The sequence below is a fragment of the Triticum urartu genome, chromosome 2, assembly GCF_003073215.2.
Source record: "Triticum urartu cultivar G1812 chromosome 2, Tu2.1, whole genome shotgun sequence".
Taxonomy (NCBI): Eukaryota; Viridiplantae; Streptophyta; class Magnoliopsida; order Poales; family Poaceae; genus Triticum; species Triticum urartu.
The window spans coordinates 315,735,975-315,808,063 of NC_053023.1; the positions used below are offsets into that span (position 1 = coordinate 315,735,975).

Below are 72,089 nucleotides of genomic sequence, written 5' to 3' on the forward strand. Positions count from 1 at the left end.
CTCCCGAGGGTTTGATAATAAAACAGGTAATAGGTTCTGCCTCATCATCTACTTCCCAAACCCACAAGTTAATCACATCCTAATCATGCAGTGTTTGAGGATTGGAACTAATGCATAAAAAACTGGGTAATAAAGGGGTATGATCAAAGTGTTACTTGCCTTGCTGATGATCCGTGAAACCTAGAGACTCGTAGTAGCACGCTTCGCACTCCGGGTGTTCTATCGCAGACAAACAATAGAATACATAAGCAATCAAACAAAGATGCATGAGTAAAACTCAAATAATAAGATCTAACCAGAAAGTTCAACTTAAGAACTCTGGTTTGCAAAAAGAATCAAATCAAACGGAGCAACGAAACACAAACTGCGAAAGAAATAAGATCCGATTACTAATCTGGACTAAAGTCAAATTTTACAGTACCAGAATCTTGTTCAAGTTGGTTAAATGTAAAGAGGGCTTCGAGATGAAGATAAACGAGCGAAAAGAAAAACTAAAACGAAAATCGAATCAAAAATCACGATCGAAAATAATCGCGAAAAACCCGAGAAAAAGAAAAACGGACGAACATGCTAACTAACGAACGTTCGTTGTCTGTGACTAATGGGCGAAAACCGTTCGTTAAAACAAACGTACGGACGAACGTCCGCTGAATAAACTAAACCGAGAAAACCAACGAATCGGTATAAAAAACGTAACTAGGGTTATTTTTAAAAAAAACGGCCGTTTTTACCTAAACTGAAAAAAAACCGAATGGCGAGATTCGAACTCTTGCGCGGCTCCGGCGGCTTCCGGTGAGCGGGCGGCGGCATGGGCGACGGCGGGGTGCAGCGCGGAGCGATGGAGGGCGGCGCGGCAGGGCTTGGCGGCGGCGAGCGGTGGCGGGCTGGCGGCGCGGCTTGCGGGGGCTGGCGGCTGTGGCGGCTTGGGGCTCCAAGGGGGGGGGGCCGGTCCGGCTTTTAAATGGGGAGGGGAGGCGGCTTGCGGGAGGGGGCAAGGCCATGGCAGCGGCGGCTCGGACTCCCTCGAGGAGTCCGGCTCGGAGACGACGGCGGCGCGGGGCTGGCTAGGCCAGCTGGGCCACGACCCAGTTCGGTCAGGCGGGCTTCCTCTTTTTTTAACATATTCCACCGAAAAGAAATCCTAGAAAAAAATCTAAAAAAATACCAAAACAAATTTTCACCGTCTAAATAGAATATTTAGAACAAGGTGAACATTTTCTTGGCCTAAAATGCAATTTTTGAAAATGCATATTTTTTCCTATGCAAATAAAAATAGCAATAAAATCAAAAGGTTGATTTTAATATTTTTCCTCCAATATTTCATTTATTTTGGAGAAGTCATATTATCTCCTCTCATACATTTTAATATGAAATATTTTCGGAGAGAAAAATAATAAAACAACTGATCCTCGTTTCGATATTTGATAAAATTCAAATATGAAAACCGTGAAATCCCCAACTCTCTCCGAGGGTCCTTGAGTTGCTTAGAATTTCGAGGATCACAAAATGAAAAGCAAATAAAATATGATATGCATGAATGACCTACGTATAACATTCCAAATTGAAAATTTGGGATGTTACAAACCTACCCCCTTAAGATGAATCTCGCCCTCGAGATTCGGGTTGGCTAGGAAATAGGTGTGGGTGGTCTTTGCGAAGATCATCCTCTCGTTCCCAGGTGGCTTCATCCTCGGTATGGTGGCTCCACCGAACTTTGCAAAATTTGATAACCTTGCTACAAGTAACTCGGCTAGCAAACTCTAGAATCTTGATTGGCTTCTCCTCATACGTCAAATCACTGTCCAATTGAATTGCTTCCAGGGGCACTATATCTCTCAGAGGAATGTCGGCCATCTCCGCATGACACTTCTTCAACTGGGAAACATGAAACACATCATGTACTCCTGACAGTCCTTCGGGTAACTCCAACTTGTAGGCAACTTCTCCCATGCATTCCACGGTCCCACAAATCTCGGGGCTAATTTCCCCTTAACACCAAAACGTTTAACACCTCGAAGAGGTGACACTCGCAGATACGCTCTGTCTCCAATTTCATAGACTACCTCCTTGCGTTTTGAATCTGCATAACTCTTCTGTCGAGACTGAGCTACCTTCAGTCTATCTCGAATTAGTTTAACCTTCTCTTCGGATTCCTTAATCAAATCTGGTCCAAACAACTGGCGGTCTCCAACTTCATCCCACATCAATGGTGTTCAGCATCTTCTCCCATACAATGCTTCGAATGGTGCCATCTTCAAACTGGCCTGGTAGCTGTTGTTGTATGAGAACTCTGCGTAGGGCAAATTATCGTCCCAACTAGATCTGTAGTCTAATGCACAAGCTCTCAACATGTCCTCCAGAATCTGATTAACTCTCTTAGTCTGTCCATCTGTCTGCGGATGAAAAGCTGTACTGAACTCCAGTCTGGTACCCAAGGTCAGGTGCAACCGATGCCAAAATTTTGAAGTAAACTGTGTTCCTCTATCTGACACGATGGTCCTCGGAACTCCATGCAGACATACGATCCTGGTCATGTATATCTTGGCCAACTTCACACTTGTATACGTGGTTTTTACAGGGATAAAGTGAGCCACTTTCGTCAAGTGATCAACTACTACCCATATATAATCATATCCTGATTTGGTCCCGGGCAATCCGGTGATAAAATCCATGCCAAGCTTATCCCACTTCCATTCGGGTATCGGCATAGGCTGTAGCAATCCTGCTGGCTTCTGATGTTCTGCTTTCACTCTCTGACGTACATTCCAAATTGAAAATTTGGGATGTTACACCAGGATGTGTTCGGCTAGACCGAGCTACGTTAAGGTTTCCTCGACATACATCTTAAAATGCACTACCTAGTCTTACTTGGGGGCTTCTTTCACCAAGCTGATAAATATATCTTTTTGTGCATATATTCGTTCTCGTCATGTTTGCACCCTTCTAGTGTCATTTTTAAGCCACTATATGCATCAATTTGACTTAAGATTTGGCCAAGCTGGGTTGCCTTGCTCCTATGCTTACCCCTACATTCCCGATTGTTCGGCTAGGGGGTAAAGGGAGCACCTCTGCGATTGTTACATCCGGATCACCCAGGTACGTACCTTAGACGGGTGAAGCCGAAAGCTAGCATTCTTAAGAAAATAATTTATCGGCCACGAGGGAAGTGGAAATAATTGGTGATCATCACCAAAAACCGAGGTTATTTTCCCGAGGTAACCATAACTTGCATAGCACGGGTATTCGGTTACAACGTCTATGGTCAACATGACAACCCAAAGAAAGGAACCCATGGAGGAACTATTTTATTCGGAAGATGTTTATTACGTTAAACAGTAATATAACATGACCCCCGAGCGCATTTTGTTTGTTTGCACCGAATGGTCGGATTGCCTAGTTCTCCGAAATGATTTCCTGGTGATTCCAGGTCACATAGTAAGAAACACTCCTTGGCCAATGGCGGGACAGGCAGAAGCTGATGGCCGGTTAAGACAATGTTTAAAGCACGGTTGGAGAATATATTATGTAAAGTACATGGATACATGGAATCAAATACCCAGTTCTCGGTCGAGGTCGTCTATTCCTGAGAAAACTGAGCATCAGGCATCACTTGGTCATACACCAAGTGTAGTGGCAGTTCCTGCCCGTCCGGTCCTACTGGCCCAACTCGAGTTAGATGCTCTAGGTCAAGTTTGGTAAAGTGGGTCTTAACCATCTCCCATGCCTCCCACGCTCCTTCTCGACAGGCCGACATATTCCATAGCTCAAAGCGACGCTGAGCTCCTTTAAAACGGTTAGCTTCCGGAAGCGTCTTGTTCGGCCACAATGCCTTAACCTGGCTCTTCATAGCTTTCCAAGCTCACCCGTGCACAATGGACAATTCCTTTAGCAGGTTCCCTCCGAATGAGATGGCCTCTTCCTCGGGACGACCGGTAAGGAGACCTAGCAAGAGACGTGGCATGTATCTTACATTTGCATAATACACGTCCTTTACTTAATCACAAGTTAAAATTTCACTCACCGAACATGCCACCTTTCCGAGGTTCTCCTCGTAGGCTTGTGCCAGATGAGTTTTTAAACTCTCAATTTCTTTGGCTTGCCGCTAGTTTTCCGCCTTAAGCTTGTTCTTTTCCTCATGGCTTCGGGTCAGTACCCGGCGGCCGGCTTCGTGCTGCGATTTGGCGTACCTTTGAGATTCTCTGGCAGCGTCCAAATCCTTCTGCAGTTGACTTATGGACTCGGCTGCTACAAGGCAATATTCCATTAGAAAAGTTGCCCCAAGCAATTCTGCATGTTAAATCTTTTACTCATCATGGGCTTCCATGGTGAATTTCTTGACCTCCTCGAGTTCGGCCTTCATAGATGCCAACTATGTTCGGCTTAGCTCAAGGTCCTCGGATATTTTTTTGTTTTGTTCCCTAGAGTCCTACACCATGTCGCAACAATATGCAGATTTAGACCCTTAACTCGGTCGTCCCAACCAAATTAAGGCTTGGGGGCTACTGGGTTAGGATTTGTGTTCAGTTGTCAAAACCAATCACTTACCTGCAAGTTGGTTGACATAAGGTTTGCGGCTCCCTCAAGTCCTGCTCAGGCGGCTCCGATATATGCATCTACCGAATTAAGAGAATTAAACTCTTGTTCAGAAAATGCGGGGTGACGTAGTGAGTCGTTACGCCGCCGGTGATTCATCACACTTTCGACTTCGAAGTTGGTGACTGATACGTCTCCATTGTATCTATAATTTTTGATTGTTCCATGCCAATATTATACAACTTTCATATACTTTTGGCAACTTTTTATACTATTTTTGGGACTAAAATATTGATCCAGTGCCTAGTGCCAGTTCCTGTTTGTTGCATGTTTTTTGTTTCACAGAAAATCCATATCAAACGGAGTCCAAACGGGATAAAAATTGATGGAGATTTTTTTTGGAATATATGTGATTTTGGGGAAGAAGAATCAACGTGAGAGATTGCCCGAGGGGGCCACGAGGTAGGGGGCGCGCCCTGGGCCCTCGTGGCCACCCCGTAAGGCGGTTGGTGTCCTTCTTTCACCGCAAGAAAGCCAATATCCGGATAAAAATCGTGTCCAAAATTCAGCCCAATCGGAGTTACGGATCTCCGGGAATTTAAGAAACGGTGAAAGGGCGGAATCAGAAAACGCAGAAACAGAGAGACAGAGAGACGGATCCAATCTCGGAGGGGCTCCCGCCCCTCCACCACCATGGAGGCCATGGACCAGAGGGGAAACCCTTCTCCCATCTAGGGGGAAGGACAAGGAAGAAGAAGAAGAAGAAAGGGGGCTCTCTCCCCCTCTCTCCCGGTGGCGCCGGAACACCGCCGGGGCCATCATCGCGACAACGATCTACACCAACAACTTCACCACCGTCATCACCAACTCTTCCCCCCTCTATGCAGCGGTGTAACCCCTCTTTTACCCATTGTAATATCTACTTAAACATGGTGCTCAACGCTATATATTATTTCCCAATGATGTATGGCTATCCTATGATGTTTGAGTAAATTCGTTTTGTCCTATGGGTTAATAGATGATCGTGATTGGTTTGAGTTGCATGTTTTATTATTGGTGCTGTCCTATGGTGCTCTCCGCGTCGCACAAGCGTGAGGGATCCCCGTTGTAGGGTTTGCAATATGTTCATGATTTGCTTATGGTGGATGGCGTGAGTGACAGAAGCACAGACCTGAGTAAGTAGGTTGTTTGCGTATGGGAGTAAAGAGGACTTGATGCCTTATAATGCTATGGTTGGGTTTTACCTTAATGATCTTTAGTAGTTGCGGATGCTTGCTAGAGTTTCACTCATAAGTGCATATGATCCAAGAAGAGAAAGTGTGTTAGCTTATGCCTCTCCCTCAAATAAAATTGCAATAATGATCACCGGTCTAGTTATCGATTGCCTAGGGACAAATAACTTTCTTGTGTGACAACAAGCTCTTTACTAAAATTAACTTAGTTGTGTCTTCATCTAAACAACCCCTACTTTTTATTTATGTGCTCTTTATTATCTTGCAAATCTATCCAACAACACCTACAAAGTATTTCTAGTTTCATACTTGTTCTAAGTAAAGCGGACGTTAAGCGTGCGTGGAGTTGTATCGGTGGTCGATAGAACTTGAGGGAATATTTGTTCTACCTTTAGCTCCTCGTTGGGTTCGACACTCTTACTTATTTAAAGAGCCTACAATTGATCCCCTATACTTGTGGGTTATCAAGACCTTTTTCTGGCGCCGTTGTCGGGGAGTTATAGCGTGGGGTGATTATTCTCGTGTGTGCTTGTTTGCTTTATTACTAAGTAATTTTTATTTGCTGTTCTAAGTTGTTCTCTATCTTTATTTATGGATATGGAACACGAAATACCAAAAAAATTAGGTTTACTTGCTACTCATGGAGATGGGGAACCTCCTAAAAGCCTCGATGCTCATTATGTGAAAGATATTATGAACTACTTTGATAATCCTGAGAAAACCACATTCAAATTTATAATGGGATCAACATGAATACTTTAGGGATTATCGCTTGACTCAAAAAGGGAAACTATTATGGGATCAAATTTATGTGTTGCATTGGTATGCTCGGCAACTATGCTTGATATATGATTATACTTGTTGCTCTAGGATGAAGGCTCCACACCTTCCCTTTTCATGTAAATTTAATGATGATGAAACCTTGGCTTCTTATGATAATGGTATATATGATTACTATGATGTGGAACGAACAGAATAATTCGTTGCTTTTATGGGTGCTTATGAAATTGAATCTTTCTTTAAAGAGTGTGAAAATCTTGATGATGCTGTTTACACACCTGAAATTTTTGCTATACTTAAATATTGCTATGAAAATTATGAATTCAATTCCGATATTGATGATTTTATTGAGAGAGTCTCCGCTGTCCAAGAAGAGACTAATATTTTGCAGCAGTCTATGGAAGAAGAAATTGATGAAATTGTGGGCTCATTGGATAAAAAGACGATGAGGAGAGCAAAGAATAAAAGGAGGAAGAGCGGATTAGCTACCCGTGCCCACCTTCTAATGAGAGTAACTCTTTGATAACCCACAAGTATAGGGGATCAATTGTAGCCTCTTTCGACAAGTAAGAGTGTCGAACCCAACGAGGAACTAAAGGTAGAACAAATATTCCCTCAAGTTCTATCGACCACCGATACAACTCTACGCACGCTTGACGTTCGCTTTACCTAGAACAAGTATGAAGCTAGAAGTACTTTGTAGGTGTTGTTGCATAGGTTTGCAAGATAATAAAGATTACGTAAATAAAAAGTAAGGGCTGTTTAGATAAAGACACAAATAAGTTAGGTTTAGTAGAGAGCTTGTTGTCACGAGAAAGTTACTTGTCCCTAGGCAATCGATAACTAGACCAGTAATCATTATTGCAATTTATATGAGGGAGAGGCATAAGCTAACATACTTTCTCTACTTGGATCATATGCACTTATGATTGGAACTCTAGCAAGCATCCGCAACTACTAAAGGTCATTAAGGTAAAACCCAACCATAGCATTAAAGCATCAAGTCCTCTTTATCCCATACGCAAACAACCTACTTACTCGGGTCTGTGCTTCTGTCACTCACGCCACCCACCATAAGAAAATCATGAACATATTGCAAACCCTACAACGGGAATCCCTCATGCTTGCGCGACACGGAGAGCACCATAGGATAGCACCAATAATAAAACATGCAACTCAAACCAATCACAATCATCAAATAACCCATAGGACAAAACGGATCTACTCAAACATCATAGGATAGCCATACATCATTGGGAAATAATATATAGTGTTGAGCACCATGTTTAAGTAGATATTACAGTGGGTAAGAGAGAGAGAGATTACACCGCTGCATAGAGGGGGGAAGAGTTGGTGATGATGGCGGTGAAGTTGTTGGTGAAGATTGCGGTGATGATGATGGCCCCCGGTGGCACTCCGGTGCCAGCGGAAGCGAGGGGGAGAGAGAGCCCCTCCTTCTTCTTCTTCCTTGACCTCCTCCCTAGATGGGAGAAGGGTTTCCCCTATGGTCCATGGCCTCCATGGCGTGGGAGGGGTGAGAGCCCCTCCGAGATTGGATCTGTCTCTCTATCTCTCTCTGTTTCTGCGTTCTCGTCTGCTGCCCCTTCACCGTTTCGTATATATATGGAGATCCGTAACTCCGATTGGACTGAAACCTTCGCCGTGATTTTTTTACCAAAAATTAGCTTTCTTGCGGCCGAAGAAGGGCATCAACCGCCTTATAGGTGGCCCACGAGGGTCAGGGGCGCGTCCCCCTGCCTCGTGGCCACCTCGGGCACCGTCTTGCATGGATTTTTCTTCCGGAATTCTCCAAATATTCCAAAAATATTCTCCATCTGTTTTTATCCCGTTTTGATTCCGTTTGATATGGGGTTTCTGCGAAACATAAAACATGCAGCAAACAAGAACTGGCACTGGGCACTGGATCAATATGTTAGTCCCAAAAATAGTATAAAAAGTTGCCAAAAGTATATGAAAGTTGTAGAATATTGGCATGGAACAATCAAAAAATATAGATACGACGGAGACGTATCAGCATCCCCAAGCTTAATTCCTGCTCGTCCTCGAGTAGGTAAATGATAAAAAGATAATTTTTGATGTGGAATGCTACCTAGCATAATCTTGATCACATATCTAATCATGGCATGAATATTAAGACACGAGTGATTCAAAGCAATAGTCTATCATTTGACATAAAAACAATAATACTTCAAGCCCATTAATAAAGCAATCATGTCTTTTCAAAATAACAAGGCCAAAGAAAGTTATCCCTACAAAATCATATAGTCTGGCTATGCTCCATCTTCACCACACAAAATATTCACATCATGCACAACCCCGATGACAAGCCGAGCAATTGGTTCATACTTTTTAACGCGCTTCCGCATTTTCAACCCTCACGCAATACATGAGCGTGAGCCATGGATATAGCACTATAGGTGGAATAGAATGGTGGTTGTGGAGAAGACAAAAAGGAGAAGATAGTCTCACATCAACTAGGCGTATCAACGGGCTATGGAGATGCCCATCAATAGATATGAATGTGAGTGAGTAGGAATTGCCATGCAACGGATGCACTAGAGCTATAAGTATATGAAAGCTCAAACTGAAACTAAGTGGGTGTGCATCCAACTTGCTTGCTCATGAAGACCTAGGGCATTTGAGGAAGCCCATCGTTGGAATATACAAGCCAAGTTCTATAATGAAAATTCCCACTAGTATATGAAAGTGATAACTCAAGAGACTCTCTATATGAAGAACATGGTGCTACTTTAAGGCACAAATGTGGTAAAAGGATAGTAACATTGCCCCCTTTTATTTTCTTTTTCTTTTTCTTTTTTTCTTTTTTTGTGGGCTTCTTTGGCCCCCTTTTTTTATTTAGGCTTCTTTGGCCTCTCTTTTTTGAGGCAATGCTCTAATAATGATGATCATCACACTTTTATTTACTTACAACTCAATATTACAACTCGATACTAGAACAAAGATGTGACTCTATAGGAATGCCTCCGGCGGTGTACCGAGATGTGCAATGATCTAGCATAGTAATGACATCAAAAAACGGACAAGCCATGAAAACATCATGCTATCTATCTTACAATCATGCAAAGCAATATGACAATGAATGCTCAAGTCATGTACATGATGATGATGGAAGTTGCATGGCAATATATCTCGAAATGGCTATGAAAATGCCATGATAGGTAGGTATGGTGGCTGTTTTGAGGAAGGTAGATGGTGGGTTTATGGTACCAGCGAAAGTTGCGCGATACTAGAGAGGCTAACAATGATGGAAGGGTGAGAGTGCGTATAATCCATGGACTCAACATTAGTCATAAAGAACTCAAATACTTATTGCAAAAGTTTATTAGCCCTCGAAGCAAAGTACTACTATGCATGCCCCTAGGGGGATAGATTAGTAGGAAAAGACCATCGCTCGTCCCCGACCGCCACTCATAAGGAAGACAATCAATAAATACCTCATGCTCCGACTTCGTTACATAACGGTTCGCCATACGTGCATGCTACGGGAATCACAAACCTCAACACAAGTATTTCTACTAATCCACAACTACCCACTAGCATGACTCTAATATCACCATCTTTATATCGCAAAACTATTGCAAGGAATCAAACATATCATATTCAGTGATCTACAAGTTTTATGTAGGATTTTATGACTAACCATGTGAATGACCAGTTCCTGTCATCTCTCTAAATAGATATAAGTGAAGCAAGAGAGTTTAATTCTTTCTACAAAAGATATGCCCATGCTCTAACAAATCTAAGTGAAGCAAAAGAGCATTCTACAAATGGCGGTTGTCTAAGTGAAGAGAAACAGGCAATCCAAACTTCAACTGATATAAGTGAAGCACATGAAGCATTCTATAAAGCCATACTCAAAAGATATAAGTGAAGTGCAAAGAGCATTCTATAAATCAACCAAGGACTACCTCATACCAGCATGGTGCATAAAAGAAAAATGAAAACTAAATGCAAAGGACGCTCCAAGATTGCGCATATCGCATGAACGAAACGAATCCAAAAACATACCGATACTTGTTGAAGAAAGAGGGGATGCTTTCGGGGGCATCCCCAAGCTTAGACGCTTGAGTCTCCTTGAATATTTACTTGGGGTGCCTCGGGCATCACCAAGCTTGAGCTCTTGCCTCTCTTCCTTCTTCTCACATCGAGACCTTCTCGATCATCGAACACTTCATCCACACAAAACTTCAACAGAAAACTCGGTAAGATCCGTTAGTATAATAAAGCAAATCACTACTATAAGTACTGTTGCAAACCAATTCATATTTTGTTTTAGCATTGTGTATACTGTAATATAACTTTTTCATGGCTTAATCCACTAATATAAATCGTTAGTTTCATCAAAACAAGCAAACTATGCATCAAAAACAGAATCTGTCTAAAACAGAACAGTCTGAACATTCACCATACTTATGATACTTGAAAAAATATGCCAAAATTAGGAAAAATAAAAAATTTGTATATAAAGACAGTGCAAAAAGAATCATAACCATTTGGCGTTCCAGCTAAAAATGTAAAATCGCGCACTACAGCCAAAGTTTTTGTCCTGCACCGTACAAACCATCAAGCAAATGTAAACACCCTAAAGGCAAACCTTGGCACATTATTTTTATAATACAATGGAATTGTATGAGGGGATAATTATTTTTTTTGAAAATTTTCTGTAATCAAGATTCACAAAGTTGCCGTGAGCATGAACAAAGTTCAAGGAGCTCTCCCACTTCAATAATGCTTGTCTTTCTCACTTTCACTTTCCTTTTTGAAAAAGTTTTGGGTTCCCCTCTTTATTTTTGTTGTTTTTAAACTATATGAAAGCACTCAACGGAAATAAATGACTCTCTAAAACTTCCAGGTTGTCTCCCTGGCAGCGCTTTCTTTAAAGCCATTAAGCTAGGCATATAGTGCTCAAGTAATGAATCCACCCGGATCCCAAGGTATATCGAAGCCAATTTTAATTAGCAATGATTTGTAATTTAGTAGTGAGCACAAAGTAACATATATCATGTAACAACGAAGTCTAACTCTCTTCCTATGCATCAGCATGACATAAAAGAACAATTCATGCACACACAGTAAAGGCCAATGCATACTATAAACAGTTTCTTGCAATTTTACCATGTTGGAAACATAGAGAGGTGGAGATATAGTTCCTCTCTCATAGTAATTGCAAGTAGGAGCATCAAGCACATGCATATTATATTCATCAAAATTATTATGTGTAATAGTAAAAGGCAACCCATCAATATAATCCTTAATAAGTGCAAACTTCTCCGATATAGTGTAGTCGGGAGAATTCAAAAAGATAATAGGACTATCATCGTGGATGCAATAGCAACAATTTCATGTTTAACATAAGGAACTATAGCAAGTTCATCTCCATAAGCATAATTCATATTAGCATCTTGGCCACAAGCATAGCAAGCATCATCAAAAAGGAATATTTCAAAAAAATCAACGAGATCATAGCAATTATCATAGCATTCATCCTTCGGTAAGCATGAAGGGAAATTAAACAATGTATGAGTTGAAGAGTTACTCTCATTAGAAGGTGGGCACGGGTGATCAATCCGCTCTTCCTCCTTTTGTTCTTCGCTCTCCTCCTCATCTTTTTCATCCAATGAGCTCACAATTTCATCGACTTCTTCTTCTTCCATAGATTCCTGCAAAATATTAATCTCTTCTTGGACAGCGCAGACTTTCTCAATAAGTGCATTAATATAGGAATTATATTCATAATTATCATAGCAATATTTTGGGATAGCTAAATTTTCAGGCCTATAAACATCATCATCAAAAGCTTCATACTTTTCAAACAAATATTCAATTTCATAAGCACCCTTAAAAGCAACAAATTCTTCTATTTGTTCCACATCATAGTGATCATATATACCATTAGCATAAGCAGCTAAGGTTTCATTATCATTAAGTTTGCATGAAAAGGGAAGGTATTGGGACTTCTCATCTCTCATGATCTCTCGATCGAGAAGGTCATGCTTGTTGAGTCCCTTGCATACAATTTACTTTCCGTTCGTCAACTTGCAATCATGGGCTTTGCCACTTTCTTTGATATCGATACCGTGGCCCTCTTGTGGAGCAAGACTCTTAAAGTAGCTTTTGTTGGGCATGTCGAGAACGGTCTATATGTGATTAACTTTTCGGAGCGACCCACTAAGACCGCGACATGCCTAATGGCTAAAGCTGATGTGGGATGGCTTTGGCATCGCCGTTTAGCCCATGTCAATATGAGATCTTTGCAAAGTCTCCTCAAGGGGGACCATGTTCGTGGACTAACGAATGTTAGTTTTGCTAAAGATCGTGCTTGCAGTGTCTGTATCGAAGGAAAGCTACATGAGAAGGCTCACCCTCCCATGACTATCATTTATTCAAAGAAGCCCTTGGAGCTCCTTCACATGGATCTCTTTGGGCCTCCATCCTTCGATAGTCTTGGAGGTAGGAAGTATTGCTTGGTGATTGTGGATGACTACTCAAGGTACACGTGGGTGTATTTCTTCAAGAGGAAGAGCGAGACCCAACAAACCGTCATTGACTTTGCAAATGAAGCTCAACGTCAACACAATGCAAAGATCTTGACAATAAGAAGTGACAACGGCACCAAGTTCAAGAACTACACCTTGGATGAATTTCTTAGTGATGAGGGAATCAAGCATCAATATTCCGCACCCTACACCCCTCAACAAAACGGTGTTGCGGAGAGGAAGAACTGTACGTTGATGGATGCGGCAAGGACCATGATGGCGGAGTTCAAGTCTCCATACAACTTTTGGGCCGAAGCCATCAACACCGCGTGTCATGCATCCAATCGGCTCTACCTCCGCAAGGGCTTGAACAAGACTCCATACGAGATACTCACCGGTAACAAGCCCAACCTCAAGTACTTTCGGGTATTCGGGTGTAAGTGTTTCATTCTCAAGAAAGGTGTTCGGTTGTCTAAATTTGAGGCTAGAGCTTATGAGGGCATATTTGTTGGCTATGCTACAAACTCGCATGCTTACCGTGTCCTCAATAAATCCACGGGACTTATTGAGGAGACGTGTAACATGGAGTTTGATGAGAATAACGGCTCCCAAGTGGAGAAAAGTGGCACTTGTGATGTAGGTGATGAAATTCCTCCCCAAGCCATAAGAAGAATGGGTGTTGGCTTTATCCTACCCAGAGCAACCCCTTGTGGCCGAAGGAGAAGGACAATGCTCCACTCAAGTGGAGCCATCACCAACCCAAGGCCCACACGCTTCCGAAGAACAACATGAAGGCCCTCATCCTCAAGAACATGACCAAGGGCAAGATCACGCTCAAGACGGTGTTGACACTTCAAGTGATGCCCAAGGTCAAGTTCTCTCCTCCGAGCAAGTTCAAGAACAAGAACAAGCCCAAGACGACGCTCAAGATGATCAAGTGACCACTCCTCGTCTCACCCCCAAGGAGGAATTAGAGCGTCGTGCCGCCAAGGTTGCTTCCAAGCTCTCCACCAAGGATCATCTCATGACGAATGTGCTTGGAAGCTTAAGAAAGGGGGTAAGCACTCATAGACAATTAGCAAATTATTGTGAGCATCACGCGTTTGTCTCTTGTGTGGAACCCCACAAGGTCTATGAAGCGCTAGAAGATCCGGATTGGCTCAATGCCATGCATGAAGAACTCAACAACTTCGAGCGCAACAAAGTGTGGAGATTAGTGCCAAGACCAACCGGGAATCACAATGTCATAGGAACCAAGTGGATATTTAAGAACAAGCAAGATGCCCATGGGATTATCACTCACAACAAGGCTCGTTTGGTAGCACAAGGCTACTCCCAAGTCGAGGGTATCGACTACGGTGAAACCTTTGCTCCCGTTGCTCGTCTTGAATCCATTCGCATGTTGATTGCATATGCTTCTCATCATAACTTTAAGTTACAACAAATGGATGTGAAGAGTGCTTTTCTTAATGGTCCAATTAATGAATTGGTTTACGTCAAGCAACCCCCCGGGTTCGAGGATCCCTACTTTCCCGACCATGTGTATCAACTCGATAAGGCACTCTATGGCCTTAAACAAGCCCCACGTGCGTGGTATGACCACCTTACCGAGTTGTTACAAGACCGTGGTTTTTAAGTTGGGCTAATCGACCCCACTCTTTTTACTAAGAAGGTCAAAGGGGAGTTGTTTGTGTGCCAATTATATGTTGATGATATTATCTTTGGTTCTCCTAACAAAGCTTTCAATGAGGAATTTGCCGCTCTCATGACCTCAAAGTTCGAGATGTCCTCCATGGGAGAGTTGAAGTTCTTTCTAGGGTTCAAAGTGAAGCAAAGAAGAGAAGGAACCTTCATCAATCAATCCAAATACACTCAAGACATGCTCAAGAGATTCAAGCTAAGTGACGTCAAGCCGGCTTCCACTCCAATGCCCACCAAGTGCCAACTTGACTTAGATCCCAATGGTAAAGTGGTGGATCAAAAGGTGTATCGTTCCATGATTGGATCCTTGCTTTACCTTTGTGCATCTAGACCAGACATCATGTTGAGTGTGGGAATTTGTGCACGGTTTCAAGCCGCACCTAAGGAAAGTCACTATGTGGCGGTCAAGCGAATCTTTCGATATTTGGCTCATACCCCAAACTTTGGCTTGTGGTACCCAAGAGGATCAAACTTCAAGCTTGTAGGGTACTCGGATTCCGATTGGGCGGGAGACAAAGTGGATAGGAAGTCCACTTCCGGAGGGTGCCAATTCCTTGGTTGCTCTTTGGTAAGTTGGTCTTCCAAAAAGCAAAGTTGTGTGTCTCTCTCGTCCACTGAGGCGGAGTATGTTGCCGCCGGCAGTTGTTGTGCTCAACTCCTATGGATGAGGCAAACTTTAAAGGATTACAGTGTCACTTGTGACAAAGTGCCTCTTTGGTGTGACAATGAAAGTGCCATCAAGATCTCTCTCAACCCGGTGCAACACTTCAAGACGAAGCATATTGAGATTCGGTATCACTTCATCCGGGATCACATTAGGCGAGGAGAGATCGAGCTCAACTATGTCAACACTCATGACAACCTTGCAGATATTTTCACGAAGCCCTTGGATGAAGCAAGATTTCACGAGTTAAGGCATGAGCTAAATATCATTGATTCGAGCAATGTGGCTTGAACCCTTGCACACCCCACCACACTCATTTTGTTGTTTAGTTTAGGTGTAGGCATGGACATAGGGGGAGTGTTGTTCTCTCAATGAACTCTCCCTCCCCCCATTATGCATAATTTGATCAAGTCTTTCACTTTAGCCATTGTTGATGGTACTTGTGCTTCAAAGACGAGTTTTGGTCATGGGCCCAAGGTTAAAATCTTCGCGGCGCCATACCTTTTGACTCAAACATAGGTGGCCTCGGCCACCGCCCTCTTTTGAAGAGGTGTGTCTTGGTCGTTTTGCTGGTGTGCTCTTTTTCTTGCCGTTTTTGTCATTCCTTCGAGCAAAAGCCGTGTTGGTTTGGTTGCCATGGCGTGCTGGGCGGTACTATCGCTGGTGGTGCGCGGTACTACTGCTCATGAGCGGTACTACCGCCCCCCAGCACGGTACTACCGCTGAGGGACGGGACCAGGGGGATAAGTCGGGGTAGGGGGAGGTTTCTTCTCCCCCATACCCATTTACTTTGCCCCCTCTTTCCTCTTCCTCTCTCCAGCCTCCTCTCGCCGCAGGAGGGCTCCGGCGGATCTCCGTCTCCGGGGCGTCCCTCTCCATTTCCTTTGGTGGAGTCGATCCCCACCCCGTTCTCTTGCCATGGATGCCGGTATTGCCCCCGTTCCTTCTTTCCTTTTGTCTCGTTTTCAGATCTTGTTTCTTAGGGGCAATGGTGGTTGCATCTCTAGATTTTTGGCTAAATCTAGGCTTGAGTTGGTTGGAGAAGGCAACTAGACTATCTCGATTAGAGTTTGGTAGGAATATTTTTGAATTTGGCAGGCCGATAGTGCCAGATCTGACCACGGTAGTAAGAAACCGCTGTTTCTCCGCCTCGTGCTGTAGGAAACAACTGTTTCTCCACCTCGAGCAGTACTACCGCTCTCGTTGGAGCGGTACTACCGCTTGACCTCGAGCGGTACTACCGCTCTCCTTGGGGCGGTACTACCGCTTGGGGCGGTACTACCGCGGGCATGCCACGGTACTACCGCTGCATGCCAGATTCCATCATATTCCCGCCTTACCTTGATCTTTTTGTTGTGTTTGTTGGCTTATGCTCGTTCTTTCTGGTTGTATTGCGTGTTCTTGTGTTTGGCTCCAGGTGATGACCAGTCCGAGCAGCAAGGTCGCCGTATCAACCCCGGGCGTGCTTCATCAAAACGCTACCGCACCTCAGAGCCAGCCGGTGGTTCCTCGAGCACCCAACCACCTCCAGCAAGTGCATCTGCAAGTGTTCCTCCACCTCCTCAGCAATCGAAGCGATCCGCCAACAAGCCAAAAGGGAAGACTGTGACTGAGATGACCAACAAGGAGTTTTGGGAGAAGCGTCGCCGCAACCCCTATGCGGTGGACCAAGAACCCACTTTGGTCAACCGCCCGTTCTGGAACCGTTTTCAGTTTGCCATCTACTTTGATGTGATCAAGGCCAAGAAGAATCTGTTTGTTGATGTTCGCTCCATTGACACTGATGCTATGGAGAAGGACCCGGAGTACTTTGGCGAAGCACTTCAGATGTGCACTCAGCTGAACATTCTCAGGATCATGCAATTCAACAAGGATTTCGATGCGGATTTGGTGGCTCAATTCTATGCCACCGTCCATCTTGGGACGGATGGCGACAGGACTCTGACATGAATGACCAATGGCAAGCTGCTTTCCGTCAAATGGAAGGCTTTCATGGAGTTACTTGATGTGGTGGATACCGGGCTTGAGACTCCTGTCGGTTTCCGCCCTCACCGCAATGCTACGTCCACCCACAAGCAAGCCCTTTGGCCCTACTGCACTGTGAAAGTTCACCCAGTAACTGAGAAGAAGACCTATGAGCTGTCTCCATATCTGGACATTCTTCATCGCATCTTCCGTGAGACTCTCTTCCCTCAGATCGGGAATCTGGATATGGTCCACTCTTACCTCGTGGACATGCTCCTTTTCTGTCAGCATGAGAAGGAAGCAAGCACTGGACAGAGCCTGGATATTTCTCATGTCATGTGGTCTGAACTTCTCTCTGCCGCGTCTGAGCGCAAGTGCCCTATATATGGCCCTTTCATCATGAGGCTCATTGAGAGGGCCTGGGCACAGACTTATCCCGGAGTGTTGCTAGAAACTAGAGACTTGGTTTCTCATGAGATCAAGCGCCTGAGGAAGAAGGACAATTGGTCCACCCCGTCTGCTGCAGCTGCCACAGGGGGTTCGTCTGCTGCTGCTGCCATGGGAGATCCGCCTGCTACTGCTGCTGCCATGGAGACCGAGGGTGGGGTAGCCACTGATGATCACGAGGAGGATATTGGCCCCTCTAGTGCTGAACCCTCATGGGCGAAGAAGCTTAAAAACAAGTTGAAGAAGCTTTTCTGCATGGAGTCTCATGGTCAATACATGACTCATGTGGCGGAGAAGCATGCCAGGATGCGCCACAAGGAGCTCATGCGTCAGTTGGGAGCGACAGTTGCCAGTGGTTCTGAGGGACAGATCACTGAAGAGGAGGAGTGGATTCATCAGCACTGCCCTTGGACCGACTCCGATGCCGAGCGGTTTTCGACCCACGATGAAGATGCAGAGATGTGATGTTCGAGATCTTCTTCTTCCCATCACCTGGAGTCATAGCGTCACTCTTTGCCCTTTTTGGTGTCCCGCTGCCAAAGGGGGAGAGAGGGTGTATGGATTTGTGTTGTTGCCGTGCTTTGAGTCGTCTTGTGGTTTCTTGTGTGTTCTCTCGGTGTCTTTTTTGGTTTGGTTTGGTTTGGTGTGGGACCTAAGTTCTAGACATATGGTGTGAGACATATGCTCCCTATCGCTACCTTTTTACTTTTGTCTATTCAGAGTACTGTAGTTTATTATGAGATGCATGCTTGTCCTGTTTATTCTCTTCTCTCATATATCTTGTGCTTAGTATTGTTGGACTATAAAATATAGGGGGAGTGTTGATCCGAATGTGTGTGTCTTGCCATATCTAGGTGCACACATTCTGGGGGAGCCCGTCTATATTTTGTAGTTCTTAGTTTTCTTCGTTTTATTTCTTTTCCTTGCGCAAATCCCTAGTTGTCATCAATCCACCAAAAAGGGGGAGATTGTTGCGGCATATCTCTCTCAAGGTAGTTTTGGTGATTGATGACAACATGTTTGCGGACTAATCTTGTGCTTTGAATAATTCATAGATTCTCCCCTGGCACGAGACGCTTTCTTCCCCTCGGAGTGTATTTCAAGACGGTGTAGCTCTTTCGTCTCTTTCTCGGTGGACTAGTTGCGTAGAGGGCACCGTACTATCAAGAGGGGGTCCGCTGGGGTATTGCATGGGTGGAATCATCACGTACACATCAGCTTCTCACCCTCCGAGCTTTTCCATTCCATTGTAGAGTTCTCTCCTCTCTTCCTTGTCCTGTCTGGGTCCAAGCGGTAGTACCGCGCAACCCAGCGGTAGTACCGCTGAGGAGCCACAAGCGGCAGTACCGCTCCACAGCGGTAGTACCGCCCGTGGCTCCACAGCAGTAGTACTGCTGGGGTGCCTCGCACCTCCGCCTCGTCCTCAGCATCTTTGGAGAGATTCTCTCTCTCTCTCTCTCTCTTGCGCCCCACCGGTAGTACCGCACTGCCAGCGGTAGTACGGCCGAAGGGTCACAAGCGGTAGTACCGCTCCACAGTGGTAGTACCGCCCGTGACCCCGCTGCCGTAGTACCGCTGGGCAGTCTGGCTCCTACCGCCTTGATTCGAGAGGTCTTTTTCTCGTGTCGGGTTTTGCGGCACTAGTCGCGGTTGTAGAGGCAGTAGTACCGCCCCTACCACCGTGATAGTACTTGGTTGGGTCCTTTTCTACTAGTCTCCTCTGCGCGGCAGTGCCGTTGGCTGGCGCGGCAGTACCGTTGTCCTGGCGGTAGTACCGCCCCCTCTCAGTGGTAGTACCGCCCTGTGCGGGGCTGGTTGGTGGGGGGCAACGGTTGGATTGTTGCCCCCACTATAAAAGGGAGTCCCCTTCTTCTCTTTGACCTACCTCTTCCTCCCCCAAGCTTCATTTATTGCTCAAGCTCCATTAAATGCTCCAAGCTCCATTTTTGCCCGATCTATCTCTCTAGCCAATCAAACTTGTTGATTTGCTCGGGAGTGGTTGAGAAGGCCCCGATCTACACTTCCATCAAGGGATTTTTGATTCCCCCACTCATCCCTAGCGGATCTTGTTACTCTTGGGTGTTTGAGCACCCTAGACGGTTGAGGTCACCGCGGAGCCATAGTCCATTGTGGTGAAGCTTCGTGGTTGTGTTGGGAGCCTCCGATTAAGTTGTGGAGATTGCCCCAACCTTGTTTGTAAAGGTTCGGTCGCCGCCTTCAAGGGCACCAATAGTGGAATAACGGCATCTCGCATTGTGTGAGGGCGTGAGGAGAATACGGTGGCCCTAGTGGCTTCTTGGGGAGCATTGTGCCTCTACACCGCTCTAACGGAGACGTACTTCCCCTCAAAAGGAAGGAACTTCAGTAACACATCCTCGTCTTCACCGGATCCACTCTTGGTTATCTCTTACCTTTACTTGTGCAAGCCTTGTAGTGTTACTTCTCTTGCTTGCTTGTATGCTTGTTGTTATTGCATCATATAGGTTGTTCACCTAGTTGCACATCTAAACAACCTACTTTGATGCAAAGTTTAATTTGGTAAAGAAAAGCTAAAAATTGGTAGTTGCCTATTCACCCCCTCCTCTAGTCAACCATATCGATCCTTTCAGAGACAACCCGGAAGTTTTAGAGAGTCATTTATTTCTGTTGAGTGCTTTATGTAGTTTAAAAACAAAAAAATAAAGAGGGGAACCTTAAACTTTTCAAAAAGGAAAGTGAAAGTGAGAGAGACAAACATTGTTGAAGTGGGGGAGCTCCTTGAACTTTGTTCATGCTCACGGAAACTTTGTGAATCTTGATTACAGAAACTTTTCAAAAAAAATAATTATCCCCTTGTACAATTCCATTGTATTATAAAAATAATGTGCCAAGATTTGCCTTTAGGATGTTTACATTGCTTGTTGGTTTGTGCGGTGCAAGACAGAAACTTTTGCTGTATTGCGCGATTTTACATTTTTTACTGGAAGGTCAAACGGTTCTGAAACTTTTTGCACTGTCTTTCTACACATTTTTTTTGTTTTTCCTAATTTTTTCAGAATTTTGGGATTACTATAAGTATGGTGAATGTTCAGATTACTACAGACTGTCCTGTTTAAGACAGATTCTGTTTTTGATACATAGTTTGCTTGTTTTGATGAAACTATCAATTTCTATCAGTGGATTAAGCCATGAGAAAGTTATATTACAGTAGCTACAATGCAAAAACAAAATATGGATTGGTTTGCAACAGTACTTAAAGTAGTGATTTGCTTTATTATACTAATGGATCTTACTGGACTTTCTGTTAAGTTTTGTGTGATTGAAGTTTTCAAGTTTTGGAAGAGATCATGATGGATGAAGGAATAAGGAGTGGCAAGAGCCTAAGATTGAGGATGCTCGAGGCACCCCAAGGAAATATTCAAGGACTCACAAGCAACCAAGCTTGGGGATGCCCCGGAAGGCATCCCCTCTTTGTTCTAACAATCATCGGTAATGCACCAAGCAAGCTGCTCCCTCGACCTCTCATCCCAAACCCTCCACCTCCTTGCCCTTTCCTATGGAGTATGAAGTTTTCTCGGGGGGCAGGGCCCGCCATGACATCGTCGTCCACCTTCTGTATAGAGGATCACCCCACCTATGAATCGGAATTCATGGCTTTTATCTCCTCCCTGAATCCCATCCCCAGGCTTTCCCCAAATCATTTCAAATTTGCGTACATATGATTGTAAAATGCGAAATATTTTTTACATATATGAAAAGTTTTTGTTTGTCTTCCTACTATCTATGCTTATTTTTCATCTTTGTTATCATACTTTTTACAATGTGGTTTGGGCCTAAATACTATATCTACTCATGCTTAATACCAATGACATTAACACATGGACAAATCTTCTTTACAATCACAGGGTGCTTTCGGGCGAACCAACACAATCTCATGCAGATGTAAATGTTTGAAGAAATAGTAGGGTAGAAAATTCCTACAACCACACTAGATTTGGTTTGTTACTTAACCATGTTCCATACTAAAACACTTAATTCCTTTTTTCTTACAAAGGTGAGCACTTACAAATCTCCTGGCAGTAGCAATTCAACAAGTCGATCTAGGCGTGAGAGGCCTATTATATTTGTTTTGCACGTATTTGTTGAACCTCATGGTCATGTCCATTAAGAATTAAGCCAAATTTTCAGCACTAATTTGTGTTTATTTCTCAAAATTTAGATTGTAAGATCTTGCTATGACCGTCATGCAAAGCAAATAGGTTTCACCATTTCTCTTAGTGTAAGTCATTGGTATGCATTGATCCACTACCCTCCTCATTGTAAATCACAACAGAATATTCTTCAAATCCTCTAAAATTGAGAAAATGGATCAATGTTAACTTTTCTGGGCTGTAATGTGTCAGTCTAATAAATATCACACATTACCGATTTCTTTTTTTCATATGTTTGTAAATCTCTGCTGACTTTTCTGCCGCAAAGCGCGCGTCATCCTCTAGTTAATATACATGTGATGTTATTTCCTATGATTTTTCTGTCCTTTAAATATTCCTTTTCTATATATGATGTAGCAGTATTCTTTTTTTTTTGATAATATAAATTCATTCATTGCTATACTTTGCTAGTCATCGTCCCATCCGTTTGCGCCACCGCCCTCCGCTCCCCACGGCGCCGTGCACCGCCACGCTCCCGCGTTATCCTCTTCCAAATCCAAACCCAAACCCCTCGAGCTCACCTGCTAGTCTAGGGTTTTTCGCCGTTGCCACCCCACCAGCACCGCTAGCCGGGCGGCGCGCGCAGGCTCTAATGGCGCTTGCAGGCCCCTCCCACCTCCTGTCCTCCTCCTCAACCTGCCTCCGCCGTCTCAACCCGCTGCTCTTCTTCGCCCACCGCCGCCCGGCGTGGACCCCGCGCCGCGCCGCCCACAGGTTCTGCGCAGGTACCGGCAGTGCTCCCCAGTTCTCGGTTTCGTTAGCTGGCGTGAAATCCTGTGAGACTGTGTTGTGCATTGATTGGGTCTGGTTCACGTTGCAGCAGTTGTCTCTGAGAGGGATGTGTTCACCTCCCCTGAAGTCGCTAAGTCGTTCGACTTCACCAGCGAGGAGCGGATTTATAAGTGGTAATTCAGCGTCTCTGCTACGAGTTAACTCGCTTGATTGCTTGGTGATCCATTTATGCTCGTTCTCATGTGGGCATGATAAGTACATGATTCAGCCAGCAATTTTGGCAAAGCTTGCAATTCCATTTACGTCCTGCTACATGCAATGAAGTTGAGGGATGACATTTTAGTTGGTATTGGTAGTATGGAAATGTCTAAAGAGACCGAGACACACAAATGTATAGTTAGTTGTCCAACTTTGAGCTATCACTGATTTTCAGACATTTCTTGCGTACCAGTCCGTTGATAGTAGCCGCATCGTGGGTGCTGGCTTTGGACAAGATTGCCAAATCGTTCTGTTACCAGGGAAGAACTAACTGCCATTCTCTGTACTGACTGTACATTGCTCGCTTATGTATAGCTGTAGTTAGCAAGTCAAAGGAGATGCAAAGTTGACAAGTCATACTTGTACGATGTGCTATGGAATTTAGAACCACTTCTCTTTATATGTGTTAAATTTGGATCTCATGATATATTGTTCTGCACATAAATCTTGAATCATACAGAGGAAAATTGCCATGATCCAATCAGGAACTTAAAGTTAACCTAACTACTGATAGAGAAGTATGTTTCAACTCCCATTGGATTGGCGTTACAACCTAGGTTGAAGACTACTAGCTTAATAATCTAGTTATTTGATTCAAGTATATTGTTCAATGAATTGAGTTGAATAAATTTTATTTTATTTTGCTTACTTTCCCTCCTGTCTCAGTATAAATTATTTTTCGAACCACACATAACTTCTCCTAAACTATTTGATGTTTCAATTTTCATAGGTGGGAATCTCAAGGATTCTTTAAGCCTAACTTCGACCGTGGAGGCGATCCATTTGTCATTCCTATGCCACCTGCAAATGTGACTGGATCATTGCATATGGGTCATGCTATGTTTGTTACCCTTGAGGTAGGGTGATTCAATTCCCTAAGACTCTTGTGTTCTTATGTTGGCTAACTATATGCTGATTTACAAGCAATAAATTTGTTTTTACACCGTATTACGATCTTCTATAGTACGTTAGCTTTGTTGATTTGTTGTATCCTGATACTCTCTCCACACTGTACCTTGAAATAACTTGCATGTTAGACTTGAGCATAAGCTTTGATGGATTTACCTAGCGAGGTGGATCTATTTCTTACTCCCTCAGTCCCATATTAGTTGTCGCTCAAACGGATGAATCTGGCACTGAAGTACGCCTAGATAGTAGATACATCCATTTCAGCGACAACTAATGTGAGACGGAGGGAGTATAAGACAAGCCATGTTTCCAAGGTACTAGTTACTAATTGTGTCACGCAAAGTAAAATAAACATTGGTCGCTGCTGCTGCATTAAGCAGAAGTGATGGTAGAAGTCTGTGTAGAATAATATCTTGAATGATGTGAACTAGGGTGTTACAGTTAAACTAGCCTGTTTAAGTCAATTCTGTGTAGTCTGTATTCTTAGGCCCTGTTTGGTTCGGCTGTGGATTTCTAAAAGCAGCTGTGAAAAATCTGCTGTGAAAAAGACGTAGGTCATTTGGCAAACCAGCTGATACAACTTTTTCAGATTTTAGCCCGCAGCGGAATCAGATTTTGGAAAGCACGTCCTGGGCTGCTTCCGTTTTTGGTTCAGATTTTGGCAGCGGATTTCTGGAATCGGATTCTGCTGGGTTCGCCCTTTGGTTCAGATTCTGCTGCGTGGCAGCGGAATCCGTCGATAAAAGCTGAACCAAACAGGGCCTTAGATAGTCACCCTCCACAGGGTGCTTAACATTGCATTTTTAAGGTTCCAAGATCACTAATCCACATATACAGCTCAAAATAGTAAAGCTCAGATTCCCCCCATCATTCTGGGATCAATTATTTTTCTGACTAACAGTATCCCCCTTTTCATTAAGTAACTCAGGATATAATGATAAGGTATTTCCGTATGAAAGGGAGGCCTGCACTTTGGATACCTGGTACCGACCATGCTGGGATTGCAACTCAGGTTTGTATTCCTGCACACTTGATATGTATTCGACACAAAGTTTTAAAAAAGCGTTAGACGTTAAATTGTGCGTTTTGCCACCACTTTTCTGACCAAAGTGCTTGCTTAAGCGCAATTATGCGCACATTATGGAGGTCCTGGGTTCGACGTGGTTTCTCTGCATTGCACTGTGCAGGGGTAAGGTTTGCCTCATATAATCCTTCCCCAGACCCCACCTGGTGTTGGATCTTCTAGCACTGGGTCTGTCCTCTTTTAAGCACAATTAAGCGCTAGGTCTTTTGTTACTGCCTAGTTTTTTTTAACTATATGATTCAACATTGCGTTCAAGACTTGGTGCAGTAATTGGCTGATTTTTATTTTCAACTTTCATTGCATTTCAGTTAGTTGTGGAAAAGATGTTAGCTGCTGAAGGCATCAAAAGAGCAGATCTTACCCAGGAGGAGTTCACTAAAAGAGTTTGGGAGTGGAAAGAGAAGTCAGTCCTTTTTCTGAATCCAGTCTAGTTTGTGTACACTGTTTTCTTATGCACTCAGAGGTTTTGTCCTCTTGCTGATTTGAAGCAATCCTTTCTTCTTCTCTTTTTTACAAGAGTTAAGCATCCTTGCTTAATTACCTGGATTTACTATAAACCATACATTTCTGAACTTTCTACCCAGGTGATTTCCTCTTTCTGAATATGGTTGGTCAACACCCTCACTGCATCCTATGTGCGTTTGCGCATGCATCTCACACGCATTATGCTCTATTTTCTTTGTTCTTTGCTGTCTTCTGGTATTGTTAATACAAATTTTGGGTTCTGTCTGTCATAATAATTGGAAATTAAACTACCATGAATGGCGAGGAACAATAGAGAGATGGAAAATAAAAATATAATCAGAAGTTAAACCACTTCTAGATACTTCTACTCCAGTTTAGTATTTGTTTTCTTGCTTAGCTTTAGCTACAGTTTTCTAGAATCTCCTAGCTATGAGTAGAATGCTAAATCTTAATTAAGTAATGTTTTCTAGAGTGTTCTAGCCATAAGTAGAAGTTGAGGTGTGAAGGCTTCCCAAAGCCTATAAATAGAGGTCCTCACCTCTAGTTTGTAACCGGACTATGTACACCGCTACCTAGAACTTAGTGTTCTTATCTAAGATCTTGGACTAGATCTTGTGCTTTAGGAGTTTTGGATTGAACTCCTGCTGCCATATTGATCTATATTCGCCTCTAGATCGATATCTTGCGCATCATGTTGAAGTAGTTCCTTCGTAACAGCAAGGTGGAGTTGTTCCTCCACAACCTTGTTCTGCTGCAATGATGAACATGTGATGAAAGATTATTCTGGTCGATTTATTCATTCCAGAAGGTTGCATTTTTAAAGTTTGTTGTAATGCTGAACTTTCATTGCTTCAATGTGGCTAGTTTGTTTTTTATTCTGAACACTTCCCCTTTCAGGTATGGGAGCACAATCACTAATCAGATTAAGCGGTTGGGTGCATCTTGTGATTGGACCCGTGAATGCTTCACGCTAGATGATCAACTAAGTCGTAAGTGTCAACTGTCGTTTTCCATTTCAAATGATGATTGGACCTGTGTTTCATGGCATTACCTTGCGGAATTACTAGCTTGTTTCTGAGTTTTAGGATTTCTTACGTGGTTATATTTTAGCTTTCTTCTTCTGCAATTGTTAGGTCACATGGTTGCATCCATAAATTTCGTTCTGTTGATAGACTTGCATTTAATCAGGATCACGGTGATGTTATAGGGTATCTAAGTCTTGTTTTGGCTTATGACTGTGATTTCATTATGAATGAGAGTGACAGCTATTTGATGTCGAACCAAAGCACTCCCATCCTTTGCCTGCCAGATCTGAACTTTTTTATGCAATTTATGTACACTAGTGATTTGACCTAACCTTTTTTTCAATCGAACCATCAGGACATGATGTTGTGATAGTGATGTTAGGTTGCTCCCTCGAGCTCAATGTTAGAACCATGTGGTTATCTTTACAACTGAACTCAGTGTTTTCCCCCTTCTGTTTTGCAGATGCAGTTGTTGAAGCATTCATTAGGCTTCATGAAAAAGGACTTATATATCAAGGTATTATAATTAAACATGGCTACATGTTCTATTACAAGAAGTAGGTGAATGCACATCATCTTGAGTAATGTGCTCTTGTTGAGTTTGATATCCTGTTTACTATTTTCAAATCTCTTGGTGTGTCCCCAACTTTTGCCTGGTAATAGTTTCTAGTCGACTATATTAACATACTTATTACTGGTTGATTTAATACCATTTGCTTCAGTTGATTTAGGGTAGTGAACACAGATGCACTTGTATGAAGTGGGGGGTGACAATAATTTGTCCTGTATATGTTTTTCTATTCTTGTTACATTGTCAGTAACAAACTTACCTCACTACTTTCATAAATTATTCGGGGCCGTTACAAGCTTTACTCTCAAAGTGTATCAAGTATATTTTTTGTTAGTTATTATAGCTGATTGGATAGTTAATTAGTTATGTGGCGGAAGAATGTTGCTCTGGATGTGAAGACTCTTGGTTTTCTAGTCAGCTTTCTTCAGCAACCAGAAGTTCTATAACTTTATGAGTCAGAAATTCAGTTGGTTGATTTAAAAAAATCCATCAGGCCACAAGTGAGTGGCTGTAGTTCTGGATAGGAATGCAAATTGAGTGGGCTGGGCCTGCTCACTGACCTGTCCTAGTTATTTTACTTGACCACTAATAGGAGGGCCGTGTGCATAATTTAGTGGGAAGCAAGCCACCATTATTTTACTTCCATCACCAATTGTATCGTGGTACTTTTTGCATAAAGTAATTTATATGTTCTTTGGTGAGACAATACAAATATGTTTGCATTTTGCAGCTTATAGCATCCAGTTTTATGTTACACAACATATTCGCTGTAACCATCCTCAGATGAGGATCATATTTACTGATCAAAACAGCATACCTGCCAAATGGCAACTTATGGTGCAAGCACCATCCAACATAGTAAAACAGGATTCATACTCTGACGGTTGAGGGCGCCACTCTAACCGACCAAGCAGACTTGGCCGCGGCGGCGTTCGCGCTCTTCGACTCCCTGCTAGGGACAGATCACCCCCGGGATTGCGCCCTCAACCTCGAGGACCTCATCGCGCCATCCAACCTCGACGACCTGGACGCCCCCTTCAGCGAAGACGAGATATGGCAAGCTGTCAAGCGACTGTCGGCGCACAAGGCGCCCGGCCCAGACGGCTTCACCGCAGGGTTCCTGCGCTCCTGTTGGCCTATCGTGAAGCACGACCTTGTCCGCGTCTTCTAGCGGCTATATGCGCTACGAGGAAGGGGATTCAGCTGCTTGAACCAAGCGCTGCTTACGCTGATCCCAAAGCGAGCTGACGCAGCCGGGCTGGGGGATTACAGGCCCATTAGCCTAATCCATCTCGTCGCGAAGATCTTCGCAAAGGTGCTGTCCCTTCGACTAGCACCCAAGTTGAACGAGCTAGTCAGCCCCATCCAGAACGCTTTCATCCCGGGACGAAGCCTTCACGACAATTTCGTGCTTATCCGCCAATCGGCGCGCCTTCTTCATCAGCTGGGCGCCCCGCGCATCCTCCTGAAGCTGGACCTTGCGCGGGCATTTGACTACGTGTCATGGACGTTTCTATTCGAGGTCTTGCGCCGGTATGGCTTCAACGATCGCTTCCTTGGTTGGCTTGCTACTCTCCTGTCGTCGGCAAGCACAAGGGTTCTCCTCAACGGCGTGTCGGGACCCGCGATCTGGCACCGCTGCGGGCTTCGTCAAGGCGACCCTGTGTCACCACAACTCTTTGTGCTTGCTGTCGACACATTGGGGCGCCTCTTCCGTCGCGCGGCTGAGCTCAAAGTCCTGCAGCAACTGCACCCTCGCCGCACGCTCCCCGTCCTTTCGCTGTACGCGGACGATGTCATACTCTTCTGCTAGCCCACGACACACTCGCCGTCCGAGAAATCCTGCAGCTATTTGGCCGGGCGTCAGGCCTTCGGGTCAACTTCCTGAAGAGCACGGCTACGATGATCAGATGTGACGGCGACATGGCTGCCCCGGCCATCGCCAACCTTGGCTGCCCAATCGCGGTGCTGCCCATCACCTACCTGGGGATCCCACTCACCCTTGGACCCCCATCCGCTGCACAGCTGCAGCCCCTCGGCGACAAGACCGCTGGCAAGCTCCCCACCTGGAAGGCGCACCTCATGAACAAGGCCGGACACCTTGCCTTTGTGAAATCGGTGCTGAGTGCGATCCCCATTCACCAACTTCTGGTGCTCGCGCCGCCAAAAAAGATCCTCAAACTCCTCGAAAAAATCCAACGAGGATTCCTATGGGCTGGCCGCACCGAGGTGCACGGCGGCAACTGTCACGTCAACTGGCAACGCGTCTGCCGCCTGACCCGGCTTGGTGGGCTCGGGGTGCACGACCTGGAGCGCACGGGCTTGGCCTTGCGCACCAGATGGCTTTGGTTCGCCCGCACGGACGACAACAGGGCATGGTCTGGCCTCGACCTTCAATTCACTGCTGCGGAGCGTGCCTTCTTCTTCGCGCCCACAACCATGATCCTCGGCGACGGCCAGCGTGCGCTGTTCTGGGAAGACCGTTGGCTCAACGGGCGCGCCATCTTGGAAATAGCACCACAACTGCACGCCCTCATCCCCAAACACCGCCGCAAGAGCAGGACGGTGGCAGACGGTCTGAATGCGCACCAATGGACATCGGACATTCAGGGCACCCTTGGCATCCGCGAGATCGGCCAATACTTGCTTACTTGGCATGCGATCGAGCACATCAGACTCACTGTCGAGCCGGATCGCCTGCATTGGAAGTGGAATGCGGCAGGTACCTGCACAGCCCAGTCCGCCTACCTTGCCACCTTCCATGGCTCGACCTCCTGCCCTGCTTGGAAGCTCACCTGGAAGGGCTGGGCGCCCCCGCGTGTGAAATTCTTCCACTGGCTTGCCCACCTGGGACGTTGCTGGACGGCCAACTGCCTTGCTCGCCGCGGACTGCCGCACCCTCCTCGCTGCCCGCTTTGTGACCAAGCGCCTGAATCAATCCAGCACCTAATCCTGGAATGCCCCTTCTCCAAGCAAGTGTGGCACGAGATATTGTCCTGGCTGCGCTTGACATGCAGCGTGCCCTCCAGCGAGGGATCCCTATCAGAGTGGTGGCGCTCGGCGTGGCGAAACACGCCGAAACCCATGCAAAAAGGCCTTACCACCGCAACCCTGCTGATACCTTGGATGACCTGGAAGCATCGCAACGACTGCGTGTTCAACGGCGCAACCCCATCGATCAACTCACTGATGGCACGGATCAAGGACGAAGCCAAGCTCTGGGCAAGGGCTGGAGCCCGTGGCCTGCGTGCCATCCTCCCTCAAACCTGGGACGTCCACTGATTTATGACTGTAATCGTATCCACTGATTTATGACTGTAATCGTTCCTCTTAGGAGGCTGTAACAAACTTATCTTTTCAATACAAAGAAACGCAAGCCTTTTGCGTTTTCTCAATTTTTTTTCATGTGTTTTGCTTTAGCACATGCGAATTATGTTTTTTTTGGGTATATGCTTGGATGAATTTATGTTGAGGATGGCCTCATGCTTGTGATCCCATTCTTATGTAATTTTTTCTTGTTGGACAGGGATTTAGGAATTCTTAATCTTTTGATTTGTTTTTTTTTCTTGTTTACATTTTAAATTTAGGGACTTACCTTATGTAACTTTGGTATGTATTGGTTGATTCATTGTATTTCCTTTTCAGGATCTTATTTGGTCAACTGGTCTCCTAACCTGCAGACTGCAGTATCTGACTTAGTATGTGAAGAGATTACTTCTTTTTTAACTAGTACATACATACATATATCTGCACAACTATATAATTTAAACCAAAAGGAAAATTGGGTGATTCTGCATGGGAGATCTGAAACTTCAATACTTCATGGATGATCATACGTGAGCCAATCAAATATTTGATTCTATAATGTTTTGTATTATTAGGAAGTTGAATACTCTGAAGAACCTGGCTATTTGTACTATATGAAGTATCGTGTTGCTGGTGGATCGAGGTACATATTTTTACATTCTTAATTGTGCTCGTCTAACATCTAATAATTATTCGATGTGAATTACCATTAAATAATCAATGATGTCGTCACACATATTGCTGACTGTATTTACAGCCAAGTGTGTGCTTGTGTTACCACCAGTTCTTTTTTATTTTGGCTCTCTGTTGTGATGTTTAAGTGAACATTTTTCATGAGAATGAGTATCCTGATATACATTATATTTTGCATTCTAACATGAGGAATCCAGCAAATATGATTGATACAGTTTAATGCTTAGCATTGCTTACACATTGAAATTTGTGGGGCAGGGATGATTTTATGACTATTGCGACAACACGACCTGAGACTCTATTTGGTGATGTTGCGATTGCTGTTAACCCAGAGGTATGATCTTTTTAGTGTTCTGCAGTAAACATAAGTAGTGCTGATAGGAGCTGGGTTCCTACCGGGTCTAGCTCGTAGGTTGTAGGGGTGGAAGGGGGCTTGGCGTGGAGGAAGGCGAGGTCGCCGGCGCTGGGGCGCCGTCGTGCGAGAGAGATAGAGGGCGCAGGAGGCGGCGGCTAGGGTTAGGTCTCCCGGCTCCCTTCAGGAAGCCGAGCAAATATAATTGCTTCTGCTTAACTTCAAACGAGTCCTTACATGAGTTTATATAATCTCCAAATACGATAACTGGGCTAAGCCCCTAATAACGAAAAGATAACTGGGCCAGGCCCCCAACTGCCTGGGCTGTAGTATATGCCGGCCATAACAAGTACGTTGTAAGACATTTTATTGTCTTCTGTTGCAACCTATGCTATAACTACATTGAGCTATTTTATTTCTCAAAGAAATTGGATTTGGTAAACCATCTTTATTTTAATTTTTTAATTGACAATGCAGGATGAGCGCTATGCAAAATATGTTGGAAAATTGGCTATTGTACCCTTGACATTTGGGAGACATGTTCCTATCATTGCTGATCGGGTAAGAATGAAACTATTGTTTTCGTTAGTACTCCCTCCATTCCAAAATATAGTGCGCCCGCGCTTCCCGAGGTCCAACTTTGACCATAAATTTAACCAACGAGACCGACTGCGGCGGGAGAAAAAAATTATATAATTGAAAACTTCTTTTGAATACGAATTCACTGGTATAACTTTTGCTCCCGCCGCAGTCGGTCTCGTTGGTTAAATTTATGGTCAAAGTTGAAGCACGGGAATAGAGGAAGCACTATATTTTGGAACGGAGGGAGTATTTTCTATATTTCTAGCAATTTCAGATAGGATATTGTGAGATTAATAAAATGAAGCAATGCAAAAGCACCATATTCACTAGTCAGGGCGTTCTCTCGTCATATTTATTGAGTTATAATTTATCATGTTGCTTGCACATGCAAAGTTTACACTATCGTGTTTCAGTTGAAGCAAGGAAAACATTTATTCATCAATTCATGTAGTTACCTACTTCACCGGTATGACTATTTTTGTGGCTAAGGCAAAATTTTGCATCCCAAGCTGGCTTTTCCCTTTGCTTGATGTACGTACATGCATTCTTTTGTGCAAGTTTTTCACACTTGCATGCCCAAATTCAAAATATTTTTCCTGTGACCACATATGGTTTCTCCCTGGCTAAAAAACTTATTTCGCTGTAGTAATTGGGTCTACTTTTCTCCAGATGCAGTTGAGGGACTGCTAAAAGGGTAGCAGGATAGTTTTCCTTGCATAGACTTTTGTTAATAGTAACTATCGTTTCTACGATTTACAGTACGTTGATCCAGAATTCGGAACAGGGGTGCTGAAGATTAGCCCTGGACATGATCAGAATGATTATCATATTGCTCGAAAGCTTGGGCTGCCAATTCTTAATGTTATGAACAAAGATGGCACATTAAATGATGTTGCTGGATTATACAGGTATAATATTTGCAAGACAATGCATGTGAAGTAACATTGTTATTTTTTCTGTGGTTAATTTCTTCATGACTTGCAATTTCAGCTGCTTACAAACACATTTATGTTATTATATGTTCCTCTTTGTAAGGTGACTTGAAGTTGCTTTCGAGGTATAATACAATAGGACTTTAGCTGTTTAACACAGCTTACTGTTCTAACTTTTTTTAAGATAAAAAGGTTGGAAACACAATTTGCGGCATTGAGTTAGTACAATTAGTATAATCAGTTGATTCAACTACTGCATATGAAAAGGCAGTACTAACAGAGTTGCAGTTTGCCTGGCCTTCTGTATGCAACATGTTGATCTTAACTCCGTTTCCTCCTTTTTTTCGCCAGTGGTATGGATCGTTTTGAGGCACGAGAGAAGCTGTGGTCTGACCTTGTTGAGACTAACTTGGCAGTGAAGAAGGAACCCTATACACTTAGAGTTCCCAGATCTCAACGTGGTGGTGAAGTGTGAACCTTTTTCCTATTCTTTGTCGTATTTAAGGGCTGGTGATGTTTTTTGGCTTGATGACCCCACTTCTGTGTGATCCTAGGTCATAGAGCCCTTGATTAGTAAGCAGTGGTTTGTCACAATGGAGCCATTGGCTGAAAGGGCCCTCCATGCTGTTGAAAAAGGGCAACTCACTATTCTTCCGGAGAGATTTGAGAAGGTAAATGCATGGATCTTTCATTCTGTTCTCTAGAAAGGTAGTGGCCAAAGGAAGGGGTGGTGGATGTTGCCGCGCTTCTCCTGGCGGTTACTTCGTAGGCCCGTAGCATTGTACCTTGGAGTGTTGGTCCAGTCCTGGGATTGTACCAAACCTTTTCCCTATCTGTCTATGCATACTTATGCATCTTCTCAAAAAAGAAAGAAAATAATGGTAGTCATCTACTGCTCAGCAGTAAGCACACCTAAAGAGCAGTAACAGAGGTGGGCAGAGCCTAACAATTTAGCCCCCTTAGGCACTTAGTCGTCAGGGCGGCGAGTGCTTGCGTTAGGTCGCTTTGCCGCCTTAAGAACAACGCTATTGTGACTGGAAGTTCTATCGGGGCTCAGCGAAACAATACATATGCCAAAGAAAGTGCTCACATATCTACACATATTTGTGTTAATTATTATTCCTGCAGAAATGAATTTTGTAATTGTCCTGTCCTGCCCACTATTTTATCCCTGCTCATTCTTTTGTGTGCTCTGCTGCTGCAGATATATAATAATTGGTTAACAAATATAAAAGATTGGTGTATAAGTAGACAATTGTGGTGGGGCCATCGGATACCAGTCTGGTACATCGTTGGAAAGAAATGTGAAGAAGACTATGTTGTTGCCAGAAATGCAGAGGAGGCACTTGCGAAAGCTCAGGAAAAATATGGAAAATCAGTTGAAATATATCAGGATCCTGATGTTCTCGATACTTGGTTCTCAAGGTTTGTCTTCCTCTTCAAAATTGTGTGGTACCAATTGGTTTTCTGCAATATGGATTTGTTGATCGCTTGAATTTTTGTGAGCACTTCTTATTTAATTCAGAACATTACTTAGCATTCATCTAATGGAAATACATGCTCCTTTTCTTATTTTGCAATTGAGCACAAGTTCCGCAATACAATTTTGTTAATGAAAGACTGTAGGGGAGGCCCTGACAGCACACATTTTGTATTAATAGGAAAATATATTCACATTTCTTGGCAATTTCTTGATGTTCTGGTTTTTCTTGTTGCAACATCATGATATTGCGACACAAACATTTCATATCACTTTCATTGTGATTGCCTCTAAAGATAATCATCAAGTTCGTCCTCAAATTCTTGGCTTTGTTCCTCACCTCTGCTTCTAAATGGTTTCTTAGCCCTCTGCTTGTGGTGCCTGCCATGTGCAATTGCAATAAGCAGGTTAATAGTTAATGTCCTTGTGTGGCCGTTCTCACAGCTCAGGGTTCTAGGCTCCAATAAAACTATGAATTCAGGCAATATATTTGACTGGACTTGCTATTCACCATGCTTTGAATTCTTTCCGAACTCCTATATTACATTTGCTTTCTTCCTTTACTTCCTACTCCCTCCGTTCCAAAATAGATGACTCAACTTTGTACTAAAGTTAGTATAAAGTTGAGTCATCTATTTTGGAACGGAGGGAGTAGTATATTACATTCTCTTTCTTACTTCAATGTCTGTATGAGCTATATTTCCAAGTATTGGAAGTAGTAAAGAACTGCACAAGTATAATCAATTTGTACATACAACTGTTACAAGTAATATAAAAAATTGCTCGTAGTTTTCTGTTTTGACTTGTTGGAAGTTATCGTGCAGTGCTTTATGGCCTTTCAGCACACTTGGTTGGCCAGATGTGTCCAGGGAAGATTTTAAGCATTTTTATCCTGCAACAGTCCTTGAGCCCGCCTTTCTTTGAACAAGGTGGTGTGCTTGTTATCCTGCTGATACTCTGCTTTTCCATGTACTATGTCTGATACTATAGCTAATTTATTTTTGACAGCCATGACATTTTATTTTTCTGGGTTGCACGGATGGTTATGATGGGAATTGAGTTTACAGGAACAGTACCATTTTCTTATGTCTATCTACATGGTCTTATCCGGGATTCTGAGGTGAGAGATATGAGCACCTTAATTTTTGTTTTGTACTTTTGAGGGACAAAGGCTTATCATTTTGTTGTAATTTATAATCAATATGATCAAATTTCTATTTCCTCTTTTGAGAGAACGGCTGTATCTCAGGAAACATGCTGTACATACTGCTACATATTATTTACTGAGAGCTGTTAATTGATGTGTCCGTCGCCTGTTTTGCTGTTTGTCACATGTTCCTACCTAAGTCACTTTTGAGGACCACCGCAAAGAGAACTTTGTGGTCAGGACAAATAAGAGGAAAACTGGAAAAATAAAATTAGAAGGATTGACCTTTAGCCTCAACTCGACCCCAGGAGAGAAACTGTTGTATATGAACTTCCTGCTTTGTGTGCTAATGGGCTGTGTGATACTCTGGCAGAGATCCACAGACTCCTTGCAGATGGTCTGATATTGTATATGTGGCCCATACCAGCCCATGAAGCCCAGGCCATACCGTTCCAGTGGTTGACCTAGTTGAGAGGGGTGCACGACGATGTCTGTGTGAAAGCGCCGCTTCATACCAGATTGAGTAGCTGCCTGGTACATCCCTCTCTCGAACTACATGGTATCGGTGGCCGAGGGCGAGGGAGGAAGGTGATGGCGGCTGCCGGAGGAGCTGCAGTAGATGCACAGTGAGACGAAATCACTAGCGAAGAGAGGCGGCTGTGCGCGACGCTGACGGAGGGGCTGCGGCTGTGCGGCAGAGCCGCAGAGGACAAAGAGGAGGTGCACGACAGCGGAAGAAGGCAAGGTGCGGCGGCTGCTTGGGCAGCTGCTGTTGGTGGTACTGGCTGTGCCTGCTGCGGCAAAGGTGGGGTGCGGCTGCTCGCCCTCGATCTGGAGCAAGACAAAAGTGCTGTTCTGTTGCTTGATGTTGGTGGTACTTGCAACGTCTGAGAAACAGAGAGGGTGGTGCTACTGAAGTGTGGCTGAGGTGCTGTGCTGTTGCTGCTGCTGCTGCCGCGATTGGAGAGGGTGACAGAAGCAGTACTGGCGGTCGCACTCGCACAGCTAGGAGAAGAGGCGGAGGCTGTCATGGCAAGTGATGTTACCTCTGTGCTGGAGAAACTTGTGCAGCTCATGACTGTGAAAGCTGCCGAGGGGTCATCTCCTGCAGGATTGTTGTGCCTCAAGCAGATCAGGGTTCAAGCTTGAACTCATGCAAAAAGATGTCAAGCTGAATGGTGTGAGCAGCTACCTGAGCTGGTCGAGGTGGGCCTTGTTGATCTTGAAGACGGAGGGCCTGACGGGGTATGTTCATGGAACGGTTGAAGAACCTTCTGACAAGGAGAGCCCATAATGGAAGAAGTGGAGTGTTACTGACTCCCTGATATTGGCCTGGATGTTGAACTCCCTGATTTCGGCCATTGCAGTGTCTGTTGTGTGGAGCATGCTGTCCATGAGGTATCCATGAGGTATTCCGGTAAGGGAAACCTGATGCTCATGTCTCAAATAGAAGACAAGATCCAAGATGTTCGTTAGGGTGATAGAATGATGGTATATGTTCAAGATTCAAGGGGTCCGGTTCGCCCCGTTGGACCGGTGGACCGCACCTCCCTTTTGTTACCAAAGTAGGGTAACCGGACGACCTTGAGGGTCCAAATGGGGCAAACCCCTTTGAACCTGGGGTCGAATCGCACCTATACCTCATCAGAATAGTGCCCCCGCAGGATGGCTGGAGCCTGGAGGATGGATCACGGCAAGCCGTCAGCCACTGAATAAACTCGTAGAAGCATCGCCTACCCCTGCCGGTTGCCCATGTCTCCATCTGCATCTCCTTTTACTGGTCGGTATCCAAATTCACCACCACCGGAGCAGGTTAGTTGTCAGCAGCCGGAACGCCGTGACGCACGGGAGGCGCTTGTAGCCGGGAGAGTAGATCAGGCAGCCCAAATCTCCAGCATCAGTTCGACCTCATGCCAGCCTCTCTCTCATCTGCTTCTTCTGGTGTATAGAACGAGTTAACATGAGCAAATAGCGGTGGTGTGCTAGCGAGGGGCAAACCTACGGACCTAATGGTTGGCCCGTTACCCTAAGAGAGGAGGTGCGGGCCTAACCTTGGACCTATTTTTCCTAATAGGTTCAGAGGTCCAATACTAGGGTCTAACCTTGGGCGGATTTGGATCAGTGTGATCCCCTTGAGCTTCCATATGCAGAGTCCATGGAAATTGCCAGGAATTGGGTTGAGCGTAGGTGTGTGATGCAGTTTCTAAAAGGTCTCAATCAAGGTTTTGAGAGCAGGCATGTTGCACTCAGCCAACGCTTGTGTCCCTTGATGAGGCCATTCCTGTGATGTACCAAGAAGAGGTACTCCTGCAATCAAGAAGAGGACATGGAAATGAATCTGCTTTCAGGGTGGCTGACCAATGAGATTCTAGAGATTGTTATAATTGTGGTCAACCAGGGCATATTGGTCGTTTTTGCACAAGACCAAGAAGAGGCAGGGGCCAAGGATCTAGTGATGGCAGTAGAAAACGAGGTGGTCGGAATGGGAGTGGTGGTTCTTGGACGGCTCCTAGGGCAAATATTGCTGCTTTAGTTGAAGGGACACAACCTACATGAGGAAAGGAGACTGCTACTAGCTATGCCAACGTTGTCGATACAAATGAAGGTCACATTGAACACGCATCAAATAGCAGCCCATCAAATAAATTATGAATGGGTGCTTGACTCAGGAGCATCACATCATGTTGCTGGAGACTTCAGTGAGTTTAAATCCTATGTTGCACACCCTCTCATACATCAGGAAACCATTCACACAGCAGATGGCACAACCCAGTCCATCACATGTGTTGAGACAGTCAGATGCACACCTAACATTGATTATCCTGTCTTGCATGTACTCCCTCTGTCCAGGTGTATAGGACGTCTAGTGAAAATTAGATATCCCAAGAATATTAGCTGCGCTTGTAATTAATATCCCTCGTAACCCACACATCCTCTCGTTCGGTTCCCTCATGCCGCCCCTTTAACTTCCCTGCTCATTCCCATGCATGCACATCTCAATCCTCCTATTCCCATGCATGCACAATTAAATGACTCTTTCGATTGCGTTATTTGAGGGCAGACGATAGGCTTGTTTTCACAATCTCAACATAAGGCTGGCCATAGCGGGAATAACTTAGCTAGTAACATAACGCATCCCAAGGCAAATTTGCTTATGTGGCGAGTAGTTAATGAGAGATATGTTTGTGGTAACATAATATGTTACTGTAACAAACACACCCCGAGGCAAAATGAGTCTACATCTAAATAAATAAAGCCTTGCATGATACCACACATATGTTACTACTACCCATTATGGAGGTAGTAACATATACTAGCAACATATGCATGTTACTAGTCTAAGTTACTTCCCCACTATGACCAGCCTAACGCTTGCCTATCACGGTGCGTCTTGGTCATGATGCAACTCCTTAGACGACCTATGCACGTGGACGGTGGGAGTACCGGCTTTCCTCGTGAACTTAAGTGTCCTTGAGTGCTTTGATTGACCAAATTGATTGCTGAATAATTCAAGGCAAAGTTGTGTGCTTGATCCAAGAGAGATCGACGAGCAGGAGTCTTGGGACTGAAGTGAGGCATAGGGGGTTGTGGTACATGGACTGCAACATGACGGACCGTCAGTGAATGCACATGCTAGCTGCAGTTGCCGAGGATAAGGAGACTAGAGCCCCAATCCATCATTGTAGAGCAAGCAATCGTCAGGGTCTGACGGAGATGTATAAAGGTTTGACATGTGTCTTTTGACAAAATGTATCAAATATTTCCCAGATGTAATGAGTGGTGTGAACAAGAGCAAGCTGAACTGTGATGCATGTGAGTTTGTTAAACATACCAGAAACTCATATGTGAGTAAGGGATCAGGAGCATCTCCTTTTGTGTTGATCCATTCTGATGTATGGACATGTCCAGTGCCATCTGTCAGTGGTATGAAGTACTTCGTTACGTTCATCGATTGCCATTCTCGAATGTCTTGGGTCTATCTTTGACATAAGGATGGAGTGTTTCATAACTTTTTATGGACTTGTTCAGACTTAGTATAATGTGAAAATTCAAGCACTTAGATGAGACAATGACACCGAGTATGTTAACAAGGCCACTGGTGCCTTTTTTGTCGGACAAGGGCATCCTGCATCAAACATCTTGTCCAGACAAACCTCCTCAGAATGGGGCGACAGAGAGGAAAAATCGTTACCTGTTGGAGGTGGCTCGGGCATTGATATTCACCATGAATGTGCCCAAGTTCCTGTGGAGTAAAGCTGTCAAGATGACCCCTTCTTGATTAACCGCGTGCCATCTAGGGTGACATGTAGGAAATCTCCGTGTGACTTGATTTTTCACAGAAAATAAATTCCCAGTTCCTCCCAAGGTGTTTGGTTGCACTTATTTTGTTCGTGATCATAGGCCATCGTCAACAAATTGGATCCTCAGGAAGTCAAATGTATCTTTATTGGATATTCTTTAGGACAAAGAGAGGCGGACATTTGTGAGCATGGATGCTGCGTTCCGTGAATCGGAACCCTTTTATGGTGAAAAAACTGATCTAACTGTCTTGTTTGAAGTACTTGACCAATGTTTCCAACCGGTGATTTGTCAGGAGGGGGAGAATAGTAGCATAAAGTGCAGATGCATCCGTCACCTTTAGCAACAGGCGGCTCCATAGTACTCATGTGGCTCTTTTGATACAGACATCGATTTCCACTGGAGATGTGCAGGTTGGCACAGATGGACTTTTGCTCCAGTAGCAAAGATGAACATTGTGAGGATTCTGATCTCTTGTGTAGCAAATTTCGGGTGGCCTTTCGATCAACCTGATGTGAAGAATGCTTTCTTGCATGAGGATTTATACATAGAGATTCCACCTGGGTTCTCGACTTCTGTGACTGCTGAAGGTATGCAGGCTAAAGAAAGCCCTTTATGGACTAAGCTCCAAGAGCTTGGTTTGACAAGTTTCGGGCAGTGTGTGACATAGGGTATGGACAATGCAATGGTGACCATACGTTATTTTATAGACACTCTCAAGGGGAAGTAACCATTCTTGCAGTTTATGTTGATGATATCGTTATCGCTGGTGATGATGACGTAGAGATAGCAAGGTTCAAGGGGTGTCTGAGTAAGGTCTTCGAAGTTAAAGATCTTGGTCGACCCAAGTACTTCCTTGGTATAGAAGTAGCTAGGTCTGAAAAAGGAATAACTCTTTCTCAAAGAAAATATACCCTGGACCTTCTCTATGATGTTGGCATGTTGGGTTGTCGATCTGCTTCAACCCCAATTGATCAAAACCAATAAAGTGACTGCCAATAAGGTGACCTGGTGGATAAAGAAACATATCATTGATTGGTGGCAAGATTGTCGTACTTGTGTCATGCACGACAAAACATTGCATTTGCAGTAAGTGTTGTGAATAGATATATGCATGAGCCTAGAAGTGAACATCTTGAGGCAGTACGTAGAATCTTGAGATACTCGAAAGGTTCTCGTGGGAAAGGACTGTTGTACAAGAGTCAATGGACTTCCTGCCATAGATTGTTATTGTGATGACAAAAGATCAATTTCAGGCCATTGTGTTTTTGTAGGAGGAAATCTAGTGTCTTGGAGAAGCAAGAAACAATCCAAAACAAATACAAAGCCATGTCAGGGACTGAGTGATTTGTTATGGACAAGGAGTCTATTAGAAGAGCTGAAGATATTTAAGACCATTTGCATGAATGTGTTGTGTGACAAGAAGTCGGCAATTAATATAGCAAACAACCCGGTTCAACATGAGAACCAAACATGTGGAGACTGATAGATCTTTTATCAAACAAAAAGTTGGATGCTGGATTATCAAGATAGGGTATGTGAGCTCAGGGCAACAAATTGCATATTGCTTTACTAAAGGACTAGGAACCAAATACAGCTTGGCTTGTGACAAGATGGGAATGATAGATCTAAGATATCCATCACCCCTCTTGGGGGGTTTGGGGGGGGGGGGGCAGTGTTGTATATGTGGGCCCGTACCGTTCTAGTGGTGGTCCTAGCTGAGGGGGGTGCATGACGATGTCTGTGTGAGAGCGCCGCTTCAGACCAGATCGAGTAGCTGCCTGGTAGGTCCTCTCTCGAACTACACCTGACAGTGCCTCCCTTACCCTGATAAACTTGTAAGTCCACATACTGTAGTTAAACCGATGGATGGGTGGGTGGGCTACTAGTCCACTATGAAGTCTATTAGACATGTGTCATTCCTTCGTCCGTCTGAGTTGTTTATGTTGCTAGATTAGCTCTCAGTTCCACAGACTAATCAGCAAGATCTTCAGGGGCGGAAAATGTCAAAGTCACTGGGGAATGTTATTGACCCCCTAGATACCATGAACGAGTACGGGACAGATGCATTGAGATTTACACTTTGCATGGGCACTGCCGGCCAGGTTTGCTTTTCCATGGTCTTCTGCATTTTGTTGATCAAGCTTGTTCACTTCTCCGTTGTTAATACACCTTTTTACTTCAGGACATTAATCTTTCTACAGAAAGGTTGACATCAAATAAGGCTTTCACCAACAAACTCTGGAATGCAGGCAAATTTTTGTTGCAGAATTTGCCTGAAAGAAGTGATGCTACTGCATGGGATCTCTTATTAGCAAACAAGGTATCTCACTGAATTCCAAATTGCAGATGATGCATTGATTAAATTTCATTCTCCTTTATATAATTGTTGCTAATACATTTGCATCTCCTTTTTAGTTTGACACAGAAGCAGCGCTACAGCAACTACCATTGCCAGAAGGCTGGGTGGTGAGTCCATCATTTTTTCTTTTGAATTGTTGGCCTTTTATGAAGTATGCTAATTAATAAGAGAACAAACAAAAATTCAGGTTACAGGACTACATGAACTTATCGATAAAGTCAGCATAAGCTATGAAAAGTTTTACTTTGGAGATGCAGCTAGAGAAATCTACGATTTCTTTTGGAGCCATTTTGCTGATTGGTAAGTTTGCGAAGAACCAAATAACAGGAACTACAACTTGTTTATGGGAGCACACACACACACACACACACACACACACACACCAAGCTGTCGCCTGATTCTATGTTCCAATATGCACTCTACCGTTGCACCGTTATGGTGCATGCTTTCTACTCCCTCAGACCCAAAATAAGTGTTGCAGTTGTGAGCTAAGGTTGAACTAACCTTAGTTCAAAACTGCGACACTTATTTTGGATCGGAGGGAGTAGTAGACTTACATATTTTCTCAAATTTATTGTAATTCAGGTATATTGAATCTAGTAAGACTCGTCTCTACCACTCTGGTGATGGTTCAGCTACTATTACGGCGCAAAGTGTTCTCTTGTATGTGTTTGAAAACATACTGAAGCTACTGCATCCATTCATGCCCTTCGTCACTGAAGAATTATGGCAGGTACAAAAACCTTGACGCCCATTACTATTATACAGCATTGTTTAACTCCCACTTTCATCAGCCTCATCAGTACATATAATTATTTTCAGGCATTGCCGTACAGAAAGGATGCACTTATAGTTGCTCCCTGGCCTAGCACCGACCTCCCAAAGAACTTGTTGTCCATCAAAAGATTTCAAAATTTGCAATCGTTGGTAAATTTCCACTTGAGCTGTATGTGCTCATTTTATATGTGGCCTGCCGGCGACCATTTTGTTTGATCACCTGTATAATAACAGATAAGAGGAATCAGAAATGTCCGAGCAGAGTATTCTGTCGAGCCAGCTAAACGGATATCAGCTTCTGTTGTTGCCACTGCGGATGTCCTGGAGTACATATCGGTAGGTGTCTTCTCACAGCAAGTCCATTCTGTTTGTGACATTTCATTGTACGTATATTATGAGCCTTTTGATCCAGCAATTTGAGAAGCCTAGCATGTTTTGTACTCAAATTATTGAAATCAAAGTTGCCAAGGAATAGTGCATTTAACTGGGAAAGCTTCACTGTTAGAACTTGAGAGGCACAGCTCCTAGAAAGATTAGAAGTAGAGTTACCTATATGTGATTGGTGCGATGGTATCTATGATTGCTGCAACTTTCCTGTATACTATGGTGTTTTTTTCCCCATCATCTGACTTGTATTTCTATGCCGCAGAAAGAGAAGCAGGTGCTTGCTTTGCTGTCAAAGCTTGACGCACAGAACATAAATTTGACTGAATCACTACCGGGTGAGTGCCTTGTAAACTCGTTATCTTGGTTGATGCAGTTTGCCAATAAGCAAATCTATTTGATGCTCGCCAGGTGATGCAAATCAGTGTGTCCACATTGTTGCTGATGAGGGTCTGGAGGCATACCTACCTTTGGCAGACATGGTTGATGTGTCAGCGGAAGTTGAGCGGCTCTCTAAGCGTCTCTCTAAGTTACAGACAGACTATGACACTTTGTTGGCCCGTCTCAGTTCCCCGAGTGTACGTCGAATATTTCTTCTCCTTTTATGTGAGCAAGTTTTCGGAAGAGGGTTCCTGCATCCTGTTGGTCACGCGTTTCATTTGTGGTGCAGTTTGTAGAGAAGGCCCCGGAAAACATTGTTCGTGGAGTTCGTGAGAAGGCATCCGAGGCAGAGGAGAAGATCTCCCTTACTAAGAACCGTCTTACTTTTCTGCAGTCAACAGTTTCCACATAAACATAGTAGTCAGCGTTGCCCTCAGAATGCCAATTTTGATTGTCAGTAAAGCAAATCTCGAGAGAAATGGTCACCTCAGAGTAGCACAGCAGATCAGTACATAAATGGACTACATTGAAAAGAGGCACATTATATTTTGGCTTAAGAAATCCATTTTTGACACCTTGATGTACAGCACATTTTGGCTTTAAAGGTTCTTTTTTCTTTTGCATGCTCTACATTTTTGTTTGAGTGTTAACGCTAATGATTGATTCTGGAGAAGATTTCTCAATTTGTATAATCACACATGCACGTAATTATTCAGCAGGCCTCCATCCAAGGCACATTTTAAAACAAATACATTAATTTCTGATCAGACATCTCAATTCCTATGTGTCTAGCTGCTATCTCCTTTTCTTTTGGTTTGTGAGGGTCTAGCTGATATATCTAGGGACTTTGGAGGGCAACCGCAACGACACATTATGGACACGGCAACGACCTATGACCTGGACTATCTCACTGCATGTGCTTTGAAACTAACGTAAAAAGAAAATTGTCATTTTGGTTTTAAAAAAAGTGCATGTCTGAAAAACCACCACCTTCTCTGGCATGGGTTGCGATTTTGCAACCATCACGTCGCATAATACCTATCATTTCAGAATTTTTTTTTCCGAGGGTAGAAGAGAGAATAATATATACAAAAGATTACAATTTTGCTAGTTAGGTGTCACAAGTCGACCCTAACCAAGTCTCCACCCCACCCCCTCATGCTACCTGACTACTCAGATACTAGTTGTCCTCCAAACGCTTTTGCCGTGGTTCAAGTCCTCAAATCGTCGAAGATCATGTTCATTGTATCCCCTTCGTTCTTAATCTGGCCTGATTCGAACACCCTCACGTTCCTCTGTTTCCATAATGTCCAACAAATCAGCACCACGAACGTGTCGAACTCTTTTCGAGTTTGCTTGTGTATTTGTTTTCTAACTTCCGTCCACCATTGCACCAACCTTGAGTCATTTGCAGGGCAAATCTTAATCCTCAAACCCATTTTAGCAATGCAACGATACCACACTTGCCGCGAGAATACACTGCTGCAAAATGTGGTCAACCGTGTCCTCTTCCTGGTCGCATAAGTAGCATTTTGATGTTTGGTCTTGCAAACCATGTCTCGTCCTTCTATCCGACGTCCACAATTGGCATTGTACTGCCAACCACATGAAGATCTTACACGTAAGTGGAGCCCAACATTTCCAGATGGCTCTGAATGAGTGAAATCTCACTCCTCCCTCACATAGCATCTTGTATGATGATGATGCTGTGCAAACTCCTGACTCGTTCCAAGCCCAGATGGGTCGGTCCTCCAACTGTTCATCCAATTGAACCTCCGAAATGATCTCCCAAAGTCCGATGAACTGGGTTAAACCCTCCATGCATAGGTTACCCACTACGTCGTTCATCCATGCATGCATGCCCAGAGCATCACATACCAGTCGTCTGTTGGCCACTTGCGTGCGAACCGTTGCCACTACCAAGGGGCAATATCTGAGATTGTTACACCCTGCAACCACCGGTCTTTCCAAAACAAGGTTTTTGTTTCCTGAGCCAACCTTCCATTTAACTAGACTCCCAAAGGCTTGGTCTACCTTTTTGTCGGCGGTCAAGTTGAGCCCTTGACAAGGCTTGGATGCATCTGTGGGTCGAAGCCATTCCCATCTTAATCTTAAGGCCAAACCATGTTTATATAAGTCAATGACGCCCAATCCTCCCATGTGTTTTGGCCTACACACCTTGGCCCATGAAACCACACATTTGCCACCACTCACTTCCTCCGTCCCGGCCCAAAAGAATGCCCGACAGCCTTTGTCCACTCTTTCTAGAGCCCATTTTGGCGCCTCCGCAATCATGAGATGATGAGTGGCCCGCGCCCTCATGACTTGGTTGACAAGGATAAGCCTCCCAGGTCTAGTCACCAATCCCCTTTGCCATCCTGGCAAGATGTGTAGGGCCGCATCCACAACCGGCTGCCACTCGGATCTTTTGAGTTGTCTTATGCTAAGCTGGAGCCCTAGGTATTTGCACGGGAATGTGGCTATCTTCCATGGTAGAGCCGACTTGACAAACTCCTCATCCTCAGTCTCGGCCTGGATCATAATTGTCGTTGATTTGGCAAAGTTCACTTTAAGACCAGATGCAACTCCGAAGATGGCGAGGGTTTCCTTAACGAACAGGAGATTTGGCCAAGTTGGCTTGATGAAGAGCACCACATCATCAGCGTACAATGACAGGCGCTGCATCGGGCTACATCCATTTATGGTACTCAGCACACGGTCCTCATGCGCCTTGACAATGATAGTCGTAAGAACATCCATGGCAATAACGAAAAGCAAGGGGGAGATCGAGTCCCCTTGCCTCAGGCCTTTAGCGTGCATGAACTTGTCTCCTGCACATCCATTCACAAGCACTCTTGAGCTGGCACTGGTAAGAAGTGTTGCTATCCAAGATATCCAACGCTCCGAGAATCCTTTAGCTTGTAACACTTCGAACAAGAATGTCCATGCCAGGGAGTCAAAGGCTTTAGTTATGTCTAACTTGAGCAACACTCCTTTTGCTTTCCTTCGATGCATCAAGCGTGCCATTTGCCTCACCAGAAGAAAGTTGTCATGCAAGCATCGCCCCTCAAAGAAAGCGGACTGGTTCACCTGAACAAGCTCTCCCATGCATGGCCTGAGCCTTGCGATCAGAAGCTTAGATGCAATCTTGGGCATGCTATGCACTAGGCATATAGGTCGGAAATCGAATACAGTGCATGCTTCCGGAGACTTCGGCAAGAGAGTGAACAAAGCTTGGTTTAGTCTCCCAAATCCCCTTCCGTTTCCAAGAAAGAGATTGTGGATCACAACTACCAGATCTACCTTGATAACCTCCCAAGCTTTCTGGAAAAAAAGACCTATGAACCCGTCCGACCCTGGTGCCTTGTCCGAGGGTAGGTCCTTGATAATTGCCCAAATCTCGTCCTCCGTAAACACACCATCCCGCTCCAGGAGGTCAACAGGCGCAATCCCCAGTCTCTCCAAATCTAGGGTGAATTCTCGTGCCTCATCTTTTCCTAACAAGTCTTTATAGGCCGTGTAGAAGGCCTCCTCCTTGCCTTTCTGATAAGTGATTATGTGCCCATCCATGGTCAAAGAAGGTATATAGTTCTTCATACATCTCCCATTTGCCACCAAGTGAAATAGCTGCGTGTTTGCATCGCCTTCTTGTAGCCATGTTATTCTTGACCTTTGTCTAGCAATGGTCCTCTCTAGGGATGCCAGCCCTAGCACAAGTTGTTTAAGGGTTCTTCTAAGACATCTCTCCTCCTCCGTAAGAAGACGGTTTTCCTGAGCACAGCCGAACCGCATGATGACTATATTAACAATGGCAATTTGCAATTTGATATTTCCTATCTCCTTTTGGCCCCATGTGGCGAGTGCTCTGGCCGTGTTTCGAAGCATGATATCAAGACGCATGGAGGGGTCTGTGATATTCGGGTTGCACTTCCAAGCCTCCTTGATGACGTCCATAAAACCATCCATTTTGACCCAGAATTTCTCAAAGCGGAACCTCCTCCTAACATGCATAGGCTCTTGGAGCGTGAGGTGCAACGTACGATGGTCTGAGTACTCGGTAGATAAGGCTTGTAGGAAGCATTCCGGGTGTTCTAGTTCCCAATCCATGGAGACAAACGCACGATCAATCTTAGTGAGCGTGGGTGTCTCCCTTTCGTTGCTCCACGTGAATTTGCGCCCATGCAAGAAGAGCTCCTTGAGTGCGTTATTGTCCACAAAATGTTTGAACTTCCCCATCATTCTCTGGTCCAAGTTGGCGTTATTTTTGTCTGCCGCGTGTAGTACAAGATTGAAGTCACCAATGGCAAGCCATGGTCCTGGGATTATCGATCTATGCTCTGATAACTCATTCAAGAAGTTGATCTTGTAATCGTCCTCCTGCGGCCCATAGACTAGAGTTAACCACCATGGCGTCCCCTCCTTGGGCGAGACGAACCCGGTGACGCAATTGAAGGAAATATGCACTAGAGGCAATAATAAAGTTGTTATTTATATTTCCTTATATCATGATAAATATTTGTTATTCATGCTAGAATTGTATTAACCAGAAACTTGATACATGTGTGGATATAGACAAAACACCGTGTCCCTAGTAAGCCTCTACTAGACTAGCTCGTTAATCAAAGATGGTTAAGTTTCCTAACCATAGACATGTGTTGTCATTTGATGAACGAGATCACATCATTAGGAGAATGATGTGATGGACAAGACCCACCCGTTAGCTTAGCATAATGATCGTTAAGTTTTATTGCTATTGCTTTCTTCATGACATATACATATTCCTCTGACTATGAGATTATGCAACTCCCGGATACCGGAGGAATACCTTGTGTGCTATCAAACGTCACAACATAACTGGGTGATTATAAAGATGCTCTACAGGTATCTCCGAAGGTGTTTGTTGGGATGGCATAGATCGAGATTAGGATTTGTCACTCCAAGTATCGGAGAGGTATCTCTTGGCCCTCTCGGTAATGCACATCATGATAAGACTTGCAAGAAATGTGACTAATGAGTTAGTCGTGGTATGATGCATTACAGAACGAGTAAAGAGACTTGCCGGTAACAAGATTGAACTAGGTATGAAGATACCGACGATTGAATCTCGGGCAAGTAACATACCGACGACAAAGGGAATGACATATGTTATCATTATGGTTTGACCGATAAAGATCTTCGTAGAATATGTAGGAACCAATATGAGCATCCAGGTTCCGTTGTTGGTTATTGACCGGAGAGGTGTCTCGGTCATGTCTACATAGTTCTCGAACCCGTAGGGTTCGCACGCTTAACGTTCGATGACGATTTTGTATTATATGAATTATGTGATTTGGTGACCGAATGTTGTTCGGAGTCCCCGATGAGATCACATACATGACGAGGAGTCTCGAAATGGTCGATAGGTAAAGATTCATATATATAGGACGATAGTATTCGGACACCGGAAGTGTTCTGGGGGTACCGGGTACATATCGGGTCACTGAAAGGGGTTCCGGGCAACCCCCGACAAGCTATATGGGCCTAATGGCCAAGAGGGGAAGCACACCAGCCACTAAGGGGCTGGTGCACCCCCCATATGGGCTAGCCAAATTGGAGAAAGAAAGGGGAAGAAGGAAAGGAAAAAAGGGACTAGGATTCCCCCTTCCCCCTCTTCCCTTCCTACTCTGAATAGGAATAGGAAAGGGGGAGGCCGAATTGGGAGGACCCCAAGTAGGATTCCTCCTACTTGGGGCGCCCCTTTGGCTGCCTCTCCTCCCCTCCAACCTATATATATGTGTGTGTGTGTGTGGGGGGGGGGTGGGCACCGTTAGAACATACAACAAACATTGTTAGCCGTGTGCGGCGCCCCCCTCCATAGTTTACGCCTCCGGTCATATTCACGTAGTGCTTAGGCGAAGCCCTGTGCGGATCACTTCACCATCACCGTCACCACGCCGTCGTGCTGACAGAACTCTCCCTCGACACTTTGCTGGATCAAGAGTTCGAGGGACGTCATCGAGCTGAACGTGTGCAGAACTCGGAGGTACCGCACGTTCGATGCTTGATTGGTCGGAACGAGAAGAAGTTCGACTACATCAACCACGTTGTCAAATGCTTCCGCTTTCGATCTACGAGGGTACGTGGACACACTCTCCCCCTCTCGTTGCTATGCATCTCCTAGATAGATCTTGCGTGAGCGTATGAATTTTTTTGAAATTGCATGCTACGTTCCCCGACAGTGGCATCCGAGCTAGGTCTATGCGTAGATGATATGCATGAGTAGAACACAAAGAGTTGCAGGTGGTGATCGTCATACTACTTACCACCAATGTCTTATTTTGATTCGGCGGTATTGTTGGATGAAGCGGACAGGACCAACCTTACATGACCACGTCCATGAGACCGGTTCCACCGACAGACATGCAACTAGTTTTGCATAAAGGTGGCTGGTGGGTGTCTGTTTCTCCAACTTCAGTTGAATCGGATTTGACTGCGTCCGGTCCTTGTTGAAGGTTAAAACAACAAACTTGATAAATCACCGTTGTGGTTCTGATGTGTAGGTAAGAACCGTTCTTACTAGAAGCCCATAGCAGCCACGTAAAATTTCCAACAACAAAGTAGATGACGTCTAACTTGTTTTTGCAGGGCATGTTGTGATGTGATATGGTCAAGACATGATGTGATATATGTTATTATATGAGATGATCATGTTTTGTAAAAGTTATTGGCAACTGGTAGGAGCCTTATGGTTGTCACTTTATTGTATGAAATGCAAACGCCATATAATTGCTTTACTTTATCACTATGCGTTAGCGATAGTTGTAGAATCAATAGTTGGCGAGACGACCATGACGGTTCGATGGAGATCAAGGTGTCAAGCCGGTGACGATGGAGATCATGACGGTGCCTTGGAGATGGAGATCAAAGGCACAAGATGATGATGGCCATATCATGTCACATATTTTGATTGCATGTGATGCTTATCTTTTATGCATCTTATTTTGCTTAGTACGGCGGTAGCATTATAAGACAATCCCTCACTAAATTTCAAGGTATATGTGTTCTCCCTGAGTATGCACCGTTGCGACAGTTCGTCGTGCCGAGACACCACGTGATGATCGGGTGTGATAAGCTCTACGTTCACATACAACGGGTGCAAGCCAGTTTTGCACGTGCAGAATACTCGGGTTAAACTTGACAAGCCTAGCATGTATAGACATGGCCTCGGAACACTAAGACCAAAAGGTCAAACGTGAATCATATAGTAGATATGATCAACATAGAGATGTTCACCATTGAAAACTACTCCATCTCACGTGATGATCGGACCTGGTTTAGTTGATATGGATCACGTGATCATTTAGATGACTCGAGGGATGTCTATCTAAGTGGGAGTTTTTAGTAATATGATTAACTGAACTTAATTTATCATGAACTTAGTCCTGATAGTATTTGCATATCTATGTTGTAGATCAATAGCTCGCGTATAGCTCCCCTGTTTTATTTTTGATATGTTGCTAGAGAAAACTAAGTTGAAAGATGATAGTAGCAATGATGCAGACTGGGTCCGTGATCTGAGGATTATCCTCATTGCTGCACAGAAGAATTATGTCCTTGATGCACCACTAGGTGACGAACCCGTTGTAGGAGCAGATGCAGGCGTTATGAATGTTTTGCAAGCTTGGTATGATGACTACTTGATAGTTTAGTGCACCATGCTTTACGACTTAGAACCAGGACTTCAAAAATGTTTTGAACTCCATGGAGCATATGAGATGTTCCAAGAACTAAAATTGGTATTTCAGACTCATGCCCGTGTCGAGAGGTATGAGACCTCTGACAAATACTTTGCCTACAAGATGGAGGAGAATAGCTCAGCTAGTGAGCATGTGCTCATAATGTCTGGGTGCTGCAGTCGCTTGAATCAAGTGGGAGTTAATCTTCCAGATAACATAGTGATTGACAGAGTTCTCTAGTCACTATCACCAAGTTACTAGAATTTCATGATGAACTATAATATGTAAGGGATGACGAAAACGATTCCCAAGCTCTCCGCGATGCTGAAATCAGGGAAGGTAGAAATCAAGAAATAGCATCAAGTGTTGATGGTTAACAAGACAACTAGTTTCAAGAAAAATGGCAAGGGAAAGAAATGTAAACTTCAAAAAGAATGGCAAGAAAGCTGCCACTACCATGAAGAAGCCCAAAGATAGACCCAAGCCTGAAACTGAGTGCTTCTACTGTAAAGGAAATGGTCACTGGAAGTGAAACTACCATAGATACTTAGCGGACAAGAAGGATGGCAAAAGTGAACAAAGGTATATTTCATATACATGTTATTGATGTGTACTTTACTAGTGTTTATAGCAACCCCTCAGTATTTGATACTGGTTTAATTGCTAAGAGTAGTAACTCGAAACATGAGTTGCAAAATAAACAGAGACTAGTTAAGGGCGAGATGATGATGTGTGTTGGAAGTAATTCCAAGGTTGATAAGATCACCATCACACACTCCCTTTACCTCCGGGATTAGTGTTGAACCTAAAATAAATGTTATTTGGTGTTTGCGTTGAGCATGAATATGATTGGATCATGTTTATTGCAATACAGTTATTCATTTAAGTCAAAGAATAATTGTTGTTCCATTTACATGAGTAAAACCTTCTATGGTCATACACTCAATATAAATGGTTTATTAAATCTCGATCATGGTGATACACATATTCATAATATTGATGCCAAAAGATGCAAAGTTGATAATGATAGTGCAACATATTTATGGCACTGCCGTTTAGGTCATATTGGTGTAAAGCGCATGAAGACACTCCATGCGGATGGACTTTTGGAATCACTTGATTATGAATCATTTGATGCTTGCGAACCATGCCTCATGGGCAAGATGACTAAAACTCCGTGTTCTGGAACAATGGAGCGAGCTACTGACTTATTGGAAATAATACATACCGATATATGTGGTCCGATGAGTGTTGAGGCTCACGGCGGGTATCATTATTTTTTGACCTTCACATATGATTTGAGCAGATATGGGTATATCTATTTAATAAACACAAGTTTGAAATATTTGAAAAGTTCAAAGAATTTCAGAGTGAAGTGGAGAATCATCGTAACAAGAAAAAAAGTTTCTATGATCTGATCGCGGAGGCGAATATTTGAGTTACGAGTTTGGCCTTCACTTAAACCAATGTGGAATAGTTTCACAACTCACGCCACCTAGAACACCACAGCGTAATGGTGTGTCCGAACGTCGTAACCGTACTTTATTAGATATGGTGCGATCTATGATGTCTCTTACCAATTTACCACTATCGTTTTGGGGTTATGCATTAGAGACAGATGCATTCACGTTAAATAGGGCACCGTCTAAATCCATTGAGACGACACCATATGAACTATGGTTTGGCAAGAAACCAAAGATGTCGTTTCTTAAAGTTTGGGGTTGTGATGCTTATGTGAAAAGGTTTCAAACAGATAAGCTCGGACCCAAATCGGAGAAGTGCGTCTTCATAGGATACCTAAAAGAAACTGTTGGGTACACCTTCTATCACAGATCTGAAGGCAAGATCTTTGTTGCTAAGAATGGATCCTTTTTGGAGAAGGAGTTTATCTCGAAAGAAGTGAGTGGGAGGAAAGTAGAACTTGATGAGGTAATTGCACCTTCTCTCGAATTGGAAAGTATCTCATCACAGAAACCAGCTCCAGTGATGCCTACACCAACTAGAGAGGAAGCTAATGATAATGATCATGAAACTTCAGATCAAGTTACTACCGAACCTCGTAGGTCAACAGAGCACGTTCCGCACCAGAGTGGTACGGTAATCCTGTTCTAGCAGTCATGTTACTAGACCATGACGAACCTACAAACTATGAGGAAGCGACGATGAGCCCAGATTCCGAGAAATGGCTTGAGGCCATGAAATCTGAGATAGGATCTATGTATGAGAACAAAGTGTGGACTTTGGTGGACTTGCCCGATGATCGGCAAGCCATTGGGAATAAATGGATCTTCAAGAGGAAGATGGACACTGATGATAGTGTTACTATCTACAAAGCTCAACTTGTCGCAAAAATGTTTTTGACAAGTTCAAGGTGTTGACTACGATGAGATTTTCTCACTTGTAGTGATGCCTAAGTCCGTCTGAATCATGTTAGCAATTGCCACATTATGAAATCTGGCAACTGGATGTCAAAACTGCATTCCTTAATGGATATCTCAAAGAAGAGTTGTATATGATGCAACCAGAAGGTTTTGTCAATCCTAAAGGTGCTAACAAAGTGTGCAAGCTCCAACAATCCTTCTATGGATTGGTGCAAGCATCTCGGAGTTGGAATATACGCTTTGATGAGCGGATCAAAGCATATGGTTTTATACAGACTTATGGTGAAGCCTGTATTTACAAGAAAGTGAGTGGGAGCTCTGTAGCATTTCTGATAGTATATGTGGATGACATATTATTGATCAGAAATGATATAGAATTTTTGGATAGCATAAAAGGATACTTGAATAAGAATTTTTCAATGAAAGACCTTAGTGAAGCTACTTAAATGTTGGGCATCAAGATCTATAGGGATAGATCGAGACACTTAATAAGACTTTCACAAAGCACATACCTTGATAAAAGTTTTGAAGAAGTTCAAAATGGATCATTCAAAGAAAAGGTTCTTGCCTGTATTACAAGGTGTGAAGTTGAGTTAGACTCAAGACCCGACCACGAAACAATATATAGAGAGAATGAAAGTCATTCCCTATGCCTCAGTCATAGGTTCTATGAAGTATGCCATGCTAAGTACCAGACTTATTGTGTGCCTTGCCATGGTTTTGGCAAGGAGGTACAAGAGTGATCTAGGAGTGAATCACTCGACAATGGTCAAAATTATCCTTAAAGTAATAAGGAAATGTTTCTCGGTTATGGAGGTAATAAAGAGTTCGTCGTAAAGAGTTACATCAATGCAAGCTTGGACATCAATCCGGATGACTCCGAATCTCGATCTGGATACATATTGAAAGTCGGAGCGATTAGCTAGAGTAGCTCCGTGGAGAGCATTGCAGACATAGAAATTTGCAAAATACATATGGATCTGAATATGGCATACCCGTTGACTAAACTTCTCTCACAAGCTAAACATGATCACACCTTAGTACTCTTTGGGTGTTAATCACATAGAGATGTCAACTAGATTATTGACTCTAAAAACCGTTTGGGTGTTGGTCACATGGCGATGTGAACTATGGGTGTTAATCACATAAATATGTGAACTATTGGTGTTAAATCACATGGTGATGTGAACTAGATTATTGACTCTAGTGCAAGTGGGAGACTAAAGGAAATATGCCCTAGAGGCAATACTAAAGTTGTTATTTATATTTCCTTATATCATGATAAATATTTATTATTCATTCTAGAATTGTATTAACCGGAAACTTGATACATGTGTGGATACATAGACAAAACATCGTGTCCCTAGTAAGCCTCTACTAGACTAGCTCGTTAATCAAAGATGGTTAAGTTTCCTAACCATAGACATGTGTTGTCATTTGATGAACGAGATCACATCATTAGGAGAATGATGTGATGGACAAGACCCATCCGTTAGCTTAGCATAATGATCGTTAAGTTTTATTGCTATTGCTTTCTTCATGACATATACATATTCCTTTGACTATGAGATTATGCAACTCCCGGATACCGGAGGAATACCTTGTGTGCTATCAAACTTCACAACGTAACTGGGTGATTATAAAGATGCTCTACAGGTATCTTCGAAGGTGTTTGTTGGGTTGGCATAAATCGAGATTAGGATTTGTCACTCCGAGTATCGGAGAGGTATCCGTGGGCCCTCTCGGTAATGCACATCATGATAAGCCTTGCAAGCAATGTGAATAATGAGTTAGTCATGGTATGATGCATTACGGAATGAGTAAAGAGACTTCCCGGTAACGAGATTGAACTAGGTATGAAGATACCGACGATCGAATTTCGGGAAAGTAACATACTGATGGCGAAGGGAATGACGTATGTTACAATTACGGTTTTACCGATAAAGATCTTCGTAGAATATGTAGGAACCAATATGAGCATCCAGGTTCCACTGTTGGTTATTGATTGGAGAGGTGTCTCGGTCAGGTCTACATAGTTCTCGAACCCGTAGGGTCCGCACGCTTAACGTTCGATGACGATTTTGTATTATATGAGTTATGTGATTTGGTGACCGAATGTTGTTTGGAGTCCCGGATGAGATCACGGACATGACGACGAGTCTCTAAATGGTCGAGAGGTAAAGATTCATATATAGGACAATAGTATTCGGACACCGGAAGTGTTCTGGGGTACCGGGTACATACGGGTCACCGGAAGGGGTCCCGAGCAACCCCCGGCAAGCTATATGGGCCTAATGGGCCAAGAGGGGAAACACACCAGCCACTAAGGGGCTGGTGCACCCCCCATATGGGCTAGCCAAATTGGAGAAAGAAAGGGGAAGAAGGAAAGGAAAAAAACGGAATAGGATTCTCCCTTCCCCCTCTTCCCTTCCTACTCCGAATAGGAATAGGAAAGGGGAAGGCCCAATTGGGAGGACCCCAAGTAGGATTCCTCCTACTTGGGGTGCCCCCTTGGCTGCCTCTCCTCCCCTCCAACCTATATATATATATGGGGGGGGCACCGCTAGAACATACAACAAACATTGTTAGCCATGTGTGGCGCCCCCTCCATAGTTTACGCCTCCGGTCATATTCACGTAGTGCTTAGGCGAAGCCCTGCGCGGATCACTTCACCATCACCGTCACCACGCCATCGTGCTGACGGAACTATCTCTCGACACTTTGTTGGATCAAGAGTTCGAGTGACGTCATCGAGTTGAACATGTGCAGAACTCGGAGGTACCGTACGTTCGGTGCTTGATCGGTCGGAACGAGAAGAAGTTTGACTACATCAACCGCGTTGTCAAACGGTTCTGCTTTCGGTCTACGAGGGTACGTGGACACACTCTCCCCCTCTCGTTGCTATGCATCTCCTAGATAGATCTTGCGTGAGCGTAGGATTTTTTTTGAAATTGCATGCTATGTTCCCCAACAGCAATGAGAATCATTGACAAAGTTTGTCAAAAGCATCCTCGTGGTGTCCCAAGCCATGAAAATGCCTTCTCTAGTGTCCGACGCCAGCAAATAAGTGAAGCCATCATAGTTCGGTCCCATGCATTGCAAGATTACATAAATGTCCACTACCTCTAATTTAGTTACTAGAATACAAACAATCGCCGCGCAGACAGATTCCACAAATCCTCTAAGCGCCTTCCTCTTGGCCGGATTGTTAAGACCTCTAACATTCCAGCACACTAACTCCAATGCGTTTCTCGTCATCAGGCAATGATGACACCAACACCACCAGTGCCCTCGCACCTACTACTCCAAGAGGGGCTCGGCCATCCCTGTCTCCTCTGCTAGGTTTAGCGGTATTGCTTTCCCGAAGATTGCCGCAATGGCCCTCAACTGCGGCTCTTGTAGTGGTGAGTCAAAGACCGTACGTAGCTGACCTAGCGCATCCTCGGACACCTCAGGTCGTCGCAGTTAAATCCCGGAGATTTCAGTAGAACCGTTTCGGCTGTCGAGGCCTTCGTCTTCCTCGCACCAACAGAATGGACCAACCGGGTAGTGCGGTGCGGCGTGAAAGGATCTTGGCCTGATTTGAGTCCTCGTAGACCCTCGAACTCCTTAAGGAGAGCAGCGCTAGCTTCTTGAGAAGACCAGCGCAAAAAACCTTGATGTTGCCGAGAGCTGCAATTTCCTTGGCGGACAGATTCCTTTCTTGGTGCTGTGCTTCCTCTACGCATGTCTCAACATTGATTTCGCCATGCAAAGGTTCCTGCTTGCCAGTTCCCAACTCCTGTAGAGTGGTTCCTGATAACCCACAAGTATAGGGGACCGCAACAGTTTTCGAGGGTAGAGTATTCAACCCAAATTTATAGATTCGACATAAGGGGAGCCAAAGAATATTTGAAGGTATTAGCAGTTGAGTTGTCAATTCAACCACACCCGGAGATTAATTATCTGCAGCAAAGTAGTTTGATAGTTTTGATAGTAGTAGTAGTAGCAGCAATAGTAACAGTAACAATGATAGCAGTAATTTTGTAGCAAGTGTAACAGTGATGATAGCAGTAGTAACTTAGCAGAAACAATATGGAAAAATTCATAGGCATTGGATCGGTGACTTGTTGGATGATATTCATCATGTGACTGTTATAACCTAGGGCTATTCGGTACAAACTCCAGTTCATCGATATAATGTAGGCATGTATTCTGTAAATAGTCATACATGCTTTATTAAAAGAACTTGCATGCCATCTTTTGTCCTACCCTCCCGTGGCAGCGGGCTCCATATTAGAAACTAAGGGATATTAAGGCCTCTTTGAATAGAGAACCGGAACAAAGCATTAACACATAGTGAATACATGAACTCCTCAAACTACGGTAATCACCGAAAGAAGTCCCTGTTATTGTCACTCCGGGGTTACCGGATCATAACACGTAGTAGGTGACTATAACTTGCAAGATCAGATCTAGAACATGGATATAATGATGATAATATAAATGGTTCAGATCTGAAATCATGGCACCTGGGCCCAAAGTGACAAGCATTAAGCATGGAAAAGTCATAGAAACATCAATCTAAGAACATAGTGGATACTAGGGATCAAGCCCTAACAAAACTAACTCGATTACATGATGAATCTCATCCAACTCCTCACCGACAAGCGAGCCTACGAAGGAATTACTCACTCTCGGCGGGGAGAATCATGGAATTGGCGATGGAGAAGGGTTGGTGATGACGAAGAACGAAGATCCCCCTCTCCGGAGCCCCAAACGGACTCCAGATCTGCCATCTCGAGGAAGAACAGGGCTTGGCGGCGGCTCCGTCTCGTGGATCGCGATAATTCTTTCTCCCTGATTTCTTCTCCGAAAATAGGAATTTATAGCGTTGGTTTCAGGGTCTGTGGGGCCACCAGGTGGGGACAACCCACTTGGGCGCGCCAGGAGAGGGGGGCGCGCCCTGGTGGGTTGTGCCCACCTAGGGGCCCCTCTCCGGTAGGTCTTGGCTCCATAAATTCTTATATATTATATAAAAATTCCTCGCGAAGTTTCGTTCCATTCCGAGAACTTTTATTTCTGTACAAAAACAACACCATGGTAGTTCTGCTGAAAATTGCGTCAGTCCGGGGTTAGTTTCAATCAAATCATGCAAATTAGAGTCCGAAACAAGAGGAAAAGCGTTAGGAAAAGTAGATACATTGGAGACGTGTCAACTCCCCCAAGCTTAAACCTTTGCTTGTCCTCAAGCAATTCAGTTGATAAACTGAAAGTGAAAAGGAAATTTTTTTACGAACTCTTTTGCTCTTGTTTGCATAAATAAGCTTAAACATTACCCAGGTTTTCAGCCAACATTATAACTAACCATGTCGACAATAACTCTTAAAGATTATAATGACTCATATCAATGACATAATCAGCTAGCGAGCAATAATAAGATATCTCAAACGGCAACACGTTGTCAAAACAACCATGATATAATATGACAATAGTGGTATCTCGCTAGCCCTTTCTAAGACCGCAAAACATAAATGCAGAGCACCTCCAAAGTTCAAGCAGCGACTAAACATTGTAATTCATGGTAGAAAAGATCCAGTCATGATGCACCCAACATTAGCTACACACAATGCATAAATCATGAAAACTGTGCTCTTCTCAGTTTCTGGCGCTTGTTTTAGAAGGTGATGACACAGCATAAAAGTAAATAGATAGTCTCTTCGCAGAGGGAAGCAATGATTTGCAAAGGTGCCAGAGCTCAATTTTTAAAATAGAGATAAATGATATTTTGAGACATGCACCCTTCTCATTTACTTCTCGACCATCAGTTATTAATATCTCCCATGCTATATAGGCTAGTGGCGGTTCCCAAGCGATAAAAGTAAAGGTTTTGACTCCATTGGGAGTTTTTGTTTGATTATTCGAGTGATTAACTCTTTTTGTATTTTGCAGTTTGGGACTGGGCATCCCTATTACCGCCCTTTTCTCGTGCGATGGCGAGTGAATAAACACTCGACTTGAGAATAACCTGCTTAGCATGGAAGATACCGACCACCTCTTGTCGTTCCATGAATGATCCAGGCACACAAAACATATATTTTTAGAAGTTTTTATAGGTGGCACATGCAAATTTACTTAGGACGACAGGGTAATACCGCATATAGGTAGATATGTGGACTCATCTGGAATAGCTTGGGTTCAAGGTTTTTGATGTATAAGCAGAATCCCCAGTTAGTACAGGCGAAGGCTAGCAATTAGATTGAGAAGCGGCTAGCTAGAGAGCAACAACGATCATGACCATGCATTATGCACAAGTAACATTGGACACTAGCATGAGTAGGATATGATCACCATGAACATAAATATCATAGAGGCTATGTTGGTTTTGATTCAACTACATGCATGAACATGTACCAAGTAAAGCCACTTGAACATTCAGAGGAGGATACCATATCATCATACTACATCACAATCATTTTAACACAATGTTTATATACAAGATAAATCATTATCAACTCCCAGCTACTTATGCATGGCATGAGAAACTATAATCTCTAATTGTCATTGCAAACATGTTTAATCATAATGGGATGAATCATGGGTACTAGGTTAAACATATTTACACAAAAAGAATAAGTCGAGTTCATACCAGTTTCTCTCTACCACGGCCAGTTCATCGAATGTCGTCATTATTGCCTTTCACTTGCACAACCGAATGATATGAAAATAATAATAATGCAAGAGTGCCGTGGACTAAGCTAGAATCTGCAACCATTTTTATTCAACAGGAGAAGACAAGGTAAAATGGGCTCTTTATTAGTTCAACAATTATTAATATGAGAGCCACTCAACATTTTCATCGTGGTCTTCTCCTCGGTATAACTCGAATAAAAGGAAAAGAAATTCAGAGAAACACACTGAAATATTTTTGGAGTTTTTTTGGTTTTCTTGAACAAGCAAATAAAAGAGAAAAGCAAAAACGAGAAAACTATTTACACGGGAAAACTCCCAATAAGCAAAAGAAGAACAAGGAAATCTTTTTGGGTTTTCTCTTTAATATTACAACTAAGCATGCATGGAAAGTAATTAACTATAACTATTTTTTGGTTTTTTTCTAAAGTTTATCAAACACACAAGAAGAAAGCAAGAAAATAAATCTAAGCATGGATGAGACAATGAAAAAGTGTGGACACCGACAAATAAAATAAGTGGACATGACTGTAAAGTCGGTGTAAACACGTACTCCCCCAAGCTTAGGCTTTTGGCCTAACTTGGTAGTCGATTAGTAGCCTGGAGGGTAGTAGTTAGCGTGGTAGCTCACGGAGGCTCTTGGTGCGGATGCCTCGGCCCGCCATGCTGCCTCTACTGCTGCATTGTGAGCTCGGGCCTCGCTCTCAAGAACAAAATATCTTCCCTTACTATGATAATCAAAAAGAGCAGGCGCAGGCAAATATGTTTGCACAACAGATGTTTGGTTAAACACAAGACTATAAGTGAAATTATCAGCGTTTCCCTTGAGAATCTTATGGTCTTTTAAAGTTTCAAAATCTAAATACTGCATGGATAGGATAAGATCAAATGGAAAAGGTGAAACACCCCGCCCTCGTGCTTAACACGTGGCATAAATTCCACCATAGAACCAGCCACTGTTAGCATTACGCTGAAGTCTGCGTGCAACAATTACTCCAAGGTTATAATTCCTTTCACCAGTGAGAGCGGTGCGAATGAGGCTCTAGTCTGGCGCATAAAGTATGCTACAGTCTTGATTTACTACTATGCATTTCCTGTTAAATAACACAAAATACTAAATTGCGAGAAAGTGAATGCTCTTTATTCTTCCTTGTCTCACCCCCCTATTTTCACCGCAACAAAGGCTAGTCAAGAAAGACTCGAACTCAGCCCTGGGTGGCTCATCAAGAGAACCCCAAAATAGAAGTTTGCAATGGTAAGCAAAATTCTCCAGTGGAATAGTAAATGGTTTATCATAAAGCATAAAAGAAACCCTAGACTCACGAGGGAAAAATGTAAATCCTTTGACAAATGATTCAGTGAGAAGTTGGTGTTGTTCACACTTATCTGAAAGGTAGGGATCGAGACCAGCATTGTGAACATATTGCTCAAATTCCTCCTTAATGTCCACACACACCATATACTCATCGCAAGGCCATAAACATGTTTTGGTGGCAGCATCTCGCGTGGAACTTTCACTTGGTTCAACATAAGACCGGCGAGCAGAACTGTCACTAGAAGATGCCCCCGAGGATCGTCTCCTCAAAGAACTCCTTCCAGATAGGTTCATCATGTCCACGTACAATTTTCTAAAAATAAAAAAATTTGGGTGACAAAAATTTGTCAACCAAAACTTTATAAAATTGATAGCAACTACTCATAGGGATACATAGACGCCATAGCAAGCATTCAAACTACTTAGAACACTAAGAATTTAACATGCAAGCACATCTACAGTGGCACCAAGAGTAGCTAATTATTCAAAATATAAACCACTAAAGCAAAAACTAATTGGACAAACGGTGGAGTCACATACCAAGCAATAATCCCCCGAAACAGTTTCAGAAATGAAGCTTCGAGCAAAGAGATCGAAATCCACGGGTTTGAGCTCAAGAACACTGGAGAGAGAGCAATGGAGATTTTTTTCTGGAGGTAGGTGATGATGTGGTATGAAGAGGTAAGTGAGGGGGCCCACATGGGGACCACAACCCACCAGGGCGTGCCCGGGGGTCCTGGCGCGCCCAGGTGGGTTGTGCCCACCTGGTGCACCTCCCTTTGGTATTATTTGCACCAAAAATTCTGAAATATTCAGGAAAAATCGTATAAAATTTTCAGGGCATTCTGAGAACTTTTATTTTTGGGTCATTTTTTTATTGCACTGGAAATTCAGAAAACAGACAAAACATGTCATTTTATTTTATTTAACTAATAAAAACAGAGAATAAAAAGTAGGGACAGAAAGTAGTGCTTACTAAATTCATCAACTTCATACCGTTCAAAAATGATCCATTAATAAGGTTGATCAAGTCTTATTAACAACCACTTTCGATTAGCATGAAACCGAAGAACTTTCCTAAATCACTGACGCACCTCAATGGGGATATGCATTTCCCCAACAATAAGCATTTCATATTTCTTTTTGACAGTAGGTAGCGGTATTTGAAAACTTCCAATAGTGATTGTCAGAGATTTTTCAATAACATTAATACCATTCACTTGGAATTGTTTTTTTGGAAAGTGCACCGCATGCTCATTGTCATTAATATGAAAAGTGATCTTGCTTTTATTGGAATCAATAACAGCCCCTGCAGTATTCAAGAAGGGTCTACCAAGTATAATCAACATGTTGTCGTCCTCGGGCATCTCAAGTATAACAAAGTCAGTCAAAATAGTAACATTAGCAACAACAACGGGCACATCCTCACAAATACCGATAGGTATGGCAGTTGATTTGTTAGCCATTTGCAAAGATATTTCAGTAGGTGTGAGTTTATTCAAGTCAAGTCTTTTTTATAAAGAGAAATGCATAACAGTACCACCAACTCCTAAGTCACACAAAGCAGTTTTCACATAATTCTTTTTGATAGAGCAAGGTATAGTTGGTATTCCCGGATCTCCAAGTTTTTTAGGTATTCCATCTTTAAAAGTGTAATTAGCAAGCATATGGAGATTTTAGCTTCCGGTATTTTTCTCTTATTTGTGATGATGTCTTTCATATACTTTGCATATGGAGGCATTTTCAAGATATCAGTCAAGCGAGTACGCAAAAAGACTGGCCTCAACATCTTAGCAAAGCATTCAAATTCTTCATCATCATTATTTTTAGTTGGCTTAGGTGGAAAAGTCATAGGTTTTGAACCCATGGTTCTCTTTCTTTACCGTGTTTTCTAGCCACAAAGTCTCTTTTGTCATATCTTTTATTCTTAGCTTGTGGGTTATCAAGACCAACAGGTGGTTCTATCTCAACATCATTATCTAGTTCTTTTTCATTGTTTGGTTGAGAGTCTTCATAAACCTCATCATTATCTTTTTCATTATCAGTAGGTGAGTGTTCATTACCAGACTAAGTTTCAGCATCAGAGATAGAAACTTCATTATCATTATCAGGAGGTTTCTCTATTTCAGGTTCACTAGAAGCATGCAAAGTCCTATCATTTTTATTTTTATTTTTCTTTTTAGAAGGATGAGGTGCACTAGTGTTAGCTCTTTGTGAATCTTGTTCAATTCTTTTTGGGTGTCCCTCAGGATAAAGTGGTTCCTGAGTCATTTTACCTCCTCTAGTTGCAACTCTAACAGCAAAGTCTTGCATATTATTATTCATTTCATCAAGCAATTCTCTTTGTGATTTAGTAACTTGTTCCAATTGAGTTTGAACCATAGAAGCATGCTTTCCAACACCTCTAACATCATTTGATATTCTAAATAACAAGTCACTCAAGCGAGCAATCATATCAGAATTATATTTCAGTTGTTTCATAACATTTGCATTGAAGTGATCTTGTTTTCTAATGTAGTTTTCAAACTCATAAAGGCATCGACTAGGATGCATATTATGAGGATTATCACTATCATTGAACTTCATAAGAGAATTTACCTCTACCACCTTAGGCAGTGGTGGTGTATTAAGCCCATGTATTTCTTCAATAGGAGATAAATTTTTAACATCCTCAGCTTTAATACCTTTTTCCTTCATAGATTTCTTTGCCTCTTGCATATCTTCAGGACTGAGATATAATATACCCCTCTTCTACGGAGTGGGTTTAGGTGGTGGTTCAGTAATAGTCCAATCATCATAACTTTTCAATATGTTATTCAAGAATTCCTCAGCTTGTCCAACAGTTCGTTCCCTGAAAACACAACCAGCACAACTATCTAGGAAGTCCCTGATACGTCCATTTTGCATCATGCTTTTATATCAATATTAATTGCATTATGGGCTGTTATTACACATTATGTCACAATACTTATGCCTATTCTCTCTTATTTTACAAGGTTTACATGAAGAGGGAGAATGCTGGCAGCTGGAATTCTGGGCTGGAAAAGGAGCAAATATTAGAGACCTATTCTGCACAACTCCAAAAGTCCTGAAACTTCACGGGAGCACGTTTCAGAATATATAAAAAATATTGGGCGAAGGAAGTACCAGAGAGGGGCCACCCACCATCCACGAGGGTGGGGGTGCGCCCCCGCCTTGTGGGCCCCCTGGCAGGCCTCCGGTGCCCATCTTCCGCTATATGAGGTCTTTCGTCCGAGAAAACTCATAAGCAAGCTTACGGGACGAAACTTCGCCCCCACGAGGCGGAACATTGGCGGAACCAATCTAGGGCTTTGGCGGAGCTGTTCTGCCAGGGAAACTTCCCAACGGGAGGGGGAAATCACCACCATCATCATCATCGATCCTCTCATCGGGAGGGGGTCAATGTCCATCAACATCTTCACCAGCACCATCTCATCTCAAACCCTAGTTCATCTCTTGTATCCAATCTTTGTCCCAAAACCTCAGATTGGTACCTATGGGTTGCTATTAGTGTTGATTACTCCTTGTAGTTGATGCTAGTTGGTTTATTTGGTGGAAGATCATATGTTCAAATCCTTTATGCATATTAATACCCCTATTATTATGAACATGAATACGATTCGTGAGTAGTTACGTTTGTTCCTGAGGACATGGGAGAAGTCTTGCTATAAGTAGTCATGTGAATTTGGTATTCGTATGATATTTTGATGAGATGTATGTTGTCTTTCCTCTAGTGGTGTCATGTGAACGTCGACTACATGACACTTCACCATTGTTTGGGCCTAGGGGAAGGCATTGGGAAGTAATAAGTAGATGATGGGTTTCTAGAGTGACAGAAGCTTAAACCCTAGTTTATGAGTTGCTTCGTAAGGGGCTGATTTGGATCCATATGTTTCATGCTATGGTTAGGTTTACCTTAATACTTCTTTTGTAGTTGCGGATGCTTGCAAGAGGGGTTAATCATAAGTGGGATGCTTGTCCAAGGAAGGGAAGTACCGAAGCACCGGTCCACCCACATATCAAATTATCAAAGTACCGAACGCGAATCATATGAATGTGATGAAAACTAGCTTGACGATAATTCCCATGTGTCCTCAGGAGTGCTTTCCTTTATATAAGAATTTGTCCGGGCTTGTCCTTTGCTACACAAAGGATTGGGCCATCTTGCTGCACCTTATTTACATTTATTACTTGTTACTCGTTACAAATTACCTTATCACAAAACTATCCGTTACCGACAATTTCAGTGCTTGCAGAGAATACCTTACTGAAAACCGCTTGTCATTTCCTTCTGCTCCTCGTTGGGTTCGACACTCTTACTTATCGAAAGGACTATGATAGAACCCCTATACTTGTGTTTCATCAAGACTCTTTTCTCGCACCGTTGCCGGGGAGTGAAGCGCCTTTGGTATGTGGAATTTGGTAAGGAAAAATTTATATAGTGTGCTGAAATTTACTGTCACTTGTTACTATGGAACATAATCCTTTGAGGGGCTTGTTCGGGGTATCTTCAACCCGACCAGTAGAGCAAAGAGTTGCTCCTCAACCTAATGAACCTACTGAAAATGTTTACTTTGAAATTCCTTCGGGTATGATAGAGAAACTGCTAGCTAATCCTTTTACAGGAGATGGAACATTGCATCCTGATTTGCACCTAATCTATGTGGATGAAGTTTGTGGATTATTTAAGCTTGCAGGTATGCTCGAGGATGTTATCAAGAAGAAGGTCTTCCCTTTATCTTTGAAGGGAAAGTCATTAACATGGTTTAGGCTATGTGATGATATGGGATCATGGAACTACAACCGATTGAAATTGGAATTTCATCAGAAGTTTTATCCTATGCGTCTTGTTCATCGTGATTGTAATTATATATATAATTTTTGGCCTCACGAAGGAGAAAGCATCGCTCAAAATTGGGGGAGGCTTAAGTCAATGTTATATTCATGCCCCAATCATGAGCTCTCAAGAGAAATTATTATTCAAAAATTTTATGCTCGGCTTTCTCTCGATAATCGCTCATTGCTCGATACTTCTTGTACTCGCTCTTTTATGATGAAGACTACTGAATTCAAATGGGATTTATTGGAAAGAATTAAACGCAACTCTGAAGATTGGGATCTCCATGAAGGTAAGGAGTCAAGTGTAATACCTAAGTTTGATTGTGTTAAATCTTTTATGGATATTGATGCTTTCCGTGAATTTAGCACTAAATATGGACTTGACTCTGAGATAGTAGCTTCTTTCTGTGAATCCTTTGCTACTCATGTTGATCTCCCTAAGGAGAAGTGGTTTAAATATAATCCTCCCATTGAAGTAAAAGTAGTTGCACCTATTAAACTTGAAGAAAAGACTATCACTTATAATGACTCTGTTGTCCCTACTGCTTATATTGAGAAACCACCTTTCCCTGTTAGAATAAAGGATCATGATAAAGCTTCAACTGTGGTTCATAAGAGTAATACTAGAACACCTACACCCTCTGAGCAAATTAAAGTTGAACCTAGTGTTTCTATGGTTAAAGATCTCTTGGCCGATAATATTGATGGGCATGTTATTTACTTCTGTGATGAAGCTGCTAGAATTGCTAGACCCGATACTAAAAATAAACATAAACCTATGGTATGCATGCCTGTTATTTCTGTTAAAATAGGAGATCATTGCTATCATGGCTTATGTGATATGGGTGCTAGTGCAAGTGCAATACCTCATTCCTTATATAAAGAAATTATGCCTGATATTTCACCTGCTGAGATAGAGGAAATTGATGTTACAATTAAGCTTGCCAACAGAGACACTATTTCACCAGTTGGGATTATTAGAGATGTTGAAGTCTTGTGTGGGAAAGTTAAATATCCCGCTGATTTTCTTGTTCTTGGTTCCCCACAAGATAACTTTTGTCCCATTATATTTGGTAGACCCTTCTTGAATACTGTGAATGCTAGGATAGATTGCAAAAAGGATGTTGTTACTATTGGTTTGGGGGATATGTCTCATGAGTTTAATTTTGCTAAATTTCGTAGACAACCCCATGATGAAGAATTGCCTAGTAAAGATGAAATTATTGGTCTTGCTTCTATTGCCGTGCCTCCTAGTGATCCTTTAGAACAATATTTGCTCGACCATGAAAATGATATGTTTATGAATGAAAGAAGGGAAATAGATGAATTATTCTTTAAACAAGGACCTATTTTGAAACACAACTTGCCTGTTGAAATCCTAGGGGATCCTCATCCACCCAAGGGTGATGCCGTGTTTGAGCTTAAACCTTTACCTGATACTCTTAAATATGCTTATCTTGATGAGAAAAAGATATATCCTGTTATTATTAGTGCTAACCTTCTAGAGAATGAAGAAAAGAAATTATTGAAAACTCTGAAGAAGCACCGTGCTGCTATTGGATACACTCTTGGTGATCTTAAGGGCATTAGTCCCACTCTATGCCAGCACAAAATGAAATTGGAGAAAGACGCTAAACCGGCTGTTGATCACCAATGACAGTTAAATCCTAAGATGAAAGAAGTGGTAAGAAAAGAAATACTAAAGCTTCTAGAGGCAGGTATAATTTATCCCGTTGCTAATAGTCAGTGGGCGAGTCCTGTCCATTGTGTCCCTAAGAAGGGAGGTATCACTGTTGTTCCTAATGATAAAGATGAATTGATCCCACAAAGAATTGTTACAGGTTATAGAATGGTAATTGATTTCCGCAAATTAAATAAAGCTACTAAAAGGATCATTACCCTTTACCTTTTATTGATCAAATGCTAGAAAGACTATCCAAACATACACATTTTTGCTTTCCAGATGGTTCTGGTTTCTCTCAAATACCTGTGTCAAAAGAGGATCAAGAAAAGACAACTTTTACTTGCCCTTTCGGTACCTTTGCTTATAGATGTATGCCTTTTGGTTTATGCAATGCACCTGCTACCTTTCAAAGATGTATGACTGCTATATTCTCTGACTTTTGTGAAAAGATTGTTGAGGTTTTCATGGATGATTTCTCAGTATATGGAACTTCTTTTGATGACTGCTTAAGCAACCTTGATCGAGTTTTGCACAGATGTGAAGAAACTAATCTTGTCTTGAATTGGGAGAAGTGCCACTTTATGGTTAATGAAGGTATTGTCTTGCGCCATAAAATTTATTGCATTTTGCATCGTGCTTTTATATCAATATTTATTGCATTATGGTCTATTATTACACATTATGTCACAACACTTATGCCTATTCTATCTTATTTTACAAGGTTTACATTAAGAGGGAGAATGCCGGCAGCTGGAATTCTGGGCTGGAAAAGGAGCAAATATTAGAGACCTATTCTGCACAACTCCAAAAGTCCTGAAACTTCACGGGAGCACGTTTCAAAATATGTAAAAAATATTGGGCGAAGGAAGTACCAGAGGGGGGCCACCCACCATCCACGAGGGTGGGGGCGCACCCCCTGCCTCGTAGGCCCCCTGGTAGGCCTCCGGTGCCCATCTTCTGCTATATGAGATCTTTCGTCCGAGAAAAAATCATAAGCAAGCTTACGGGACGAAACTCCGCCGCCACGAGGCGGAACCTTGGCGGAACCAATCTAGGGCTCCGGCGGAGCTGTTCTACCGGGGAAACTTCCCTCCGGGAGGGCGAAATCATCACCACCGTCATCATCATCGATCCTCTCATCGGGAGGGGGTCAATGTCCATCAACATCTTCACCAGGACCATCTCATCTCAAACCCTAGTTCATCTCTTGTATCCAATCTTTGTCCCAAAACCTCAGATTGGCACCTGTGGGTTGCTATTAGTGTTGATTACTCCTTGTAGTTGATGCTAGTTGGTTTATTTGGTGGAAGATCATATGTTCAGATCCATTATGCATATTAATACCCCTATGATTATGAACATGAATATGATTTGTGAGTAGTTACGTTTGTTCCTGAGGACACAGGAGAAGTCTTGCTATAAGTAGTCATGTGAATTTGGTATTCGTATGATATTTTGATGAGATGTATGTTGTCTTTCCTCTAGTGGTGTCATGTGAACGTCGACTACATGACACTTCACCATTGTTTGGGCCTAGGGGAAGGCATTGGGAAGTAATAAGTAGATGATGGGTTGCTAGAGTGACAGAAGCTTAAACCCTAGTTTATGAGTTGCTTCGTAAGGGGCTGATTTGGATCCATATGTTTCATGCTATGGTTAGGTTTACCTTAATACTTCTTCTGTAGTTGTGGATGCTTGCAAGAGGGGTTAATCATAAGTGGGATGCTTTTCCAAGGAAGGGCAGTAGCCAAGCACCGGTCCACCCACATCAAATTATCAAAGTACCGAACGCGAATCATATGAATGTGATGAAAACTAGCTTGACGATAATTCCCATGTGTCCTCGGGAGCGCTTTCCCTTATATAAGAATTTGTCCAGGCTTGTCCTTTGCTACAAAAAGGATTGGGCCATCTTGCTGCACCTTATTTACATTTATTACTTGTTACTCGTTACAAATTACCTTATCACAAAACTATCTGTTACCGACAATTTCAGTGCTTGCAGAGAATACCTTACTGAAAACCGCTTCCTTATGCTCCTCGTTGGATTCGACACTCTTACTTATCGAAAGGACTACGATAGATCCCCTATACTTGTGGGTCATTAGACCCTAGAAGCATCGGTTAGTCCATTGTAGAAGATATCAAGTATTTCATTTTTCTTAAGAGGATGATCAGGCAAAACATTAAATAACTGGCAAAGCTTCCCCCAAGCTTGTGGGAGACTCTTTTTTAGTTTGAGCAAAGTTAAATATTTCCTGTAAGGCAGCTTGTTTCTTTTGAGCAGGAAAATATTTTTCAAAGAAGTAACAAATCATATCCTGGGGACTACTCACACAACCAGGAGCAAGAGTATTGTGCCAAGCTTTAGCATCACCCTTTAATGAGAAAGGAAATAATTTGAGAATAAATTAGTAGCAAGTTTTCTTATCATGAGTAAAAAGGGTGGCTATATCATTCAACTTAGTAAGATGTGCCACAACAGTTTCAGTTTCATAACAATGGGAATGATCAGATTCAACCAAAGTAATTAACTCTGGGTCGATAGAGAATTAATAATCCTTATCATCAATAAAGATAGGTGAAGTAGAAAACTTAGGATCACATTTCATTCTAGCATTCGGAGATTTTTCTTTATACTTGTGTAGTAATTTTTCTAGATCATCTCTATCATTACAAGCAAGAATATCTCTAGTTGTTTCTTCACTCATAACATAGCCTTCAGGTACCTTAGGCAATTCATATCTAGGAGGGCTAGTTCTAGCAGGTGTTTCAGGAGACTCAGTTTCAAGCTCATCACCAGATTCAACAACATCATGTTGTATTACTCTAGCAATTTGTTTATCAAGAAATTCACCAAGTGGGACATCATCATTATCAAGCAAGGTACTAGCATCATCATAAGCATCATTCATAGTAGAAGTAGCATCATCAATAACTTGCGACATATCAAAATTAATAACATGTGGTGGTGTTGCAAGTTTACTCATAACAGAAGGTGAATCTAAAGCAGAACTGGATGGCAGTTCCTTACCTCCCCTCGTCTTTGAGGGAAATATCTTAGTATTAGCATCCTTCAGATTCTTCATAGTGATAATATGATAATAATCCCAAGTGACTCAACAAATATAGCTATGCTCCCCGGCAACGGTGCTAGAAAAAGGTCTTGATAAGCCACAAGTATAGGGGGATCGCAACAGTTTTCGAGGGTAGAGTATTCAACCCAAATTTATAGATTCGACACAAGGGGAGCTAAAGAACATTTGAAGGTTTTAGCAGCTGAGTTGTCAATTCAACCACACCTGGAGATTAATTATTTGCACCAAAGTGATTAGTAGCAAAGTAGTTTGATAGTTTTGATAGTAGTAGTAGCAGCAATAGTAACAGTAACAGTGATAGCAGTAATTTTGTAGCAAGTGTAACAGTGATGATAGCAGTAGTAACTTAGCAGAGACAATATGGAAAAATTCGTAGGCATTGGATTGGTGACTTGTTGGATGATATTCATCATGTGACCGTTATAACCTAGGGCTATTCGGTACTAGCTCCAGTTCATCGATATAATGTAGGAATGTATTCCGTAAATAGTCATACGTGCTTTATTAAAAGAACTTGCATGGCATCTTTTGTCCTACCCTCCTGTGGCAGCGGGGTCCACATTGGAAACTAAGGGATATTAAGGCCTCCTTTTAATAG

General features: G+C 43.1%; 1 protein-coding gene across 3 annotated transcripts; it reads left to right on the plus strand.

Moving 5' to 3' along the window:
• The first annotated feature begins 22,436 nt into the window (after positions 1 to 22,436).
• Positions 22,437 to 44,399, plus strand: LOC125537142 (valine--tRNA ligase, chloroplastic/mitochondrial 2). Of its 3 annotated transcripts, none has more exons than XM_048700440.1 (27): positions 22,437 to 22,755; positions 22,851 to 22,935; positions 23,751 to 23,877; positions 24,858 to 24,941; positions 25,322 to 25,416; positions 26,376 to 26,467; positions 26,967 to 27,020; positions 30,720 to 30,772; positions 30,956 to 31,023; positions 31,332 to 31,407; positions 31,903 to 31,986; positions 32,767 to 32,915; positions 33,291 to 33,408; positions 33,494 to 33,610; positions 34,144 to 34,364; positions 35,244 to 35,332; positions 35,427 to 35,539; positions 41,860 to 41,970; positions 42,051 to 42,188; positions 42,284 to 42,334; positions 42,415 to 42,527; positions 42,813 to 42,960; positions 43,050 to 43,154; positions 43,239 to 43,340; positions 43,654 to 43,726; positions 43,800 to 43,966; positions 44,059 to 44,399. In XM_048700440.1, the coding sequence occupies exons 1-27, from the start codon at positions 22,623 to 22,625 to the stop codon at positions 44,179 to 44,181; spliced, it is 2,889 nt and encodes a 962-aa protein (XP_048556397.1). In that variant the 5' UTR covers positions 22,437 to 22,622; the 3' UTR covers positions 44,182 to 44,399. The 3 variants fall into 3 exon arrangements, with proteins under 3 accessions (XP_048556397.1, XP_048556398.1, XP_048556399.1); XM_048700441.1 differs by having other exon boundaries at positions 22,854 to 22,935; XM_048700442.1 differs by lacking the exons at positions 22,437 to 22,755; positions 22,851 to 22,935 and having other exon boundaries at positions 24,850 to 24,941.
• The last annotated feature ends 27,690 nt before the right edge of the window (positions 44,400 to 72,089 follow it).

Coding starts and splice junctions, on each gene's coding strand:
- LOC125537142 (XM_048700440.1), top strand. CDS start 22,623: ATGGCGCTTGCAGGCCCCTCCCACCTCCTGTCCTCCTCCTCAACCTGC. Junction 25,417..26,375: donor GTTTGGGAGTGGAAAGAGAA/GTCAGTCCTTTT, acceptor TTCCCCTTTCAG/GTATGGGAGCACAATCACTA. Junction 30,773..30,955: donor AGACTGCAGTATCTGACTTA/GTATGTGAAGAG, acceptor TTGTATTATTAG/GAAGTTGAATACTCTGAAGA.